Genomic DNA, 72,089 nt, shown 5'->3' with positions numbered 1-72,089 from the left:
TAGTCAAAAAGAGGCGGACTATACATCCTGTTGGAAGGGCAGCTTGGGAATGATAGGACTAAAAACAAAGGATTCCCCCACTGCCCCACCCAGTCCCTGGGATCCTTTTGCCTGCTTGCACTCCCCACGCCCATACCATAGAATGAGATTAGGTGAAAATGGGGAGGAGGAGAGACGGACAGACAGGGACAGGAAATGGATGACCCACAAGAGGAGGACAAAGGGGCTGGGGATGTTGTTGTCCCTGACTCTCAATCCTCAACGAAAGATAGGGAAGATAAAGTAGACGTAGAGGAGGCCTCTGGAGTATCTAAACCAAAGCCTAAGGGGGAAAAACAAAAACAAAAAAGGGGAAGAATGTAAAGCCTTATCCCCTTCGGGAGGTACCAATAGGGGACAAAAAGATTGGGTTTGTAAGTGCCCCCTCATCAGTGGGGAGGTCAGAGTATTTAAAAGGGGATAAACGTCCTGGTTGAGGATCTGGTAGGGTTGTCTGAAAAAATTGATCAATTCTTGGGGCCCAGTCTGTATACGTGGACTGAGTTAATGTCTATTTTGAATATACTATTTACTGGGGAAGAAAGGGGACTTATACCAGGAGCAGCCATTAAAATATGGGACAGGGAACTTCCCATTGGAGATGGGGATACTGGACAGGGAGAGACGGAGTTTCCCCTCAGAGACACACAGTGGGAAAATCAAAACCCAGAGCATAGGGAAGAAATGAGGGAATTGAAAGACCTGATTCTAAAAGGAATAAGAGAGACAGTTCCAAAGTCGCAGAATTTGAAGTCAGAGTGGAGAAAGATGAGACTCCCTCAGCTTTCTTGCAAAGATTAAGAGACTCAATGCGGAAATACTCTGGAATGAACCCTGAGAACCCAGTGGCACAGGGTCTTTTGAAAGTACATTTTGTAACAAAGGCATGGCCAGACATACAGAGAAAGATACAGAAGATAGAAGGGAGGAGAGAAACACCATTCGATGAATTGTTAAGAGAGGCACATAATATGTTTGTAAAGAGAGAGGATGAGAGACAAAAACAGAAGGCAAAAATGATGGTAGCTACGATTGATGAGGTAATTAAGAAAATAATGGTACCAATAATGAGCAACCCGAGCGGCGGGTGGCAGCATGTAGGGCAGAGAGGAAAGGGAGAGATTTAATTATCCTCTTAGGACTGGAGATTTGAATTCAGGAAAAATAATTAAGTGTACAAATGGCAATGTTGACAGAAGATGTGGAGAGAGAGATAGACCCTATTATATGGGCAAGAGAAGGGAATCGTGGAAAAATACAGATCCGTCCCCTAGAAATAAGTTTAAAAAGGAAAGGGGGCGTTGTTTATGAGCGACAATATCCCATTTCCACAGAAGGTAAACGAAGACTGAAGCCAGTAATTGAAGGGCTAGAGATGGACCGTTGGAGCCATGTATGTCTCCTTACAATATCCTAATTCTACCAGCGCGAAAATCCGATGGAACTTATCAATTGGTGCAGGATTTGAGAACATTGAATCCAATAGAACAGGTCAGGCACCCAGTGGTGCCAAATCCCTATACGTTATTAAGTAAGATCCCTCATGACCACAAATGGTTTCGTATGATAGATTTAAAGGATGCCTTTTGGGCTTGTCCCTTGGTGGAGGAAAGTAGGATTTTTTTGCCTTTGAATGGGAAGATCCCAAGACAGGACAGAAACAGCAATACAGGTGGACAATGCTCCCCCAGGGGTTTACGCAATCTCCAAATTTATTTGGATAGATGTTAGAACAAATATTGGAGAAATTTAGCAGCCCCAAGGGAACTACCCTGTTGGAGTATGTAGACGACCTCTTAAAAACAGGAAAGAGAAAAGAATGCGTAGTAAAAGCCACTAAAAAAAATGTTGAATTTCCTGGGTCAGCAGGGACTGCGAGTATCTAAAAACAAACTACAATATGTGGAGTGAGAAGTGAAATACTTGGGACATTTAGTTAGTGAGGGAAAGTGAAAGATAAGCCCAGAACGGTTAGAGGGAATAGTGGGAATTCCGCTGCCCTAGACTAAACGGTAATTACGGTTTTTTTTGGGTTTCACGGGTTATTGCAGATTGTGGATTGATTCTTATGCTCAAAAGATGACTAAAAAATATCTCAAACTATCAGAGGGGAAACCAAAGTGTCTGAGCTGTGACGAAGAGGAAAAAGAACTATTTAAGAATTCAAAAGAGATCTGACCCATGCCCCCATGTTAGCCTTACCTTTGCTAGAGAAACCTTTCCAGCTCTTTGCTACCGTGGATAAGGGAGCGGCTTTGGGAGTACTAACCCAGAGGTGGGGTGGAATGAAACAGCCAGTAGCATATCCATCAAAGCTATTGGATCCAGTATCCCGCCATGGCCTGAGTGTGTCCAGGCCGTGGCTGCCACTGCACTATTGGTGGAGGAAAGCAAAAAGCTTACATTTGGGGGAACTCTAATAGTAAGCACCCCACACCAAGTGAGAACGATCCTAAACCAAAAAGCTGGGCGATGGTTGACAGACTCGCGGATTCTGAAATATGAGGCAATATTAATAGAAAAGGATGATCTAGTGTTGGTCACGGACAATTATTTAAATCCAGCTGCCTTTCTTTGGAAAGGGGAAGGAGAATCTCCTCGGAATCCAGAGCACAATTGCCTTGACATTATAGAATACCAAACTAAATTCTGCATGGACTTGAGAGATGTTCTGCTTCATGCAGGAGCCTGACTTTTTATAGACCTATCATCCCGGGTGACTGAAGGGAAAAGACATAATGAGTAAGCAGTTGTAGACAGGACGAAAGGTAGTGTGGCAAAAGCAGGAAGGTTGCCGAAGGGGTGGTCAGCTCAGACCTGCGAACTCTATGGATTGGAAAGAGCCCTTACGGTGTTAAAAAATAAAGAGGGGGCAGCATACAGTGACACTAAATATGCATTTGGTGTTGTGCACACTTTTGGAAAGATATGGCAGGAAAGAGGACTGATCAACAGCCGGGGAAGGAATTAGCGCATGAGGAGTTGATTAAACGGGTCTTGGAGTCCCTATTACTCCCCCGAGAAATAGCGGTAGTGCATGTATATGGTCATCAGAAATGAAATGAACCAGATGTTAGGGGGAATAGATTAGCCGATAAAGTAGCTAAGGAAGCAGGCCTGGACCCACATGGAGTGCTGATTCATTCCCTAATACCTATTGTCCCTGATCCCCGGAAGCTTTTATATTTACTGAAAGAAAATAGAAAGAATTGAAAAATTTTGGGGCTCCAAAAATAGCAGACGGGCAATGGATGTTACCTGATGGAAGGGAAATGTTAAACAAAATGATGATGCAAGAAATTATGGCTGTGCCACATCAAGTCAGTCACTGGGGAGTACAAGCTACGAATCTTTTAGTTCTTAGGGAATATGGATGTAAAGGAATATATACAATTGCTAAACAAATATGTGAGGCATGTATAATATGCACAAAGGTAAATAAGAATGTCTTTAGAAAACAGACTCCGGGAGGAAGAGACCCGGGATTGAGACCATTCCAGAGCATACAAGTAGATTATACTGACCTACCCAGAGTAGGAAGACTAAAGTATGTGCTGGTCATACCAGATCATCTATCTGGTTGGGTTGAGGCATACCCCCCAGCTACCGCCACTGCGAGTGTGGTGTCTAAAACAATGTTAGTGCACACAATTCCCCAATATGGGCTGGTGAACTATATAGATTCTGACCAAGGAGCTCATTTTACCTCTGAAGTGTTACAGGAGATAATGAAAGGATTTGGGAATTTCCTGGGACTTCCATGCTCCATGGCACCCACCATCATCGGGAAAGGTTGAGAGAATGAACCAAACACTCAAGCGACAGCTCTCTAAATTAATAATAGAAACCAGACTCCCTTGGACCAAATGTTTACCTATCGCTCTCTTATGAGTACGAACAGCCCCAAGGAAAGTTTTGGGACTATCCCCCTATGAAATCATATTTGGATTACCTTATCTGGGAACGAACGGAGAATTGACAATTCCCAAAACTAAAGATTTGTACTAAAGAAGTATATACTTGGCTTGTCCGCCTCTTTGTCTCTCCTCAGGAAACAGAGTTTATTGGCACAGACTCCGCCCCTTCAATTCTCCGTTCATCCCATCCAGCCGGGAGATTGGGTCTTAGTAAAATCATGGACAGAGACTAAATTGCAGCCGGACTGGGAAGGGCCGTATCAGGATCCTTTGATTACCCAAACGACAATAAGGACAGCGCAGAAAGGCTGGACTCACTACACTCGGATCAAAGGGCCAGTGAAATCGCCAGTTGAGGAAGAAACCTGGACAGCCGAATCAATGCAAGACCCGCTGAAACTCAGGCTGAAGAGACTTAGAGTAACTGACGACGTGACGCGAAGTGGTGACGCGAGTGAGGGACTATTTCTGTAGGATTGTATACTAAGTTTTTTTGTGCTTCAGCACAATTTTTAGAATGCCCAGGATGCTTAGAATTACTCTCACTCGCTTAGTATTGGGATTTTGTCAAATATAATTTTCATATGTGTTAATAATGGTCCATGAGTCTGATAATCCGCAAGAGACCTGATGCATGTAGCTTAGTAAATTGTCGGGATGTAGATAATCTGAGACAGCACCGCAGCTCAGAGATACATCTTAAGTCCTTTAGGGATGATACTTGGTGTAATGGTCTTGTCACAGTACACCAGGCCAACTTCCGGTCACCTCTCGATTGTCCCAATAAAGAGCGTAACCCAATATACCTAATGATCAAGAAAACCACATGGTACAAAGCAATTCTCGGGGTGGGGGGGTGGGTTGACCTATGAAATACAGTTAGATGAAACATTTGGGATAGAAATGTAAGCAAACGGGAAGGATTTTTCGAGCTGTTGTTTTCACATTCGTGTAGGAGAGGGAAAATAGGCAGATCTATTGGATCACAAAGTACAACGTTTCACCCCTCCCGATGATCCTAAAGTAGTAAAACAAATAGAGATAAAGGACTTGAAACAGACCATCGAAATAGAAACTGGCTTTTGGGATGCAAATGCCTGGTCTGAATGGATAAAGTGTACTGTAAGAAGTTTGAACAACAGAAATTGCTCTGCATATGCCTCCGGTAGACCAGTGGCCCAGGTGGTTCACATTCTGCTCACGTGTAAGCAAAAGAGGAAGGGCATGAAATGTATGATAGCCCTGCAACAGGATACAACTGCATGGAATGATAGGAATTGTACCTCCCTTTCCCTGATGTACGCTCCCTTAGAGAAGAAAGATTCAAAAGCCGCCCACCCCACCAACCCACGTTTTCAGCCGCAGTTGGAAATCACTCGACGTGTGTGCATAGACAAGGTACAAATCGGTCTAGAGATTTGGGGGAGCTGAAAGTATGTACAGAGATTAAGAATGTCACTGAAACGGACAAGGGAGGGAACTACTCAGCACCAAAGGCTCCCCGAGCAGATCTGTGGTGGTACAGTGGAGGCAAAATATTGAGACCCACCCAACCAATGGATTGGAGAGGGACATGTGCAATTGTACAGTTCAAGGCTCGTAACCAGATTGCAGCAGGCTACGAGTCAGCTTTCTTTTGGTGCGTAACAATTAATAAAAATGTAGATTGGATAAATTACGTTTTCTATAATCAACAGCGATTAATAAATTATACAAGAGATGCGGTTAAAGGAATATCAGAACAGCTTGATGCGACAAGTACGATGGTGTGGGAAAACAAAATGGACCTTGATATGATTTTAACAGAAAAAGTCTCTGTGTGTGTGATGTTAGGAGGAAGCCGTTGCACCTTTATTCCTAATAATACTGCACCTGATTGTTCAATTACTCGGGCGTTAAGGGGATTGACATGTATCGAGATGAAGCAAGTCCTTAATATAGGATTGTTTTCTGATAGATTTCCAATCCAAACATTATGATAAAAATATAATTATGGTTCATTACGTTGTCAACAGATCCCCATTAAACATATTTATCTGTTTATTCAGAGACAATATTGAAACAAATACGTTGATAAATGCTGTTGACTGTATGCTTCTGCGAAAATAAATCTTCCTTATTGATTTATTTTCTTTATAATTCTCACTCAAATGTCTAAATATTGATGATATGAAAAATTGCATGAATTACATACGATACAGAATTTTTTCTTATTATATATTATATTTCTCCAGAAGAAAAGTAGAGAAACCAAGTATAGAAATCTTGAATATCTGAGAATTTTGAATGACAAACCATTTCTGATCAACGTTCACTGAATGTCTAATACTTTTCCATATCATCGTGCCAGAATTTGCATTCTCAGCCGACAGATTAAGAAATATCTAGTCAACATCAGAGCAAATCTATTCAGAAATATTGAATCATTTACTTTTCCAAAGTTCTAAAATTAATTATCAATTCATTGTCATTCCAAAAATCACACAGTAATTCAGTTTAGGTTTTGTAACAAACATCGTCAAATTCATGTTTTAATTTAATCCAGTATTTCTCAGTGTCAATATTAAAAACATATAGTTCTTTTATTCCAGGATAACACAAACACAAGCTAATTATTGATTCCTTATCCAACACTCACAGCTAATATCTGTTCCCTTCTTATTTGAATGTTCAGTTGTTGTTTGTCATCTGAGTGTATGGCTACTAGGGATGGCTGGTCGTGTCGTTTCGTGGCAATTTGGTGTTCATGGATTCGGGTTGTTAGCTGTCTTCCTGTTTGTTCTATGTAGTGTTTTGTGCAGTCCTTGCATGGGATTTTGTAAACCACGTTGGTTTTGCTCATGCTGGATATCGGGTCCTTTGTCCTGGTGAGTTATTGTCTGAGAGTGGCTGTTGGTTTGTGTGCTGTTATGAGTCCTAGTGGTCATTCCTAGTGGACAGCAGTCTGGCTGTCAGTTCAGCAATGCTCATGACGTATGGGAGTGTGGCCAGTCCTTTGGGTTGTGGCATGTCCTCATTTCGTTGTCTTTCCTTGAGGCATCTGTTGATGAAATTGTGCGGGTATCCGTTTTTGTTGAATACCTTGTATAGGTGTTCTTCTTCCTCTTTTTGTAGTTCAGGTGTGCTACAGTGTGTTGTGGCCCTTTTGAATAATGTCCTGATGCAAGTTCGTTTGTGTGTATTGGGGTGGTTGCTTTCATAGTTCAGGACGTGGTCTGTGTGTGTGGCTTTTCTGTATACTTTCGTGGTGAATTCTCCGTTCGATGTTCTTTGTACCATCACGTCCAGGAATGGTAGCTGATTGTCCTTTTCTTCCTCTCTCGTGAATCGGATTCCTGTGAGTGTGGCGTTGATGATCCGGTGTGTGTTCTCTATTTCTGAAAACAACCACCCCAACACACACAAACAAAGTTGTATCCCATGCAAGGACTGCACAAAACACTACATAGGACAAACAGGAAGACAGCTAACAACCCGCATCCATGAACACCAACTGGCAACGAAACAACACGACCAGCTATCCCTTGTAGCCAAACACTCAGATGACAAACAACATGAATTCGATTGGGACAACACCGGTATTGTAGGACAGGCGAAACAGAGAACAGCCATGGAATTCCTAGAAGCATGGCACTCATCAACGATTTCGATCAACAGACACATCGACCTAGACCATATATACCGGCCACTGCAGAAGACAGCAACTGACAACCGGAAGCGGCAGATTCAAACCAATATAAATGCCGGAGGAATCAGCACAGAAGCGCTTCACAGGAGCCTCCCAAGCACTGACGATATCATCTAGAAAATGGACAAAAAGTTTGCAAGAAAAACTCCCAGCTCGGCGAACAGAACCACAACGAGCACCCGAGCTACAAATCTTCTCATAAATGTTTTGAACATGTTGATTTTTTTTGTCTTTTCTATTCAAACATCATTCATCACTGTACATTCGTGACACAATTATTATAATTCCTTTAGGTACCAAATGTCATTGACGGCATCATTTGTTCATTTCCATGCTGACTTTCATTATCTATTAACTTTCTTCCAAATTCTGACACAAATGTCTGAACTCTGATCATCATATCAATCATCTAAATTAAAATAACATGTCACGATGATGAAACCATTTGATAGAAATTCATAATTCTTGTGTTATCTGCATTTTTTAGTAAAGAAAGAAAATCTTTTTCTATAATCACTGAATGGCTCATTTTTTTCTTCAATTCATAAAGCTAGTTATTAAATTTTATTCCACAATTGACCAATTTTAATAAATATCCAATCAACATAACAGCAAAGTAGTTTTGAAATATTGAATCATTTTAATTGCTCATATAACAACATTATCAATTCATTCTCATAGTAATAATTACACAATCATTGAAGAAAGTCTTTTGAACAAGTTAAGTGAGATGCACGTTTTAATTTAACCAATTGTTTCTGAGTACCAAAACTTCAATTTGAAACTTTATATTCAGGTCAAGTTTCCCACAATTGAACCAAGGACTTCCCATCCAACTTTAATTGTGAATGCCTAATGTTTGCTTATTTGAATGATCTCCAAAATCACAAACTTTAAACTCACAGACCTGTAATTACTTTTCATTGCAATAATTCCTGTTTGTTTGTACATATTCCTCAGTCACACAGCAAAACGAGATTTCTCATTATTTCTAAATTCTTTAATCGAATTTTATAATTCAGTTGTTGCTCATACCTAATAATCATTCAATCCAGTACGTGCTGTGAATTTGGTATTACGACACTTTACATAAATAACTATTGTGCAATCTCTCAATCATTGTTAAAAATAATGCTGACTTTAACTGCAGAAACATAGTTGAATTCATTTAAATATATTTCACTTTGATGCGAACATTTATTGTATTTCTAATCACAATAAGATTTTGTTAAATCCAATGAAAAAGAATTAGCATCTCTTTATTGTCTAATTAAACAATGACAATGCATTTCTAATTTTTCGAAGTTGAGCATTTTTGCAAAGAAGGGATGTTGTTTTCAGCTGAATAATCAGATTGAATGACTAATTCACAGAATCTGCTGTTTATTCTCTTTCAGTTCCCAAGCAACCAGATTAACTAATTCTGCTGGTTCGAAATTCCTGGAAAGTATTTGATATCGTTGAGTCTTAAACATGAAGAAGTCAATGTGAGTGTACTGATTTTTTTTTATTGGGAAGAGCTTAATTCAAACATTTCAGGCACATAAATTGCTATTCTGCAGTGTTACAAAGATGAAAAGCAAGTCAATTTCTTCATCAGTGAAGTAAACAAATGTCACTTCCCGTTATTCATTAGTTAGCTCATCCCCAAATTTGTAATTAAACAATGTAATTCACCTAAATATTGTTGTGTCCTTTGATCATATGAATTTTCTAATTATTGTTCATTCATGATTTGTCAGGGATTTATATTATTTGTTTTCCATTCACCTATTCATATTGAATGTAAGAATGATAAGTTTTGGCAACATTAGAGTGTTCATTTGAAATTTGACTTTGCACGTCCCTCACTTATTTCACTTCTTGCAAGGGGGTTGGGCATTGAGAACAGAGGATCAGTGGTTAGCACTCGTGTCTCACAGTGTTATGCACTTGAGTTTGATTCCATCCTCGGCCACATGTTTGTGTGGAGTTTGAATGTTCTGGTTTTCTCCCACAATCCAAAGATATGCAGGTAAGGTAAATTGGCCATGCTAAGCTGCACATTCTGTTCAAAGATGTGTAGGTTATGTGCATTAGTCTGGGGTAAATGTCCAGTATTCTGAGAGCAGAATAGTGCTGAGTGGATTTTTCTTTGGAACATCAGTGTCGACTTGTTGGGCCAAATGGCCTGTTTCCACACAATAGGGATTCCATAAACTTAGAATTGTGTTTCACTAAACAAAACTTACAATTTTTTAAAACGTTGCATTTAAAACCTATCTTTACGTCAATTGTCAATCTTGTAAAATAGCTCAATGTCACTGAAATCAATGTTCAAACAAAACACTGCACATAAAGCCACACAAAAATTTTCATGATCATCTAATTACTGTTCAGTGGAATAATCACAGTAAAAAATTCTTGTTTCTGAGACAATCGTCACTGTCACAGTAAGGATCTGGTTATCATTCCCTCCAAAAAATGCAATCGTTGTCCTCTGATATTTCAGTTCAGCAGTTATACACCATACTGGTTATTCAAAGCATGGTTATTCTTTATTCTGAATTGCCAAGAGTTCTAACGGCAAGAGATGTTGTTCGATCTGATTTGTTGCATGTTCTCAAACAGGCTTTTTCTATAAATATTCAAAAAAATGTGTTAATTTGGTCCTGTCCAACTGCTGATGCTAACATTTTCAGTTCATGTTCAATAAACATATTTGGAGAAAGTGAGGAAAGCTGTAGCAATGGAAAAGGGTAGGCACATCCAAAGAGCTGGAGTATCGTCCTGTCGGACATTAGGCTGCCATCAGAAAACATTCCTGATGAAGGGCTTATGCCCAAAATGTAGATTCTGCTTCTCGAATGCTGCCTGACCTGCTGTACTTTTCCGGCACCACGTTCTTTCTATAAGACATATTTGACTGAATATTCAGAGATAATTCCAGAAGTTGCCTCTGTCAATGTAATTTACGGTGCTTTCTATTCACTGAAGTTTTCATGTTAATTGCTCCTCTTTTTCATCTTAAATCTGGTACAAATTTCATAATACAGAACACATTAAAATTCACATGAATTATGAATTTGATTTCTTGACAAGAAAAGCAATGGAAGGCAATATAGAATTCTTGAACAGCCTACACATTTGAATGAAAAAGCAATTCTTTCCAAAAAATGTTTGCCCATCTGTGTCTCTCTTTCAATTCAATAATCCTGCAAATAGTTTATAATTGCCAGTTGATCTCTCTAAATGAGTATCTAATCAATGTCAATGTAACCAGCTGAAATATTAACAACAGATTGATAACTGGGTGTTACAGATCTTATTTGAAGTGAACAAATGTTTGGAATTTACTTGAATTCCACCAGGAAACATTCTTGAATCATAATACAAGAAATGCGATATGTGAGAGATGTGCAAACCTTATTGGTAAATGAACAAACTCCAATATATTCAAAGCATTTCAATCTTACGGTCAAAATGAACAGGTGAATGGAAAAATAAAAACAAGCTTCTGACAATTCGTAAAATGAACAACAATTACAAATTCACTTTGGTCAGATTAATTTAGATGAATCACAACATTTAGTTACAAAGTAGGTAACCAGCTGACTGACAAGTAATAGGTATTAGCATTTGTTAGTTTACTGAAGAAGATATCAACTTTATTTCCAATTTATAGCACAAGAGAATAATATTTAATATATTTCAATTGTTTCGACTTGCCCCTTTCCAACAAAAAAGATCAATCTCATTACTGAGACATCGTAATCTTTAATTCTGCAACATTTTCAAATATTCTCCTGGAACTTATAAGCGACAGAATTAGATACAGTTATCCCCACTATCCGAAAGTAAAGCTTTATTATGAAACCTTACCTAGCTGAAAAGTTGTTAGTCAAAGAGGCATTAATTTATATGGGAAACATCCCCCCTTTTTTCATAAAAGTGAAATTCCTCTTCAGATTTCTTTCCGTTAGAGAAAACAGGGACAGATGTAAGCCTTTTGTAAAAGCAAAGTGGCTAAAGACAATTTTCCAACACATATTTCTTGGCAACCTGACTCAAATAAGTATCAGATTTTGTAATTATTGATATGATAAATAAAAGCAGATCTAATGCTGGATTGAAAAGCAATTCAGTCTGTGCTTAGTTACTCTCTAATCAACATTCAGAACAGCTCTTGATATATTTCTGTTGAAGGTGTAATTTGAAACCTTCCCTCGGGTCTACTAATAGAGACACTACCACAGCGCCACAAGTTCCTTTCATAATGTTCCCATTCAGGACGGCAGGACTGCAATATTGTGTTTCATGTGGTTTCTCAAATGAAAACTAATCAGCTATTTATTGCTGTAATTTGAACGGGAATTAATTAGGTAGTTTTTGTATGTAATGGACAGGAAATTAAACAATATTTTACAATAACAGTAGAACAAATGAATCATAGTCTTAACTAAACAGGAATCCCATGACAATTCTTTGAAAGACAAATTGACAAAACTGCGTGATCATTGATGCATTTTTAAATCAAATTACAGTCATTTAATGTGATTATTCAGCTGAAGACAATTTCCCTTCCTTTCAACAAAGTAAAACTTCCACAAATTCAAAATGAACAGACATTGATAAAGGAAGGAACAAGCAGATGGTAATTCTATTTTCTGTACATAAACGTGCAATGAATTTTAAGTAAGTTTTGTATATGTAAAAATGAAACTCTTATTGTGTTTCGAAATACAATAAACGTTAGCATGAAGTGACATACAATCAAATTAATTCAACTGTGTTTTCTCAGTTAAAATACAGATCAGTATTCAAAGTAATCAAGTGAATGTACACTGCAATATCTTGACATTAATTCAGTGCTGAGACATAATTCTACATTTATACCCCTTATAGTGAAGCAAACTTGTGCCAGGAGTCAGAGGGGGTAGCGGAGGTTCCTATTAAGTACATTGCTCATTAGTGAGTGGGACCTTGTTCTTTGTGAGGACAGCGTGAAACAGGGCTGATATAGTCGAATAGGTCGATGTTAAGTCTGAGAATGGGCTGAAAATATTGAAAAATAATGGGATAGAAAAGTCCCCAGGGCCAGAAAGGATATAACTCAGGTTGTTATGGGAAGGGAGGCAAGGGATTACTGTATTTTGGCAATGATCTTTGCAACCTCACTGTCCACTGGAGTCATACCAGATGATTGGAGGGTGGCAAACGTTATTCCCTTATTCAAAAAAGGCAATTGAGATAATCCTGGGAATCATCGATCAGTCAGTCTTACATCAGTCATGGACAAAGTTTTGGAGAGGATTCTGAGAAACAAGATTGATTATTATTTGGAAAAGTATAGATTGATTAGAGATGGCCAGCATGACTTTATGAGCGGCAGGTTATGCCTCACAAGCCTTACTGAATTATTTGAGGATGTGACAAGCACATTGGTGAAGACAGAGTTGTGGATGTGGTGTATATGGATTTTAGCAAGGTGTTTGGTAAGGTTCCCCATGGTACGCTTATTTAGAAAGTAATGAGGCATGGGATATAGGGAAACCTGCCTGATTAGATAATAAATTGGCTGGCCCATAGAAGACAGGGTGAGATTACACAGATAGTTTTCAGCTTGGAGCACGGTGACCAATGGTGTTCTGAAGGGATTAGTCCTGCAACACCTGCTCTTTGTGATTTTTACAAATGACTTGGATGAGGAAGTGGAAGGGTGGGTTAGGGGGTTTGCCAATGACAAGAGGGTTGGTGGAGTTGTGGATAATGTGGAGGGCTTTTGTAAGTTGCTCGAGGACATTGACAGGATGCAGAGCTGGGCTGAGAAGTGGAAGATGGAGTTCAACCTGGGAAAATGTCGGGAATTTCAAATTTGAATGCATATTTTCAGATTAAATGCAGGATTCATGACAATGTGGAGGAACAGAAGGGTCGTGGGGTGCACGCCCATACATCCCTCATAGCTGACATCCAAGGTGATCGGGTTATTAAGACAGTGCACGGTGTGTTGGCTTTCATTAGCGGGGAGATTGAGTTTAAGAGCCACGAGTGTGTGCTGCACCTCTATGGATCCCGTGTGAGACTACACTTGGAATATTGAGTTCGGTTCTGATCACCTCGTTAGACATTGGATGCAGAAGCTTGTTAGAAGGTCTGGATGAGATTTATCAAGATATTGCCTGGACTGGAAGGCATATCTTATGAAGAAAGGTTGAGGGAGCTTGGGCATTGGTCATTGCAGTGAAAGAGGATGAGAGTTTACTTGATAGCTTTGTGTAAGATGATAAGAGCCATAGATAGAGTGGATAATGAAAGACCTTTCCCCACAAAGTGACATAATTTTAAGGTGAATGGGGGAAGTTGTGGGGAGATGTCAGAGATAGTTTCTTTATAGATAGTGGTGGGTGCGTGGAATGCACTGCCAGTGGTGGTAGTAGATTCAGATCCATCAGGAACATCTAAGCGACTCTTGGATAGGCACATGGATGATAGTAAATGAAGGGCATGTTGGTTAGTTTGATCTTAGAGTAGGAAAGAAAAGTCGGATCAACGTTGTGGCCAAAGGACCTGTGCTGTGCTGTACTGTTCTATATTCTATAGACTGAAATGAACTATTATTACATATTAGCAACATATAAATTTTCAAAACTCTATCAGCATACTTAAGAATAATGATAAATTTTTATCTTGCTATTTGACTGTGCTATCTGCAAAAACGAACAGGAATTGTTGCAGGGAAAAGTAATTAGGTTTTTCTAAATTTATAAGTCTGGGATTACACAAATCATTCAAATGAGCAAAAGTCATATTTTTAACAGTGCGTGTTGCATCAGAAATAATGGATTCTTTTGTAGTTGTGTTGATTGGAAATAAAATGGAAATAAAATGGATTTTTGTATTACTGTATAGGTACTAGGGAAGATTGTATTAAATTCAAATATAAACTTCACTGTAGATGTTAGCAAGACTAAACTAAACCATATAATAATTATTGTCATGCACATTCCTTAATAATTACTGTTAGAATCCTGAAAAAAGGATATGCCGTATCATTTTTCAAACAGTCAATAAATTAAATTGTGAACCTCAGTATACTTGTTACCCAGACCAATTATTATGCAATTATTGTACTGGTAATGACTTCATAACTAATGCTAAAACCTAAACAGATAAATTGGTTCAATACTTCGTAAGCATGTTGCACTGAAATTGATTGGATATTTATTAAGATCGTTAAACTGAGGGATAGAATAGCTCACTTGATAGAATAGAAGGAAAAACGAGACAGTCTTCATTGAACAGGATTGTTTTTGTTTAAAAATGCAGTTGATGCAAGAATAATATATTTCCCTCCATTTGTTTTCTTTTAGAGACATTTTTTAAAAATTGTCATGATTCAATATTGAGACACTTGTGTCAGAGTCTGCAAAGGGGAGAGTGAGAGAGAAAGAAATTTTTAAAAAAGCAGAAAGGAAAGGAACTGGCGAGCAGAGGAGCTCCAACTGTAGTGTCTCGCCCTGCCATCATCTTATATCATCTTATTGGATGAGCTGGAACGCAGACTAGTCAAGCAACAAGCTGACACAATCATACGCACAGAATCATAGCTTACAATGCCCGAGACACCATCGTCACAATCCCTGTATGTCCTGTCCCAGCGGCAGGACATGGATGTAACTGAAATGCTGGAACATGCAAGGTTATGTACTAAGATCTGCAGAATGTGATCAATGTGATTTATTTGACTCTTCTCCAGAATACTAAACTCCAGTCCAATTTGAAAAGTTACTAGCATCATCAGACTTTAACAACAAATGTCAGAAAAAAAAAATCAGAAAGTTACAGCACATGTCGAGGCCACTTGGCCAATCCTGGGTATGTGTTGGTTGTAATAGAACTCCCCAGGCTTTACAGCTTTTTGTACTCACCATTGAGACCAACAATTTCAGACTGTACTCTGCCCTCTATGCTTTTATAATCTGTTCTTAACATATTTCTTTGACAGCTGCACACCTTGTTTCCTTGTTTCTTTCCCAGCTCTAACTCTATTCACCGTGGCCTTGCTGGATGACCATTTCTACTATTTAATCTCACCTGCCTTCCCCCGTGTGACAGACTGTCTTTCTGTCCTTGTCTCATCCCCACCTTGCTCACAACCTGTTACATTTCTGATGGTTCCCAGACATTTGTAACTTTCACTGCACTCCCTGGGTCAATGGCGCGAGTTTTGAAATCTCTTCTTCCTGAGATTATCAGAAATCTTTTCGGTTGCAGTTTCCCTCAGATTTTGTTTCAAAAAGCAGAGCATTTTTGTCAGAGTCAAGTGTTTGTGAGCCTTCATCCAAAATTCTGAGCATTTGGATGTAGTTTGTGACCCTTCCACAGATGTGTAACGTTACTGGATTGGCCATGCTAACATGGCCGCAGTGTGCAATTTATGTGGGTTGGGATAGCCATGGTTAATGTGGAGTTGTGAGAGTAGGGTAGGTGAGCATGTCATTGCAGACTCGATGGGCCGAATAGACGCTTTCTGTACCCACTGGATTCTGTGATTCTAACTAGTTGTGATTGTTGTCACATTTTCCTCATGCTAGGTTAATTCAACTCAGATACATATGATTCTGTGGGTGCTCACTCACTCCTTCCCTTCAGTTTTACATCAATTTCACACTGTATGTGAGGGTAGGAATGGATTTGTAAATATAAATGCTCCAACCGAAACCCCTCACAGGGTCAGGAACTGTTTCTGCTACTTTCATCACTCACAAGGAACAGGAAAATAAAGGTTCAGTCACAAATCTTACAGGAACATAGTGGTTATAATCACCAGGAAAGGCGGAACAGCTCAAAATGCTTTTCTCAAGAAAAGAGGAGGCTCAGAAACAGCCTGGTACAAGTAGAAAGCTTTGTGTCTGTGTTTTCAGAGATTTGTGGTTGAAATAATTGGGTTGGAAGCACGTTTCATTGCCCCAGATCATCAAAGACGCTACCTAAATTTGCATCTTTCCTTCTATCTGTCTGAGTTAACAATCAGATGGACAGGTCAATGTCTGAGTGTCTTACCAAATCCCTGATTGAATGTCTCCCCCCACAAATTCAGGTGTCTCACCACTCACTGGGTCATGGAGAAACTCTGCCGTAACAATGAGAATTGTCTTTGCTGTCACCTCCACTCATAGTTCCGCCTAATCCCCACTTCCCTTCATTAAATCCCAGCTGCCTCTAGTCCACCCACATGGACATGTTGAAGAGCATGACAGGAGAATGGAATTGAAACCGAGAGTTCAATTGCCAGAATGAAAGAGGAAGAAGGAAATAAACGGTGATTGGGGATCCCAGCGGATACAGACTCCAGGATTAGTCCTTGTGGGCATTCCCGCAGTAATACAAGACAACATTCCATGATGAGAGTTTAATGCAGGTGGCATGAGAGGGAGCCACTGAACAATAGCAGGTTTAGTTCAAACACAGGAGATTTGTTCAGTCAGTTACAGTGTGTGAGACATGGAGGTGAAGTGAGCATTGAGGGGAAATGTTACCATAAGCTGCCAATGGATAACTTTCATTGGAACAGGAGGCGGCCATTCAGCCCCTCAACTCTGCTCTGCCATTCATGATGATCATAGCTGATGTGTGACCTAACGTACAACTTTCAAACTCCTCTAATTCCATCAATAAACTCCTCTGCAACAGACAAGATGAGTATTGGAAAACTAAACACCTGCAAATGCTGGGAAATCAGTAATAAATACAGAAATTGCTGGAAACATTCAGTAGGTCTGGCAGCATCTGTGGAGAGTGAACCATTCGTGTCCAGTGATCAGTCAGGTAATCAGCTGCAGCTGACCATTCTGCTGTTTCTGTAACACTGGAACAGGTTCTGGTGTGAGGGGAATGAGATTGTCAATAATAACTGAGAAAACAGGAGGACATACTCAATCAGAATTACGAATTCACTTATCCCTCCCAGTTGACACTCACCGACACAGTCACACTGCGGAGAGGCTGCTCATCTGCCTCACTTACGGGAAGGGATTTACTCCATCTTACAACCTGCTGAGGCACCAGAGATGGCACAATGGATTTAGACCCTTCACCTGCCTAATGTGTGAGAAAGGATTCATCAAATCTCTCACCAGCGGAGATATCAGTGCATTCCCCCCGTGGAGATGCCATTCACCTGCTCAGTGTGTGGGAAAGCATTCACTCAGTCCTCCGATCTGCTTAAACACCAGCGAGCTCACTCTGGGGAAAGGTCATTCACTTGTTCCCAGTGTGGGGGGAGATTCACACAAATGTAGCACCTTCGGAATCCCCAGTCAGCCCACACAGTGGAGAGGGCATTCAGATGGTCAGTGTATGAGAAGGGATTCAGTGATTCATTCTGTCCCCGAGACCCCAGCGAGTTCACACTGGCTAGGAGCTGTTCTCCCCTCTGTGTGACAAGGCAATTGCTGCATCTTCAACACGATTGAGAGACCAGTGAGTGCTTACAGGGAAGTGGTCATCCACCTGCAGGACTCTGATTCTGACGTAACTGTTCATCAGAGTCAGGAGTGGACCTTGTACATGATGACACTGTTGGAGTATTGACGTTGTTGTTTACTACATTAACTGGGCTGGAGTTGACTGAACTTACATTGCCATTTTCTGAACCTCAGGATGTCCCTCTGGGCAGTAAATCTCCACAAATAGTAACGTGACAATGAACAGGGATCATCTGTTTGGATTTAAATTGTGATTGTAGCACGGCTGCTTCACAGCACCAGGTACAAGGTTGGAGTCCAGACTTGGTCAACGTCCGGTGTGGAGATCCCACATTCTCCACATCTCAATGTGGGTCCCCTTCAGGTGCTCTGGTTTCCTCCCACAGTCCAAAGATTACATGGATCAGTCCTGCTAAATTGTGCACAGTATCCAGGATTGTGCCAACTAGGTGAATCAGCCATGGGAAATGCAGTGTTACAGTGATAGAGTGCTCTGGACGATATGAATGTGGATGGTCGGTGGGGTTTGATGGGCCAATACTCTCCTTCCACACTGTAGGGATTCTATCCTATGATTGAGGATAGGGTGTCATTGGAGAAGGAGAATGTGGATTGCATCAATGCTCTCGATGCCTTTAGATAGAGGTGGGCACCGTAGGGGATATAGTGCTTTATCCCCACCGCTGCCCCCTCCCCACAACTCTACTTTGATTTAGTCCCTTCTCAATCGGTCACTTGTAATGGTTTGCTTGGCCTGTAATGGGCTTTGTTTGTAAATATTCAATTGGTTACACAAATGGTTTACTGCTGATGATTTTCCGTCTAGATTAGACTGGTGCAGGAAAAGCACAGCAGGTCAGGCAGGATCCGAGGAGCCGGAATATCAACGTTTTGGTAAAAGACCTTTTCCAGCACCGCTCTAATTTAGGCTCTGGTTTCCAGCATCTGCGGACCTCACTTTTGCACTGCTGGTGATTATACGTTAACCAAAAGCAAAATGGTGTGATGATGATTTTGATGGTGGGAAGGTTGCTGTGATAACATTTCTGGGTCGGAGAAATGGGGAAAAAGTACGCTTCACAGCTCACAAACCGAGACCTGAAAAACAGTTAAATCACACCAAAGGCTCAGACAGGGAGGGAATATTTCCCTGGAGTTTGAGTAGCTGGAAAGTGATGGTGTCCAGGAATAGACAGGATTTTGTTTTACAGAGGTTAAACGCTTTAAAAGTGTTATTTTGAGACAGCTTATGTTATTTTATTTGCTGTGCAAAACCTTTTACAATATTTTAAAACTAAATTCACAAACCTTGTGTTAAAGATAAATGTTAAACAAAATCCATCAAACCGTCCCTCACTGAAACTGGATGTGGAAGTGCAATCTCCTGGAGAATCTCTGTCCTACCTACTCCTTCCTACCCAGGCTCCATGGCTATATACATACCTGGGAGATAGCAGCAGGAGGAGACCATTCAGCCTTTGAATCCTGCTCCACCATTCAATGGGAAACAGCTGACCATCCAGCTCAGTCTCCTGTTCCTGCTGTGTTCCAATCCCCTTTCATAACCTTACCTCGAAGAACTATATCTAAGTCCTCCATTGGCTTCACTGCCTTTTGTTCCAGTGGCGTTGTTGTGTTACTGTGTGGGTGTAGGCCGGCGTAATGTGATGGTTCTGCCTCCTGAAGGATGCACTCAGCATCCCTCATCATCCTTCATCATCCTGCAGTAACATCAACTGGGTTTCAGCAACTAGAGATAGAAACCATTTCCAGGATATAGGCATCACTGGCTCAGCCAGCATTTGTTCCCTATTTCTAGTTACCCTCGAGAAGATGGTAGTGAGCTGCTGTCTTGAACCATTCGCAGTCCATTTAGCGCAGAGACACGAACAATGCTGAGAGGGAGAGTGTTGCCGGATTTTGGCCGAGTGATTCTCCATCTTTGTTTGTTAAAATGCTGGTTTACTTAATCACGATCTGCACATGATTTTGAGATTTCAGTCTGCAAATCTTCACCATCTAGCACCCTGAATAAACAAATATGTACAGGTTAGATATTCAGAACAGACAATTCTAGTTTCTCTGGAATATCTTTTTCCCCTTTCTTCCCCCAAAACTGTAACCCTCCAGCCCACTTACTCTCTCCCACCATTCTGACTCTGCGACCCCTAATGTACACCCTCCCCATTCTCATGGAGTTACTGGTAAACAGATCCATGCAACCACTTCCCATCCTGGTTAGACTCGGCACCCTTTCTGGTTTCACTTCCTTTCCCTTCAGTTGCTGCAAGTCAATAATGTAACAGCAGAATGAAACACAAGGAAACAGACAGGGATATGGCAGATCCTGGGCAGAAGAGGAACCTTCAGGCCTGGAGAATGGGTCACATCCTGCTTCGTTTCTCATTGGTCGATTCCAGTGTTATGACAAGTTGGGAATGTAACTTGGTCCCATGTGGGTGTGGTAACACTTAGACCCTCCAACAGATCAATACTACAAGCAAATACGTTCCTATTCCAGACAATCACAGTGTGAAATACTTTCCACTCGTTACCCCAAAGCACATGCTCCAAAACCCACGCACATTCTGTACTTTTAAAGTGCAAGGTTTCCCCACAGACACGTGGTCCTTGCCTCAGAATTTGGGAGATGTAGTCCCCATGAAGCCACTGGAGACCTGTCTCTTGGAACGTGAATGGGAAGTGTGGGGTGGAGGATGTTGTGTACCGGATCCCCATTCAGACACATGGGACATGTGGGCTGTCACTGGGAATTACTGAGATATCCACTTAGACAACCTGATTTCTGACGTAAGGAAAATAAAATCAGCCAATTGGGGGATAGGGAGGTTAATGAGGTGCAATAGGTTTTAAGCAGAGGCGGCTCAGTGGCTTGCACTGCTGCCTCACAGCGTCAGGGAACTTAGGCGACTGTGTGGAGTTTACACATTCTCCCCATGTTTGCATGGTTTCGTGCAGTTATCCAGTTTCCTCACACAGTTCAAAGATGTGCAGGTTAGGAGGATTGCCCATGCTAAATTGCTGATGGTGTCCATGCATGTGCCGGTTAGACATTAGCCATGGGAAATTCAGGGTTACAGGTGGATCTGAATGGGATGCTCATCATAGGGTTGGTGTGGACTCCATGGATGAATACCCTGTTTCTGCATTATAGGGAGTCTACTCTATTCGCATGAGGAAGAATATACTTATCTCAATGTGTTGTGAATCTGTGGCATTCCCTATTCAAAATGCGGTGGCTGCCAGGACAATGAGCAGATTTAATGAAGAGATACAGATGTTGAATTTGCAATGAGATGAAGGGTGAGAGAGAGCAGGTGGGAAAATCCAGCTGAGACCGAGGTGAGCTCAAGCATCACCATATTAAATGGTGGGGCTGGTTCGAAGGGCTGCATTACCTCTCCTGTGCCCAGTGCTCATCTTCTTACGGTAATAACTGGAAAGCTGAATCCAAAAGTCACCACCTTCACCAATGGAGATTTTGGAAAATGACAGATAGTCAGGTGGATTAGCATTCCAAACTTAGATAGTGAGGAAGCGTGTGGGAGATAATGATTTTGCAATTTTAAACTGAGGGGAGACAGTGATTTATGGGTTTAGATTGTGCAGGACATTCACACCGTCCAGAATACTCTGTTGTGAATATCTATCCTGTACTTTATTACAAAGCCAAGGTCTCTGACAATGACAACCAAAACACCCAGGAAACATCACCTCCCCTCGTAATCTGATGAAAGACTTGTGATAAGTATGCTTGAACTTCGAACACAGCTGCAAAGCTGGATGATTAGGTCCAATTCCAAGATCCTGTGCTCAAACAAAGGAGACTACAATAGGATGAGGCAGGAGTTGGCTAATGTAGACTGGAAGCAAAGACTTGATGGTGGGAAAGTTGACGCACATTGGGGGAATATCAAAGCAATTTTTCGAAGTGCTCAGCAAAAGTATATAACAGGGAAAAGGCAGGACTGTAGGAAAAAGGAAAAATCTGCCGTGGGTGGCTCAGGAAATAAGAGAGTCTATCAAACTGAAATAGAAAGCATACAAATCGGCAAAGACCAAGGAGAAACTAGGAGATGAGAAAAACTTTAAAGATCAACAGAAAGCTTGATGGGATTGGGGGAGAAAGGTGATGAGTAGCTGTCCCCTTGGGCCAGAATAGCAGTTTACACTGCTCGAGGGGAACCTATTGTGTGGGGAACATATGGCCTCTGTAATTGTTGAAGCACTGAACTGTTACCATAGAGATAATCCTGATCAAGTTAAACATCACAGCACACTCCAAAAGCTTGTACTTCCAAATAAACCTGTTGGACTATAACCTGTTGTGTGATCTATAACTTTGTTCAACCCACCCCAAAACCAGCTCCTCCACATCGGAATCCTGATAGACAGCCCGACTGAAACTGAAGCGCCTGTCAGATACTTGAGGGAACCATGGAGTGGGGGGGGGGGGGGCAGGTAGAAGGGGTGTGTGGTTTAACCACAAAGTGCTGAACTGAACTACACTTTCTAACTGCCGTTGCCATGGAGATAATACTGAGAGAGAGTCTCTATTCAAAGTCCCAAACCACAAATGTATAAGAATGGGAGCTTTACATCGGACAGGCAGGGAATTACCTGATGCTGCCTGGAGGTGTTTTGCATGTACACTATCCAGGTAACTGCCATGTCTCATCAATAAAGACTCAAAGAAGACCTCACAGAATTCTGTACCTAGTTATTGCTATCCAGCAGGTTTCAGGAATATGAGTACACAGCAGTCAGTCTTCACAGTGGAGAATACAAAGAACATGCAAATAATTGATAAGGAGACTAAGGAAGGTGAGGACCTAGAAATAACCATTATCATGAAAGCATTAGAGCTGGGCAAGCTAATAGAGCTAAAGGTAGATAAGTCTCTTTGCCCTGAAGGAATACGTCCCAGGATACCAACAGAGTTAGTGGGAGAAATAGCAGATGCACTTAGAGTCATAGCATCCTGCAGCAGAGACAGGCCCTTTGACCCAAACAGGCCCATGCTGACCAGAATGTCCATCCACACTAACCCCATTTCCCTGCACTTGGCCCAACTGCTTCTGACCCTTTCCTATCCATGTTTTTGTCCAAATGTCTTTTATCTGCCTCAACCACTTCCACTGGCAGCTCAGTCCATATACATACCACCCTGTGTAAAACAGTTGCCCCTCAGCTTCCCTTTTCTTCTTTCTCCTCGAACCGTAAACTGATGCAATCAAGCCGTCCAATCCTTGAGTTCCTGGGAGAAAGACTGAGCGCATTTACCTTATCCATGCCTCTCATGGTCTTATGCACTTCTAGAAAAGAACCCCCTCAGTTTCCTCTGCTCTAAAACATAAAATCCTCACTTGTCCACACTCTCCCTATAACTCAGACCCCTGAGTCCTGGCAACATCCTTTTAAATTGTTCTGACCTTTTTACAGTTTAATAACTGAAACCTACACTGCATTCATCATATTTCCAGTGTTTCCCCACGGCGCTGGAACCTACGTGACAACATCAATGGATTACAAGTCATGATTGAAAATGAACTCCTTTACAACAATTCCGTTTTCATATTATTTCCCATGGTGTAGTTATCCTTGTGTCTTTCTGGTTGTATGGTTAATTAAAGACTTGTCCTTCTACAAAACAAAGTTGTGGCTTAAGTATTGCTGGGAAATATGCCATGATTTTTCAGACTTTCAAAAACAAATGAAATCTCTCTCCCCAATCACCATGCTGACATGGACTTGGCTGTGTCTCAGTACTTTTGCAGTCACACTGACATTTGAAATATTCGCCCACGGACAGAATGCACACCTTTCCTTCCAGATGAAAAGGCCAATGATATTCAGATCGGCATGGATCAAGTAACTATCAGATCTAAACATGAAGTTCAATTTGAATTTCTCATTTGCAAATCCACCCTTTCAGTACCATGCAAAGGAGCACACAAGTTACCACTGTTAATACAGGATGGAAATTCATAAGACAATTGTAGTATTAAACTGTAGTTTCCTTGTTTCCCCCAAATCTTTAAATCTCAGTCTCACAATTTCTCTCTTCAGAATGTTCTGATAACTTTCTGCAAAATGCTGCATCACTGATAGTCTGATCACATGTCAGGGTAGCAAGACAAAGGGCCATTCCCCTGGGTCCTGCTCCTAGAGGGATGAAGCTGCTAATGAGAGTTTAATCCCTCACACCCACAGCCTCCTTCCCAGGTACTGACCTATACTGTGCATACAACCACAATTGGCCAGCACTGCGCCCATACACTGGTCTCCCCTCCTACAGCACGTGCTGCCGATCATACAGGAGTCCGGATGATTGACAGCAGCTGTTGCCCAATATATCAGAATCCTTACAGTATGGAAACTGGCCCTTCGGCCAAACAAGTCCATACCAACCCTCCAAACAGTACCTTACACAGATCCATGCCCCCTAACTAATGGAACTAATGGTATGGGCAATTTAGAATGGCCAATTCACCTGTCCTGCACATCTTTGGATTGTGGGAGGAAACCGGAGGACCCGAAGGAAACCTGCTCAGACACGGGGAGAATGTGCAAACTCTACACAGACAGTCGCCCGTGGCCAGAATCGAACCCAGGTGCCTGGTGCTGTGAGGCAGCAGTGCTAACCATTGAGCAGTCTCTATAGCGTGGAGGGGGCGTGGCTGGAGGACAGTGACAATGAGATTGTAAACAATGAATGAATGCGGAGGACACTTGGGGATAGACAGGTCAGTGAGGGACAGGATCAGTGCAGCAGCAGGAGGGGATCCTGGACAAACTGAGCAATGGGAGGGTCTGACAGGAGAGAAACTACAGGAAGGTTCCGTTAGGAGGCTGAGGCAGGGACAGTTGGGAGACAGTATGGCCTGGTGGCTAGGGCAGGTTTTCTAATCAGCCTCTTCAAAGATGCTGTTTCTCAACTCTGAGCCCGATCCTCCTGGTCCAGAGGTAAGGACACTGCCACTATTTCCTGGTGGGAAAGGGATACAGGGACTGCCTTTCAAAAGGATCTCAACTGTGTTGGCGACATTAACAAGACTCAATGCACAGTCACAGACAAAATGCTGGTGTACTTGAACTTCATCCCGAATATTAACACTTATAACTGGGCAACGCAGACCCCCGTATACAGAGTTAAATCCTGGATATTAATAACAGCTTTGTGCATGGGAAATCATGTCTCATGAATCTGACTCAGTTTTTTTGAAGAAGTAACAAAGAGGATTGCTGAGGTCAGAGCATGGACATGATCTACATGGACTTCAGTAACGTGTTCGACAAGGTTCCTCATGGGAGACTGGTCAGCAAGTTAGATCGCATGGAGTACAGAACTGGCCCGATGGTAGAAGGCAGAGGATGCTTTCAGGTTGGAGGCCTGTGACCAGTGGAGTGTCACAAGGATTGGTGTTCGATCCACTACATTTCGCCATTTATATCAATGATTTGGATGTGAACATAAGAGGTATTCTTAGTAAGTTTGCAGATGACACCAAAATGGGAGGTGTAGAGGACAGTGATAAAGATTACCTCAGGGTACAAGAGGATCTGGATCAGATGGGTGATGGGCTGAGGAGTTCAGTTTAGAAAAATGCAAGCTGCTGCATTTTGAAAAAGCAAAACTTTAGCGGACTTATACAGTTAATAGTAAGTTCCTGGGGAGTGCTGCTAAACAAAGAGTCCTTGGAATGCAGTTTCATATTTCCATGAAAGTAGAGTAGCAAGTCGATAGGATAGTGAAGGCTGCAGTTGGTCTGCTTGTCTTTACCGGTCAGAGCATTGAGTGTAGGGGTTGGGAGGTATTATTGCGGCTGTAAAGGACATTGCAAAAGTTGCTGAATCAATATTCCATAGATTTCTGTTCTCCTTCCTATCAGATGGATGTTCTTAGACTTTAAAGAGGTCAGAACGGAATTATAGCATGTTGCCAGGGCTGGATAGGCTGTTTTCCCTGGAGCCTCAGAGGCTGAATGGTGACCTGAAAGAGATTTTTAAAAATCAGGCTGGGCATGGATAGGACAAATAGACAAGATATTTGCCCTGCAGTGGGGGAGTACAGAACTGGGGGACTGGGAGGGAGGGTAGACAGAGAAGGCGTGGGTGGATCGAGAAGGGTGGGACAGAAATGGGTGGGGATAGAGAAGGGTGGCACAGAGACAGATTGGGACAGAAAGTGGGATTAGATAGGAGGGGAACAGACGGGGGAACAAAGGTGGGTGCGACTGACAGAAATGGGGAACAGACTGGGGGGAAGAAGGGGGGCAACCAACAAAGGAGGGAAGAGACAGAGCGAGGGGAGGGGGCAGGGGGAACAGGCCAACAGGTTGAGGGGGGTGTGGACAGGCCGACGAAGGGGGTTGGTAGGGGGGAGAGACAGGTCCACGGGGGGGCGTGGAGAGAAGAGACGGGCCGACAAAGGGGGGGCAGACACGAGTAGGGGGGAGGGGGGAGACGGGGGGGAGCAGACAGAGCGGGGGAAGATGGCGAGAAGATGGAGAATTATTTTATAGATCTAAAACTCAACCCTGTTCATGTTTTCTCCTTCTCACCTTAATTCCCTCTGAAGGGCTCAGAACAACTGCATAGTTCCTTGAAAGTGGAGTTTCAGGGAGATCAGGTGCTGAATGTGGTATTTCGGACACTAACATTGAATGGAATGCGCTGATCAATGAATGCACTCTGGTTCGATTCCACTGTCGGTGTGGTGTTTGCACATTCTCCCGGTGTGTCTGCGTGGGCTTCCTCTGGGTGCTCTTATTTTCCTCCCACAAATCCAAAGCCTTGCAGGTTAGGTGGATTAGCTTTGGGTAATGGTAGATTACAGAGTTAGGGCGGAATGCTGTCCCGATGGTTGGTATGGTCTCATGGGCCGAAAGGCCTGCTTCCACACTGTGGGGATTCTGTCACTGAGTATAGGGGTTAGGAGGTCACGTTGTGGCTGAGTAGGGCATTGGTGAGGCCAGTGTGAGAATACTGCATTCAATTGTAGTCTCCCTGATTTCAGAAAGATGTTACCAGAATAAGACTCAACCTCTTAACGACAAGTTCCTGGGAAGTGTTGACAAACAAACAGACCGTGTAGTGTGGATTGATAGTTCCTTGAAAGTGGGGTTGAAGGTAGACAGGTCAGTGAAGGTGGTGTGCAGTATTCTAGCTGTTATTGGACAGTGCACTGAGGATAGGAGTTGGGAGATCATGTTTCGGTTGCACAGTTTATTGGCTCGGCCACTTTTGGAATCCCCAGACTGCTTTCAATTCCAGTCTCCCTGCTATAGGAAATATGTTGGGAAACTTGCAAGAGTTCAGAAAAGTTTTACTAGAGTGTTGCGAGTATTGGAACATTTGAACCATAGGGAGAGGCTGAATAAGCTGAGGTTATTTCCCTGCAGCATTGGACACTTTAGGTAGCTTTACTGAACTTTATAAAATTATGAGGGGCAATGATAGGGTGACTAGACATGGTTTATTTTTTTCCCCCAAAGTAGGGAAGTTCAAACGAATGTGAATCTTTTTTCCAAGGTGGAAATGATAAATTCTAGACGAGAATCAGACCTCATTTTTTACTCGAAGATTTTAACCTACTGTGAATCAGACCTCATTTTTTACTCGAAGATTTTAACCTACTGCAAATCAGACCTCATTTTGTACTCGGAGAGATGGTAAGTTTAAAGGATATGAAAACTGAACCAACTGAAGATGCTGTAAACCAGGAAGAGAAACATAAACTTCTGGAAAAGCTCAGCAGGTCTAGCAGCATCTGTGAAAAGAAATTAGAGTTAACGTATCTGAGGAAGGGTGATCAGACCCGAAACTTTAACTGATTTTTCTTCCCAGATGCTGCATGACCTGCTGAGCATTTCCAACAACATCTGTGCAAGTTTAAAGGGAGTGGTTTGTAGTATATACCTGAGAGTAACTTTATAAAGTGCGAGTGAGACCACATCTGGAGTAACAACAGAAGTGTTGGCCCCTTTATTTCAGGAAATACATAATTTCATCAGAGGCATTTCACAGAAGATTGACTGGGATGAACCCCAGTTTGCAGGGATTATCTTTTAAGAAAAGGCTGAAGAAGTTGGGACTCTACTCACTGGATTTGGGAAGAATGAGAGGGGATCTCATTGTAACATGTAGGATTCTCAAGGAGTTTGACAGGGTAAATACTGAGAGGATGTTTCCTATCTTGAGGGAGTTTGGAAACAGATTCCGGGATAGTCGCGGAATCACGTGTTCTGTTTTGGATTCATCAAGTTTCAGGCCACACCGACACGGGTCAGGGGTTTCAGTAGCAATGGAGCTGGGGTGAGGTGTACTTAAGCACCATATTTCAGAGATTGGAATTCCTGGTGTTCGTGATTGTGTAGATGTCTGATCAGAAGGTCACCTTGGGGTTACAGATATGAGCAACATTGTGAAGAGTGTAGTTCTGCCTCAGACAGTTCCCAGTGGGAGGGAGGGGCACAGCAGTAAGGGAAAGTAATTTGTAACAGCAACTGAAGGCAATGGGTTTAACCATTGCAACGTTCCATTGCAGGACATTGCAGCCAATCGCATAGTAGGAGTGTGATGAGCAGTTTGATAACTGAGTAATGGAGAGTGATGATGGGGAGGGAAAGCTGGGCATTGTCAGTGTACATGTGAAACCTAACACGGTGCTTTTGGACGATGTCACCTCCTGGCAGTTTGTAGGTGAGAAACAGGAGGGACCAAGGAGAGATCCTGGAGGGACACCAAATACAAGGAATTCAGAAAGGAAAGGGAGAGTCGGGATGGAGCAGGATTTTCCAACAACGGTGGGGTCAAACATTAGTTTGTAGCAGAATGGGAGAGAAGGACATAACCAGAAAAGACAGACAGATAGAACAAGGAACATTTTCTGTGATTTGGTGAGGGGGAGTGATGAGGAGGAGGAGCAGCCCAACTCTAAAATCACTATTCAGATGCCTTTTAAATGCTGCAATTGTATTAGCCTCCACCCCTTCCTCTGGCAGTTCATTCCATACATCCACTGCCCTCAACATGAACAAGATGCCCCTTAGATCCCTTTTAAATCTTTTCCCTCTCACCTTAAGCCTGTACCCTCTAGTTCTGGACCCACCGAACTTGGAAAGAAGTCCCTGACTGCTCACCTTACCCACGGCATTCATGATTTTATAAGATCACCTCTCAGTCTCCAAATCTCCAGGGAAAACACTCCCAGCCTATTCAACCTTTCCCAATTGCTCAAAACGTCCAAGCCTGGTAACGTCCTTGCAAATGTTTTCTGAACCCTAATTAAAACTTCCCAGTCTAAAGTGACTCATTATCTCCCTGTCTCCGAGGCCACTCTCCCCTTCCCTGTTTCTGCTTCCCACATTCACCAACGGCCGAGTCCCGTGGCACTGCATTGGCAGTTACTGGTGAGGTGTCATCCCACAGGCCACGCCCCTCATTCACTCCCATTGTTTGGATGACAAGCTGGTACCACTTCGTCCACCAGTCCCCACCACCTTTTCCTATTGGTCCGAAGCTGCCATCTATCAGTTGGACCCCATTGTGAGGTCAGTGGTGGGATCCTCCCCCTGTCTGAATCAAACCCGGAAGGTGGATGGATGGTGTCAATCAGGAACAACAAGCAGGAGGTGCTGGGAAAGCTCAGCACGTCTGGCAGCATCTGGGAACAGAAATCTGTCCAGTGGCCCTTCCTCAGAACCGATGGGAGCTGGGAAAAATAGAAACCTGACAGTGTGGAAACAGGCTATTCAGCCCAAAAAGTCCACAGCGTCCCTCCGAATGATATCCCACCCAGACCTGTTATAGGTGAACCCCTCTATTCTTTTAGGCGTGATCTCTTATTTGGAGCCAGTCATTTTGTATGCCGTCCGGCCGAGCAACTGACCCAATCCCAGGGCTCTGGGAGACACTCCTGAGATCAGCCCTTATACCCTAACCCCTGACTGCACTATACTATAGGTACGATCCCATCAAGGGCCAGTCAGTTTCTCCTCCGTCAGATCCGATAAAGGGAACAGAACGTCTTTCAAAACCTGACCTTCGAGTGGCAGATCTCTGCTCTTAACAACCGGTCTAAGGTAGACATCTGTTCAGAACCCCCTCGGAAGGAGAACACCGACCGGTCCCGGGAACGACCCTTATACCCTCCATCTAAATCTTACCCATGGCAGATCGAAACAGTCGAGACACGTAGATGAGGTTCTCAGTGAAGTTTATTCAATCTTTAAAGATTGGGTGTGCGGACCTGCTGGCACACACACAAGTTGTTTACAGCCAGAATATTTATACATTATTTTCTTCACTTATCAGTCAAACCACGCGCCCTCCACTTGTGTAGCGTCCTTATTGGTCCAAACACCCTTCGCCTATGAGTCATACACGCTTTTTGTGATCACCATATCTTGTAAGCTTTTGCTAATTGGTCTAAACACCCTTCGCCTATGAGTCATCATCGCTTTTCATGCTTACAATATCTTGTAAACTTTTGCTACTTAGTTTCAGCGTTTCTCAGTTACTGTGGTTCTTTGGCTTGATTTTTAAAAAAAATGCTGACTTCGCAAATGCCCGACCCTGACAGTTGACCCTTAACAGTTAACCCTCAGAAAGAGTGTAGACAGGGTGAATAGCCGGGGGAGAGGGGGATTCAAAGCTCGGGTGCATTCATTTTGAGAAGAAATGAGAAAGATTTGAGAAAAGACATTAGAGTTTTTTAAAAATTATACATGTGAAATGAAGTTCCAGAGGAAGTGGTAGCTGTGAATACAATTACAGTATTTAAAAGACATTCAGATAAGGACATAAATAGGAAATATTTGGATGGATGTGAACCAAGCGGAGGCCGGTACAATTAGTTCAGTTTGGAATTATGGTCGGCATGGACTGGTTGGACCACAGGGCCTGTTTCCTTGATGTATAACATTATGCCTCCAATTCTCACTAACTCTAAATTCCTCCATCCTCAACTCTCCCGATTACTGTCACCTCATCCAGCCTCACAACTCTTCCTTATTTATATAATTCCTCACCAGCCACAGAACGCTCCCTATCTCATGTCCTCCAGTTTCTCAAATCTCTGCGATATGTGCCGTTCTTTAGTTCCACCCTTGAGGATGCCCTCATTCACTCAGATTGGTTAGAGGACAAACTGGTACGACCTGGTCCTCCAGTACAGCCCTCTGCCCCCAATTGGCCTGCACTGACATCAATCATCCGGGGCCCATTGCGAGGTGAGTGGTGGGATCCTCCCTCTCTCTGCCCTGGGATGAGCTCAACATTCACAGTCAATGGAGCAGTATCACAGAGCACAGGGGCTGGGGGCTATTCAGCCCATTGGGGCTGTACCCTCTCACTCTGGAGATGATGCAAATCTGTCCCAATTCCCTTCACATTTGCTCATAGCCACCCAAATCTTTCCTTAAAATGTAAAATTCCAAATCTGTTTATGAATAACTGCTGAGTCGGTGTCCAGCTGCCATTCAGTCAGTTCCAGATGCTCAGAAATTACTGAATAAAATAATGTTCACATATTCATATATTATCTACCAATTACCTGAAAATAGTTACTAAAATTGTGACATTGTTAACAATTCCCCTTTCTCTGCAAATTAAATATCCTAGAAACAAATTTGCACCTGGCCAAAATCACTGCTTAACCGTCTCAGCTCCAAGGACAAGTATCTGTGCTTCTGCTAGCTTTACACAAAAGAGGAACACATCTTATTTTCATTTATTAGTGTCATAGAGATGTACAGCACAGAAACAGACCTTTGGTCCAATTTGTCCATGCCAACCCGGAATCCTCAACAAATGGAGCCCCGTTTCCCAGCATTAGAAGCTCGTCCTATTCATGTACCCAATCGGATGACTTTCAAATGTTGTAATTGTATCAGTCTCCACTACATCATCTCACAGCTCATTCAACACACATCACACACAACTTGAAAACTTTGCCTCTTAGATCCGTTTTAAATCTTTGCCCTCTCAACGTAAACCCATGCGATTTTGTTTTGAACCCACCTAACCTGGGGGAAAATACCCTGGCTGTTCACCTTATCCATGCCCCTCATGATTTTATAAATCTCCATGAAGTCACCTCTCAGTCTTTGACTTTCCAGGGAAATTAATCCCAGCCTATTCAGCCTCTCATCTGTAGCCCAAATCCTCCAACCCTAGCAAAGTCTTTGTAAATCTTGTCTGAACTCTTTCAAGATTCACAATATTAGAACAGGGAATTCCAAACTTAAAACAGAATTCCTGAAATGGCTTAATCAATGTCCTGTCCAGCCATAATTTGACGTCCCAGCTTCTGTACTCAATGCATTGACCAAGAAATAGAAGCAAACCAAACACCACCTTCACTAGCCTGCCTACCTGCAACTCTACTTTCAAGGAACAATGAACCTGCACTCCATGGTCTCTATGTTCAGCAACATTCCCAAGGACTTTACCATTAAGTGTATACGTCCTGCCCTGATTTGCCTTTCCAAAATCCAACAGCTTACTTTTGTCTAAATTGAACTCCGTCTGCCATTCCTCACCCCAATGACCTATCTGGTCAAGATCCTGTTGAATTCTGAACTAACCTTCTTCACTGTCCACTACACCTCCAATTCTGGTGTCTTCTGTAAACCTACTGACCATACCTCATATTCACATCCAATTCATTTATTTAAGGACCCAATATCTTCAAGCCAGTTTTGTATCCAAATGGCTAGTTCTCCCAACACTTCATGTTATCTAACCTTGTTAACCAGTCTGCTTTGTGGAACACCGTTCAGTGTCCATATAGACAACGTTAACAGTATGCCTTCATCAATCATCTTTGTCACATCTTCAAAAACTCAATCAAGTTTGAGAGAGAGAGAAAAAGAGAGAGAGAGAAAGAGAAAAAGAGAGAAAAAAGAGAGAGAGAAAAAAGAGAGAGAGAAACAAAGAGAGCGAGAGAAAGACAGAGAGAGAGAGAGAGAGAAAGAGAGAAAGAGAGAGAGAAAGAGAGAGAGGGAGAGAAAAAGAGAGAGAGAGAAAAAGAGAGAGAGAGAAAAAAGAGAGAGAGAAAACGAGAGAGAGAGAGAAAGAGAGAGAGAGAAAAAGAGAGAGAGAAAAAGAGAGAGAGAGAAAGAGAAAAAGAGAGCGAGGGAGAAAAAGAGAGAGAGAGAGAAAAAGAGAAAACGGGAGAGAGAGAAAACGAGAGAGAGAGAGAAAAAAGAGAGAGAGAGAAAAAGAGAGAGAGAGAAAAAGAGAGAGAGAAAAAGAGAGAGAGAGAAAAAGAGAGAGAGAGAGAGAGAAAGAGAGAGAGAGAAAAAAGAGAGAGAGAAAAAAAAAGAAATAGAGAGAAAAAGAGAGAGAGAGAGAGAGAAAGAGAGAAAGAGAGAGAGAGAGAAAAAGAGAGAGAGAGAGAGAGAGAGAGAGAGAGAGAGAGAGATCATGTTAACGATTCCTATTCATTCCTTGTCTTTCCAAATACATGTAAATGCTATCCCTCGGAATCCATTCCAACAACTTGCCTGCCACTGACTTCAAGCTCATTTTCCTCTTCTTCCCTGGCTTTTCCTAACCATCCAGTACTACCTTCTCTGTAATATGTCCAGGAGCCGGGCAACAGTGGACAATTGATTTACAAAAAGGTCTGTGAACATAATAGTAAAATACTAAACAGAGCCAAAATACACTCAGAGACTGAGGAAGGTAGATAATGAACAAGTACACATCAAGGAGCTCAGAGGCGAATCAGAGCAATGTTCACTTTTATGATCCCACAGTCAGAGACGTCTAGCACAGAAACAGACTCTTCAGTCCAACCAGTCTATGCCAACCAGATATTGTAACCTAATCTATTCCCATTTGCCAGCATTTGGCCAACATCCCTCTGAACCCTTCCTATTCAAATGTCTTTGAAATGTTACAATTTTTGTTGCTCTTTCGGCTCCTGTCACCTCTCACCCTAAACCTATATCCTCTAGTTCTGGGCTCCATCACCCCAGGGTAAACACCTTGTCTATTCACACTATCCATGCCCCTCACTATTATATAAACCTCTTCAACATCACCTCAACCTATGACACTCCAGGGAAAATGGCCCTAGCCTATTATGCCTCTCCCTGCAACTCAAATCCTCCAACCCTGGGAACATCCTTGAAAATCAATTCTCAAACCTTTCAAGTTTCAGTGTCTCCTTCTTACAAGAGGGATACCAGAATTGCAGAAAATATTTCAAAAGTGACCTAACCAATGTCCTGTCCAGCTCCTTTACTCAATGCTGTGACCAATAAAAGGAAGCATACCAAATGTCTTTTTCTCTATCCTATCGACCTGTGACTCTACTTTCAAGGAACTGTGAACCTGCATTCCAAGGTCTCTTTGTTCAGCAAGACTCTCCAAGACCTTACAATTTAGTGTGAGAGTCCTGCTCGGATTTGCTTTTCTAAAATGCCGCACCTCACATTTATCTAAACTATACCCTATCTGCCACTCCCCAGCCCATTGGCCCATCTGATCAATATCCCATTGTATTCTGAGACAACCTTGATCACTGACCACAACATCAACAATTTTGGTATCACCTGCAAACTTACTAAAGTTACCGTCTCTATTCACATGCAAATCATATAAATGAATGACGAAACAAATCCAGAGAAAATGCTCTGTGCTCTGTGTAAATCCTGCCCTATGACTCTACCACAGACACCTCTGAACTTTCCCCCCTACAAAGATGGCGGCTGCACCTTTCCAGTGAATCGTTGCCCCAAATAAAGATGGCGGCACTTACTCGAGTCAATCGCAAGATGAGGCATTTTCCCGTTTACTGCAAAGACGAGACTGTAAGTTTTAGATTTGTCTTTTCCGATATGCACCAAATGTTTGTAAAACCTCTCAGCCCACACCAACATCATTTCCCCTCCGCTTGCTGCTGTTTATTTCTTTCCTTACCGACAGCTCTCCGCCCACACACCCGCGCTGTCCGCGAGGATGATCACGTGGTATAGTCAAGTCCCGCCCTTCATTCACTCTGATTGGTCGGAGGGCCAATTGCCCCGCCAGGTCCTCCAGCGCCGCCCCTGTCCTTCCATTGGTCTGCCGCTGACATCAATCATCCTGGGACTATTGTTGGCTGGAGCATGCGCACTGCTTCGTGGCTTTTGTTGCTGTTCCTAAGTTACAAGAGTGAGGGACAAAGTTAAGAACACGCAACCACCTGATGAAGCAGCAGCAGCGCTAGTGCTTCCAAATAAACCTGTTGGACTATAACCTGGTGTTCTGTGAATTTTAATTTTGTCCATCCTAATCCAACACCAGCACCTCCAAGTCTCGAGTGAGGGAGGAATGCATAACATAAGAACTAGGAACAGGAGAAGACCATCCTGCCCTTTGAGGGTGCTCTGCCATTCAACAAGATTATGGCTGATCATTTTGTGGACGCAGAACCATTTACCCATGTTCTCACCGTATTCCTTAATTATTTATTTATTTTTTTGAAAAAGCTACCTTAGCTTTAAAAACGTTTACTGAACGAGCATCAACTACTTCCCTGGGCAATGAATTCCATTGAGGTTAAGAAGTTCCTTCTCAATTCAGTCCTAAATTTGCTGCCTCTAATCTTGAGTTGGTGCCCACTTGTCCTAGATTCACCTGCCAGTGGAAACATACTCTCTACTTCTATTTTATCCCTTTCGTTCATTATTTTATATGTTTCCATTCTTCTGAATTCCAATGAATATAATCCCAATCTTCTCAGTCTCTGTTAAACCAACCACCTCAACGCTGAAATCAACCTAGTTAACCTCCTCTGCACCCCCTCTAGTACCAGTACATCCTTTCTCCACGAAGGAGATAAAAACTACATGGAGTATTCCCGGTGTGGCCTCACCAAAACCCAATAGAGCAGGAACATAACCTCTGCTTTGCAGCACAATCCCTTCAGCAACGAAGGACAAAATTGCATTTGCCTTCTGAATTGATTGTTATACCTGGTGACCAACCCTCATGCAGAAGGATACTCAGGTGTCTCTGCATAGCAAATAATGCAACTTTTTAAAATTCAAGTAATAATCTCTTTTTTAATGTTATTCCAACCAAACAGTATGACTTTACATTTATGAACATTATATTCCATATGACCGACCATTGCCCACTCACTCAATGTATCTATGTTCCTCTGCAAAGTTTCACAGTCCTCCACACACTTTGTTCTGCTACTCATCTTAGTCTCACATACAACTTTGACACCCTACATGTGGTCCCCAACTCTAAATCATCTGTATCAATTCTAAATGATCGCAGTCCCAACACTGATCCCTGAGGCACACTACTAGTCACTGATTGCCAACCAGAAAAATATGCATTTATCCCCACACTTTCCTTCCTGTTAGTCAACCAATCTTCTATACATGCTAATACCCTACCGCTAACACCATGCACCCTTACATTATGAAACAGCCTCTTGCACAGCACCTTGTTGAAAGCCTTTTGGAAATCCACGTACACCGTATCCACTGGTTTCCGCTGTCCATCTTGCTGGAAATGTCTTCCAAGAATTCCAAAAGGTTTGTCAAACATGACCTGCACTTTGTGGGACAATTTCTATCAAGTCCCTTCCATTTCTTCCTTGATAATAGACCCAAACATCTTTCCCACTACAGAGAAGAAGCTAACTGGGGTATAATTCCCTATTTTTTGGCCACCTCCTTTTTAAAATAGTGGTGTCACTTTTGCTGTTTTCCAATCTGCTGGGACTGCCACAAGGTCCAGTGAATTTTGGAAAATTACTGTCAGTGCATTTGCTATTTCTCCTGGCATCTCTTTTAGTAACCTGGGATACATTCTGTCAGGTCCAGGAGAATTTTCTATTATTAGCTCAATTACCTCTACTGTCCAACACTAGCTGTTCTGTTAAAATGATAGTTCCCAAATCCTCACCCACCTTTGTCTCTTTGTTAATTACTGGAAAGATATTAGTATCCTCCTCTGTGATGTCCCATCATGAAATGCTCCTCCTCATTTTCCTACGGACCGAGATTTACTTTAGCCACTCTTTTCTCATTATGTATGTTAATATAAACTTTTCCAATCTGTCTTTATAGTCTATGCGAGTTTATTTTTCTCATGTCTTATCTTACATATCTTTGTAGCTGTTCTGTGGCTTTCTGTTGACCTATAAAGTTTTCCCAGTTCTAGTTTCATGCTGGTTTTGGCCACTTTGTATGCCTTTCAATTTGATCACTTTCCTTAGATACCCATTACAGAGAACACATTTTCTTATAGTCCTTCCTTTTGATTGAAATATACCTTTGCTGAGGACTTTGTAAAATGTCTTTGAAAATCTTCCACTGCTCATCAACTGTCCCACCATAAAATATTTGTTTCCAGTCTACGTTATCCAGGTTTTCCCTCATTCTATTGTAGTTCCCCATGTCCAAGCACAGGATCCAGGTATTAGGTTTTATCTTCACACTCTCCATATGTATTAAATTCAACCATACAGTGATCACTTCTTCCGAGAGGATCCCTAACTCTGAGGTCACTAATTATTCCTGTCTCATTGCACAGGGACCAGATCTTGGATCGCTTGCTCCCTTGTCAGTTCCATTTCATACTGGTAAACAAAAACTATCATGGATACACGTAATGAAGTCCTCGAGGCTACCCTGACTGAGCTGGTTTGACCAATCTACATGTAGATTAAAATCACCCATGATAATAACCGTATCATTTTTACAGGCATTAGTTACTTTGTTTATTGCACATTCCAATGTGATGTTATTATTTGGTGGCATATACACTGCACCTATCAGTGACTTCCTTGTTAGAATTTTGAATGCGTCATTTCTGTTTCTCCTAATGTACAGCAATAACAACTACTTGCATCGTATCGGACCTTTCACAATGGCAAATCTCCTAAGGTGTTTCATGCATGATCAATACATTGATGAAGGAGAATCATTTTTAAAAAATCTTAAAGGAGAATAGAAAATGTTAGGGAGACTCGTTGACAGATTTCTGCCCTTGACAGCTCCAATTGTAGAGTGATGTAAGTGGGGTGGGTTGGAAAGGGAACATGCAAAGGGGAAATGGAGGAGTGCAAGCAGTGTATAAGGTCTTAAGGACAGAGGACGTTCCAGACTGAGTCTGTCGGTCATAGACAGTATGGCTGCCTCATGGAGTTTGAAGCTGAAAATATGTTGCTGGTTAAAGCGCAGCAGGTGGGAGGAAGTCATAAGATAAGGGAACCATGGTTTACTACAGAGACTGCATTGCTTGATACGAAGAAGAAGGGTGCTTATGTGTTGATGAGGCAAACTGGTTCAGATGGGGAGGTGGAGTGTTCCAGATCAGCTAGGACGGATTTAAAGAGAGAGTTAAGAAGAACAAAGAGAGGACTCAAGCAGTCTTTAGCAAATAGAATAAAGGAGAACCCTAAAGTTTTCTATAGGTATGCGAGGAATAAGAGGATAGGGTAGGAATAGGTCCAATCAAAGGGAAGTTGAGTGTGTTCCCTGTGGAGCTCAGAGAGGTGCAAATGAATATTTCTCGTCGGTTTTCACTCAGGAAAAGGAGAGTATGGTAGAGCAGAAGAATGTGGTACGAGATATTAGACTAGAAAGGATCAAGATTAGTTAGAAACAGGTGTTATCAATTCTAGAAGGAGTGAAAGTAGACAGGTCCCCTGGGCTGCATGGGATTTATCCAAGGATTCTCTGGGAAGCTAGGGAGGAGATAGCAGAGCCTTTGGCTTTGATATTTGAGTCGTCATTGTCTACAGGTTTAGTACCAGAGGACTGGAGAATTCCAAATGTTGTGCCTTTATTCAAGAAGGGCAGTAGAGATGATCCAGGTAATTATACACCAGTGAGACTGACTTCTGTTGTAGGAAAGATTTTGAAAGGATTAGAAGAGATAAGATTTGTAACCATCTAGCAAACAACAATTTGACTTCAGATAATCAACATGGTTACATCAAGGGCAGGTCGTGTCTCACAAACCTCATTGAGTTTTTTTGAGAAGGTGACTAAGCATGTAGATGATGGTAGGGCAGTTGACATGGTATACATGGACTTCAGTAAAGCTTTTGATAAGGTTCCACATGGTAGGCTGTTGGAGAAAAAAAGATACACGAAAATGAGGGTGATTCAGCAGTTTGGATTAGAAACTGGTTTTCTAAAGGAAGTGGTGGTTGATGGAAAATATTCAACTGGAGTCCAGTTACTAGTGGTGTGCCACAAAGATCTGTTTTGGGACCACGGCTGTTTGTCACATTTAGAAATGATTTAGACGCAGGCATAGGCGGAAGACACTAAAGTCGGTGTAGTAGTGGACAGTGTGGAAGTGTGTTACAGGTTGCAGGGGGACTTGGATAAACTGCAGAATTGGGCTGAGAGGTAGCAAATGGAGTTCAATGCAGCTAAATGTGACGTGATGCACTTTGAGAAGAATAACAAGAAGGCAGAGTACTTGGTCAATGGAAAGATTCTTGGTAGTGTGGATGCGCAGAGGGATGTTGGAATCCATGTACATAGATCCCCGAAAGTTGCCACCCAGGTGGATAGTACTGTTAAGACGGCATACCGTGTGTTAGGTTTCATTCATAGTGTAATTGAGTTCCAGAGCCGCAATGTCATGCTGCAAATATACAAAACGCTGGTGCGGCCGCACTTGGAATATTGTGTGCAGTTCTGGTGCCCATATTTCGGGAAGGACATGGAAGAATTGGAAAAGGTGCAGAGGAGATTAACCAGGATGTTGCCTAGTCTGGAGAGGAGGTGTTATGAGGAAATGCTGAGAGAGTTGAACCTGTTCTACTTGGCAAGAAGAAGGCCAAGAGTGAATTTGAAAGAGACATATAAGATGATCATCGGCTCAGATAGGGGAGACAGTGGAAGGGTTTTTGTAGGATGATGATGTCAGTGAGCATGGGGGGCATAACTGCAAATGAGGAGTGATAGACTTAAGATAGATGTCAGAGGCAGGTTCTTTACTAAGGGAGTGGTAAGGGCGTGGAATGTACTACCTGCTAATGTAGACTACTTAGCCACATCAGGAAGATTTAAACAATCCTTAGATAAGCACATGGGTGATTTTGGGATAGTGTACAGGGACGAGCTGAGAACAGTTCACAGGTTGGCGCAACATCACGGACCGAAGGGCCTGCTCTGTGCTGTATTGTTCTATGACTATTGTGCTACAAGAGATTTCTGCCGTCTTAAACAGAGTGGCAGATCTTATATTGTGGGCTTACAAAACATCACTGATCTCTACCAAACATGTACGAGGTAAAGTCAGGGCATTAATAAGATGCTGCCACAGGAGGGGAACAGGTAACTGCATACAAAACCCTGCTCCTTCTAATCTATTTTCACCTCCAAAACTGAGGGAATTCCAGAAAAGCAGCTCCATATCCCATGACAACACTTTGCCCCACACTCGTGGTATCTGGCTGTGCACGAAGAGTGGAACAGTCTGTACTGGGACCCACTGGGGCTCTGAAATATTAAAGACTAAACTCATCTCAGCATTGAGAGTCCCACGACATTGTATGCATTTCCTATTGTTTTTAATCTGTTCCTGACTTCCCTTGTTTTTCCAAATGAACCTGTTCAAAATTGTTATTACACACACCTGCACAAACTGTGAATTGAACTCAGGTCTCTCAGTCCAAGATTCGGGAGATTTTCACATCAGAAGGCATCAGTTCTCACTTCCCATGTTCTTCAGCCTGCTGAGTTACGCTTGAATCAACTCTGCAATTGGGAGGAAGGGGCGGAACTGGAGGACCGAACAGAGGCCGGTCCGCCAATCAGAGTGAGTGAGGAGCGGGGCCAATGCATTCTCGGGAATGATTGGTCAGAAAGCAACCTGTTTTGGACGATTGTGATCATTCTCACTCCATAGTGGGGCATTAAACCTCTCTCATAAATCAATGTGAGATTTTAAGAAGCAGTTGAAATGTAAATCTGAAAACGTACATATTTCCAATCGATTCACACAACTAGAGTAAGAAACTTATTTTCAAACTCCCAGAACACTTGATAATTTACAAACCTGGCCAGTATGGTTAAGTTAGACCGAACAATCTGCTTGCATGCAAGACATCTCTATGTCTCTATCCCGACAGAAAAATAATTAATGATATATATTTCACCCATGATTCTGTGCATTTATGAATATTCTCTATAAACTCACTGATAATCTCAGACGCACGCGCAGTTTGGTTTCTATGTGGAGCATGCGCAGTGTCACATTGATCAGGACACAGAGACAGACATGGAGCTGCTTTCTCTGGCAGCGGCTGCGATCGGCTTCAGAGAGCGACGCTCAGAGCCGGGGTGTGGGAGCCTCTCTGGGAGAAAGGAGCGGAGAGAATTTACAAGTCCAGGATAAAGGTTAAAAAAACTCGTAAAAGTCCCTCCGGTGGCGGTCTCTGATCAGGGAAGGGGCCCAGGGTCATGGCCGCGATTTGTTTGAGGGAAGAGGGAGAGCGGGCCTTAGAGTCGCCATCTTGAGAAGGTCAAGGAGCAGGAGGGCGGGGCTATCGGGGTCTGTAGAACAATCAGAGGAAAGGGAAGACCCATTGTTATTGATTAATTCCATGAACACAGCGTCATTGGGCGGTCCCACAAGGATATCCTCTCTCAGTCCTGCTGTGATGTTTCACCAATCAGAACCAGCAGCTCTCCTCCTCTCTCAGCTCCCCTTCTGTCCTTCCTGCAGCATCTGTCCCCTGGGGCATTAAGCTGCCTGTCCTGTCCCTCCCTCAGCTGTTGTTCTGTAATACCTGTGATATCCCAGTCCCATCTGAGATTACTTCAATAAAGGCAGGAATGTACCCGATGGATTTCTCTTACATCAGCAATTGTTTAATGCTCACTTACCTGTTTTTAATTATATCTTTTTTGAAGTATTTAATTCACATTCAATCATTTGCAATGGTGGGATTTGAACCTGTGTCCAGAGAACATTTGTTGAGTTTCTGGATAAATTGCCTCACATAATGCCACTAGGCTCTCACTTCACCTGCTCACAGGTTGCACATCCCAGTGCAACATGAATCGAAACCCTATCTTTTCGCACAATTGTTTGATCCTGAACCCTGGTGATATCACTCAGTATCCCTCCATGTGGGGTCCCTCACCGTGTGGGTCTAATTGCTGCCTCTATCAACGTCTCTTACTCTTGCAGCTACTCCAGATCCTGAGCCAACAGAATTCTCCACTCCAGAGAGATAAGGCAGTACAGGCCCGGAATGGAGACTGGGATTTTCCAGATCTCTGTGGGCTCAGTGCCATTCTACATGTGTAAGCCTCACAAGTATCAGTATAATTTCCCATTCTACCTATTTCTGTGTCTTCTACAGATACTCAGGGAGTTCGTGACTCAAGAGACTTACCAACTGCTGGTTGGGAAGATGGTTGGTCAGCCAGAGAGACAAAGGTCAGGGAGATCGGGAGCCTTCAATAAATCCTGCCACCAGGTAAGATCATTCACAGTGCACAGAGCAGAGAGCAGTGAGAGGTCTCCAAATATCAGCTAACAGGACATGACATAGATACAGTGGTAGAAGGGAAGCACAGTACAGACACACCTCAGGCTCAATCACCACCCCTACTTTAAGTTTTGTTGTACTGAGACAGCATCGGGAGTTCCCAGTTTTCAATCCAGGCGTGTGCTGTCTTGGTGAGCACCAGGAGAACAGAGGGGAATGCAGGCCTGCAATGAGATGGTGGGAATGCTGCCTGGGATCTTTCTGTTCCCTAATCCCTCTCCAACATTGTAGCGATGGCTTGTCTTGTGCATCAGTGTCTTCAATCATTCTAACACCTCTAACAGTTCCTATCTCTGTCATGTCCTCTCCTCTCACCAATTTCTTGACATATTTGAAACGTTCAGTCCAGATCCCATCCACATTGCTGTAACTTGCGTCAGTTTCTACAACATGCCTTGTCTCGATAGGCTCCTCCTCCAACAACCGAAGACATTGGGTCTGTTTCTGTGATGCATGATTCTTTGTTCAAGGTTTCCTAAACGGAATGAGTTGGCCCATTTCCCTTCAAACCTTCCCCTCTCCATGTACCTGCCCAAGTGTCTTTTCCATGTTGTAATTGTACTTATTTTTACCATTTTCTCTGGCAGTCCATTCTGTCTATGCACCATCCTCTGTGGAAAATGTTGCCTCTCAGCTCGCTCTTTAAATTCTTACTCTCTCACATCAAGTTTATGCCTCTAGCTTTGGACTCACCTAGCCTTAGCAATTCACGTTAGTTAGGCCCTACATTGTTTCATAAACCTTCATGAGGTCAACCTGTGGCCTTATTGATGACAGTGTTACTAATATCTTCAGATCATGTACTCAATGTGCTGGCCAATGAAGGCAAGTGTGCCAAATGCTGCTTTCCCCACCCTGTCCACCTGTTATGTCACTTCCAAGAAACAATGTAACTGCACCTCTTGTTCTCTCTCTGTTCGACAACACTGTCTAGGGCCCGAATATTAACTGTGTTAGTCCTCCCTGGTTTGTCTGAACTAAATCCAACACCGGAATTAAACTCCATCTTTCATTCCTTGGCCCACTGGCCCAGTTGAGTAACATCCCCTTCGATATCTATATTCCCTGCCCACTCTTCCACTAATCTTGGTATCCAGAGACTCCTATATTTTCACTCAAATTGTGTATGTAAATGGTGCACAACAATGATTCCAGCACCAATCCTTACAGCACACTACTGGTCAGAGGCCTCCAGTCTGAACAACAACCCTCTGTCTCCCACTATCATCCCATTTTGTATCCAGCTGTCTAGCTCTCCCTGATCCCTTGTGACTTACCCTTACTAACCAAGATATCATGCTACACACTAACCAAGAGTTTGCTGAAGCCAGAACCAACATCTGTTGCTCTGCCGTGATCTATCGTTTTGGTCATATCTTGAACAAGCTCAAGTCAAGTTTGTGGGACATGTTTTCCCACGTGCAAAGCCATGCTGGCTGTTCGTAATCAGTCCATATCTTTCCAAATGCATGTAATTCCTACCTCTCAGAATGACCTCCAACAACTGACCCCCCCTGATGTCTGGTCATCAGTCTGTAGTTTCCTGGCTTCCTCTTGCAGCCTTTCTTAATTAATGACACAACATTATAATCATAGTCAGAGAGTCATACCGCATTGTTCGGTTGATGCTAATCATACTCTAAAACTGACCTTGTTCTACCTGCCTGTTCCTTGATCATATCCCTTCAAACCTTTCCTATTCCTGTCCTAATTCTAATGTCTTTTAAACATTGTAATTTTCCACACATTCACCCCTTCCTTGCGAAGTTCATTCCACACGCATCCCATCCTCTGTGTAACAATGTGACCCTCGCGTCTTTTTTTTAAATGTCTCTCCTCTAAACTTAAGAATGTAGTGCCTTGTCTTGAAACTCCCCTGACCGTGGGAAAAGACAACTCCCATTAACTCTATCTATCCTCCTCATTATTTTATAAACTTCTATGAGGTCATCTGTCAACATTCAGGTTTCCATGAAAAAATACCAACCTATCCAGCCTTTCTTTACAACTGAAAACTTTCATAACCAGCCACATCCCAGTAAATCTCATCTGAACCCTCTCCTGCTTAATAGTATTCTTCCTCTAACTGGGCGACCAGAGTTGGACACAGCATTCCAGAAGTGGACTCACCAATGGTCTGTATAATCTCAATGCGACTTCACAACTCCTAAATCCAAAGGACAGAGCAATGAAAGCAAGTGTGGAAAGCACCTTTTTAACCATCCTATCTCTCCATGTTGCAAACTTCAAAGAAATATGTACCTGTGCCTCGATGTCCCTCTGTTCTACGACACTACCGAAGGTCCTACCATTAATTGTATAAGCCCTGCCAGTGTTTGTTGTACCAAATTAATTTTCTCGCTTTACACTAATTGAATTCCATCTACAGGTTTTCAGCCATTAACACATTTCATCAGCATCCCTTTTGTAATCTCAGAAAACCTTCTTCATTGTCCACAAGTCCACCTTCTAGTCTACCTGCCTATCACACATGGTACAAATATCTCTGCTAGGGGCCCTACAATGCCTTCACCAGCTTCCCACAATGTCCTGAGCTACATTTGATCAGGGCCTGATGATTTATTTACCTTTGTGTTTTAAAACTTCCAGCACCTCCTCTTCGATAATGTGGACTCATTTCAAGACATTGGCTCATAGAGATGTACAGCATGGAAACAGATCCTTCGGACTAACTCCTGCATGACGTATCTAGTCACATTTGGCAGAACTTTGCCAATATCCCTCTAAACCCTTCCTACTCATACACCCACCCACATGACTTTTAAATGTATTTCTATCAGCCTTCACTATTTCCTCGGGCAGCGTATTCCATACACTCTGCAGGAACCAGTTGTCCTTTAGCTCCCTTTGAAACGTTCCCCTTGCACTTTAAAGATATGCCCTGTTGGTTTAGAATCCTCCAGACCTTGGGAAAAGACCTTGTCGATTGACCCTATCGCTGACCATCATGATTTTAAACACCTTTATCAGGTAACTCCTCAGCCTCCCATGTTCAAGTGAAAACAGCCCCAGCTTATTCAGGCTTTTGCCTGAAGCGCAAACCCTCCAACCCTGGCAACATCCTTGTTCATTTCTTCTGAACACTTTGATGTTCCATAACATCCTTCCTGTGGCATTGAGACCAGAATTGCACACAGCGTTCCAATAATAGTCAGGACAAACACTGTTTAGTTCCCTGAGCTCCCCAGTCTTTATCCACAGTAAGTTCCAAAGTGAAATATTTGTTTTGCATCTTGTAATTCCACACATCTTTGGCTTCATTGATCATTAAGGATACCGGTTTTGTCCCTTGCTCTTCTTTTGCTCTTAATATACTTGTAGACTCTCTTTCAATTCTCCTTAACTTTCTCTGCCAAAGCTATCTCATGTTCCCTTTTTGCATTCCTGATATCCATCCTAAGTGTATTTCTACATCCCTGATGCTCCTGAGGGGATTCCCTTGAGTCAGTCAGTTATATCTGACATGTGCCTCCTTTTTTCTTCTCCAGAGCCTCGAAATTCAGCCAGTGTTTCCTCAACAGTCGTAAGGCCAGAAAGAAATTTGAGGTTGGTACAGATGTTCAAGAGAGCAATATAAATAGACAAGGCAGGCAAGAACATAGCAGACAATGAGGGAAAATTGATGAATTAACTGAATTTATTTCAATGCAAAGGGCCAGACAGATAAGGCAGATGAACACAGAGCATGGATGGGAACATGGGACTGGGATGTTGTAGCATCAAGCTGCACACTAACAGGAACATGCTGGCGCTGAACCCTCCTTTTATCTCGGTTTTAAGATATTCCTCCTCGCCAGACTTCCCTTTACCTGGAAATAGCCTCCCCATATCTATTTTAAAAATTCCTGTCTAATACTATCTTGCTCCATTGTATAACTTGAACTTGTGGACCAGCCCTGTCCTTTTCCATCGCAATGACTTGGATTTTCTGGAACAGTCTTAGCAAATTCCTCCCATCCAAATGCTCAACACTGCGGCAGTCTCAGTCCAGGTCTGGAAAGGTTAAAATCTCCGACTGCTACAAACCTATTATTCTAACAGATATATGAGATCTCCTGACATATTGATCGTTCATCTCCCATTGCCTATCGCTGTAGTACGACCGTAACAAACTGATGACCAATTTCTATTTCTCCGTTTCACCAATATCGCTTAAATGGGCGATCCTGCATGAATACTCCCTCTAGGTACTGCTGGGATTTTTCCCCCCAATCAAAATCACTAACTCTTCTCCTGTTTTGCCTCCTGTTCTGTCCTTCCTGTAGCACCTGTCCCCTGGAACATTGAGCTGTTGATCCTGTCGCTCCCTCAGCTGTTTCTGTAATACCTACAACATCCCAGCCCCATGTTCCCATCCATGCTCTGGTTTCATCAGGCTTATCTGTCCGGCCCTTTGCATTGAAATAAATGCAGTTTAATTCATAATTTTTCTCTCATTGTCTGCTATGTTCTTGCCTGCCTTGCCTATTTATATTGCTCTCTTGAACATCTGTACCAACATCAAATTTCTTTCAGGCCTTACGACTGTTTGAGGTCCTACATCCCTGCCAGATGAGTTTAAATCCTCTCGAGCAGCTCCAGCAACTCTCCTCACCAGGATATGGGTACCCCCCTCCTGCTCTCAGTTCAGGTGTCTTCCCCCCCCGTCTGCTTGTGCTGACATATTCAGACATCCAGAGATTTGTCCACAAGGTCCTGCCCTGCCCTCCCCACCACACTCACCCCCTCCCTTCCCCTCCCCTTGCCCTCCCTCCCTTCCCCTCTCTCGCCCTCCCCTCCCCTCCCCTCTCTCGCTCTCCCAGTGTCCCCTCCCCTCTCTCGAACTCCCCTCCCCTCTTTCGCCCTCTCTCGCCTTCCCCTCACCACCCCTCTCTCGCCCTCCCCTCCCCTCTCTCGCCCTCGCCGCCCCTCTCTCGCCCTCCTGGCCTTCCCCTCCCCTCCGCTCTCCCGACCTCCCCTTCCCTCCGCTCTCTCGCCCTGCCCTCCATCTCTCGACCTCCCGGCCTTCCCATCACCTCCCCTCTCTCGCCCTCCACTCCCCACTCACCCCCCCGGCCCTCCCCTCCCCTTCTCGCCCACCACTCCCCTCTCGCGCCCTCCCGACCCTCCCCTCTCCTACCCTCCCCTTTCTCGCCCTCCTGGCCCTCACCACAACTCCCCTCTCTCGCCCTCTCACGCTATTCCGGCCCTCCCCTCCCCTCTCTCACCCTCCCGGCCCTCCCCTCCTCGACTCTCTTGCATCACTCTTTCCCACCTGGAACTTGTGAGGGCCCTCTTCTCATCTTTAACTACGAAAATGATCCAAATTACTTTCAAACCTTTCTTCCCCAGTACTATTACTCACGGAGCTGAGGAGTGGCAGATGGGAGTTTAGTTTCGATAAATACAAGGCATCAGAATTTGGTAAAACAAGCACCCAAGAGGACATATACAATTCAATGTCAGGCCATTGGTAGTGTTGTAGAACAGAGGGATCTAGGGGTTCTGGTATATTTCTTTGAAGTTTGCATCATGTGTAGGCAGGGTGGGTATGAAAGCCTTTGATTTTCTGTTGTTCATTGCTCAGACCATTGAGTACAGGAGGTAGAAGTTTATCTTCGGTTTGTGCTGGACATTCGTGAGGTTTCTTCTAAAGTTCTGTGTCCAGTTCTGGTCACCCAGTCACATTGAGGAAATTATTAAACTGCAGACGGTTCAGAAAAGATTTACCAGGATATTACTGGGAATGGAGTGTTTAAGTTCTAAGAACAGGCTGGATGCACTTGGAAATTTTCCACTGCAGCGTAGGAGGTTGAAACTTTATCAAACTTATAGAGGATAATAAAACAATGAAAAGTATAGAATATGTTGAATGGCAGGTGTCCTTTCCTTAGGGTGGTGGATTTCAAGAATAGGGAATGATTTTAAGTTGAGAGGAGTAGGTTTACAGAAGACATAGTGTCATAGAGATGTCCAGCATGGAAGCAGACTTTTCTATCCAACTCGTCCCTACTGACCAGATGTCCTACAGTAATGCAGTTCCATTTGCTAACATTCGACCTCTATCTCCCTAAACGTTTCTTATACATGTTCCCATCCAGATGCCTTTTAAATGTTGTAAGTGTACCCGCCTCCACAACTTTCTCTGGCAGCTTGTTACATACACAGCACCTGCTCTTTGAAAACGTTGCCCCTTAGATCCCTTTTAGTTAGTTCTCCTTTCACCTTCAACCTGTGCCCTTTAGCTTTCGAACGTGCTACCCTGGGGAAAAAGATCTTAGCTATTCACACTATTTATTCCACATATGACTTTATAATCCGCTAAGATCACCTCTCCACCGCTGGTGTTACGGGAAAATAACACCAGCCTATTCAGCCTCTCCATAAATCGCAAAGCCGCCAACCCTTGCAACATCTTTGTCAATCTTTTCTGAACCCTTTCAGGTTTCAGGCATCCTTCCTCTATGAGCGAGACTGTAATTGCATGAAGTATTCAAAATGGCCTAACCAATGTCCTGTACAGCCGCAATATGACCTCCCAACTCCTATATTCAATGCACTGACCAACAACCGCAAGCATATCAAACACCTTCTTCACTATCTTATATACCTGCGACTCCACTTTAAAAGTATTATGAACCTGCACTCCAAGATCTGTTTGTTCCACAACACTTCCTGAGGACTTAACATTAAATGCTTTAGTCAAGCCTTGACTTTCCTTTCCGAAATGCAGCATCGCATATTTACATAAAGTCCATCTGTCACTCCTCAGGTCATTGGCCCATCTGATAAAGATCCTGTTTTAATCCAAGGTAATTTTCCTCTCTGTCCACTGCACCTCCAATTTTGGTGTCATCTATGAACGTACTGACCGTTCCACCTATATTCACATATAATTTATTTATATAAATGACGAACAGCAGTGAACCTAGCACCAATCTTTGTGGCACTCCACTGGTCACAAGTCTCCAGTCTGAAAAGCAACCCTCCACCAACACCGTCTGCCTTCTACCTTTGAGCCAGTTCTGTATCATAATGGCTAGTTCTCCCTGCATTCGATGAGATATAACCTTGCTAATGAGTTTCCCATGGGGAACCTTGTCGGATGCCTTACGGAAATCCATAGAGATCACGTCTACCACTCTGCCTTCATCAATCCTCTTTGTTAGTTCAACAAAACAAAAATCATGTTTATGAGACTTCATTTCCCATCACAACACCTTGTTGACTATTCCTCACCAGTCCTTGCCTTTCCAAATATATGTACATCCTGTCCCTCAGGATTCCCTCCAACAACTTGCCCACCTCTGATGCCAGGCTCACTGGTCTATTGTTCCCCGGCTTTTCCTTCACAGTTTGTTTAATAATATCACCACGTTGGTCATCTCGTATCTTCCAGCACATTACCTGTGGCTATTGATGATAAGAACATGTCATCAAGTTTCCCAGCAATCACTTCCCGAGTTTCCCACAGAGTTCTTGCATATACCTGATCAGGATCCATGAAGTGCATTATTATTACACATCACTTGGTTCGTAAGTGGAATGAACGTCCTGAGAAATGATGGAGGTGGGTAAAGTCACAACATTTCGAAGACTTTTTAAAGTGAAATAATACGAGAAGGTTTGGAAATATATGGTCCAAGACCAGGAACGAGGTCCTAGTCTAGTTTCAGGTTATCGTTAGCATTATGTTTGGGCAGATAGGTCTGTTTCCAAACCCGCTGTATAACTCTATGACTCCATGTGTATTTTTGTGTCCAAGTTTCTATCTGCATATTTCTGTCAGCGCATGTCCATTTGTGTGTGTCTATATATGTCTCTGTGTGTATCTAGTTCTCTGTGCATGTTATGTGTGCTCCTGCATTAGTGCGTGTATGTATGTTTGTGTCTCTGTCTCTGCATCTCTGCGCAATGGGAACTCTTTTGTTTTGGGGGTGAATCATTGAAATTGGGTTCAAAGCCTCTCTCCCTCCATCCCCCTCCCTCTGTCTGTCCCACTTTTGTTGAAAGAGATATAATGCCCCACTCTGCTGGTCTGCTTTCGGACTTTTCAATCCTTTCTCACACATAAGATTATAAGGAAGACTAAGTTACTAAACATTGCATTTTACAGGAAGTGTGTGTGTGCGTGTGTCAATGAATGTCTGCCTCTGTGTGTGCATGTCTATGCATCTGAATTTGTGTGTGTGCTTGTCCATGTCTCTGTGCATCTCTGTGTGTCTGTGTGATAATATGTGTTTGTTTTGTGTGTGCGAGTGTCTGTGTGTCTGCCTGTATCTGAGGAGTGTGGGTATCTGTGTGTAGGGGGTTTGTAAGGGTGTTTTCTACATATCAATGTGTGTATGCCTCTGTCTGTGTGCCTGTGTATGTGCATATCAGTGTGTATCTATGTGCCTGTGTGTGTTTGTGTTTGTGTCTGTGTGTGTTTCTTTGTGCATGTATGTACGTACAGGAGTTTTTTGCGTGCCTGCATGTGTGTTAGTTGTGTGTCTGACTGAATGTGTCTGTCCGTATATGAGAGTACGTACGCATTTGTGGAGAGTGTGCGTGACTGTGTGTGTTAGTGTGCATGTCTGTGTGTGTGTGTGTGTGTCTGTCTGTCTGTGTCTGTATGTGAGTGTATGCGTGTGTGGTGGGGGGAATGTGGGTGCCTGTGTGTGTTAGTGTGTGTGCATGCTTGAGTGTGTATGCCTGGCTGTCTGTGTCTGTGTGTGAGCGTATGTGGGTGTGTGGGCAGTGTGGGTGTCTCTGTGTGAGGAGTGTGGTGGTTTCGTGTGTGGGAAACATGGCAGTCTTTGTGTTTGTGTGTGAGTCTGTGTGTGTGTTTCTGTGTCTGCGTGGGCGTGTGTGTCTGTGCCAAAGAGTGTGGTGTTGGAAAAGCACAGAATTTCAGGCAGCATCCAAGGAGCAGGAAAGTTGAAATTTTGAGCATAATCCCTTCATTAGTAATGAGGCTTTTGGACTAAGTGGGCTGAAAGATAAATGGGAGGGGGTGATGTTTTGGGTAAGGTAGTTGGGAAGGCAACAATTAAATGAAGGTGGGGTGAAGGTGATAGGTTGGAGCAGAGAGTGAAGTGGATAGTGGGAATAAAAATGGACAGGTAATACAATTCAAGAGGGAGGTGCCGAGTTGGAAGATTGGATCTGGGATAAGTTGAGGTGAGTGGTAGAAATGAGGAAATGGGTGAAATCAGTGGCTGTGTGTGTTGTGCGTGTGTGTGTGTGCGTGTCTGCGTGAGTGCATGCATATGTGTGCGTTTATGTATATATGTCTGCATGAGTGTAAACATGTCTGTGTCATGGGTGTGTGTATGTCTCTTTGCGTCTGTGTGGCTGCCTGCGTCTGGGTGTGTGTCGGGTGTGTGTGTTTGTAAGTTCGTGTGTAGGGTTGCTATGAGTATGTGCATCTGGGTGTGAGTGTCTGTGTGCAGCTGTATATGTCTGTGTGTACATGCCTCTGTGTGTACGCGCGTTTGTAGTGTGTGTAGAAGTGTGTGTGTGGGGGGGGTGGCTATGTGTATTGGTATCTGTGCGTTAGTGTCTGTGTGCAGCTCTATGTATGTACATGCCGATGTGTGAGTGTGCGTGTTTGTAGTGTGTGTGTGTGTGTGTGCGTATATGAGTGTTAATGGTGCTCTCAGTTTGGATGGTGCTGTGATGATCCCTGATGATTTTCGCACTCCATTACCTACTGTGCAGTGGTGTGGAGAGACCAGCAGAGACTGACAGCAACAGAAAGCTCAGCAAGTCTGCCCGCATCTGTGGACAGAAATGAAAGTTAATATTTTGGGTTGAGTACCCCTTTCTCAGAAACTCATGTCAGGGGGACAGTACATCAAATTAACACCACAGAAATTACCAGACTCGCCCCACACTGATACACACAGATAAACACCACTAACACAGAGACATAGAGACACTTGCTCATACACTGACACGAATACAGACATGGAAGTGTCTGTCAGTATTTCTCTTGTTCCAGTAACTTTGTCAATATACGACTTGCTCTCTGGCGTGTGTCAGTTTTTTCAGTCTGTTCTTGGGGAGTGTGTTCGTATTGCGCTTGTTCGCACTAGTGAGTGATTCAGTATTTATGTGTGGAATGTGATTGTAGGGCAATTTCAATGATTGCAGAAACCGAACTTGGAAGAATTGTAAACTGTGTGGAGGAGGGTGTGGAACTCCAAAAGGGCAGTGACAAATTGGTGTCGTGTTCTGTTTTATGGCAGATGAGCATCAATGCAGAGCAGTGTGAAATGATGCACGTTGGTAGGAATAACATTGACAGATAATATAAAACTTCTGCACCGTTATAAAAGGGCTGCAGGAGCACAGGATGCTGGATGTATATGAGGACAGATTATTGAACATGGCAGGTCAAGTGAGCAGAGCAGTAAATGTCACAGATTATTTTCAGTATCGGAGCTTTTTACAGGAGGAGGTATAGCAGGGAGCCTCCGTGCACCCTTCCTGGGAGATAATGGTGACGATGTGATGTGAGCACACCCTCCTGCGCACCGAGACGGTGGCGTTTCCATTTTTATCAGCTTGACACAAAAGAGAGATGGCATCAGAGCCATGGCTTCTAAGGTGTGCCAGGGGAAACGGAGCTGCCAGTGGGTTTAAAGTGAGAATTGCCCTTCACTGAACATTGCTGATTACTTGGTTGGTGGGACTTGATTGTTTCAAAATCTCCACACGAGGCATCCTGGTCCTCTCCGACTCGTACCAGGGTCCACCCCATTTGGTGTGGGGGGGTGCATGAGGGAGCGGATATCGGGCACTCCATCACCCGGCTTTACCCTTTCTGTCTTAGTCCAGGCTCTTTCTCCAGGAATGGGACAAATGGAGCGAGGGAGGGAAGTTTGCAGTGGGTGGCCCTGCTCTTAGTGCTGGTGTAGGTGTGGTAGAGGAAATAGTGAGGTGGCAGGAGGGCGTCAGTATGTAGTGTTATGTCCATGCTGTGTTATTAGTGTGAGTGGTATAGTGGATGGAAATTGGGGGACAGAGAGAGAGTGGGAGAGAAGGTGCAATAGTGAAAGTGGTGGAACATGAGCCTTGTTTGGTGGTCGGTGCTATAACAGATATACAGTGAGTGTGAGGGAGCAGAGATAATACCGTGACCCTTATTCTGACAGAGCGGGGAAGGTTATTGATACTTGTCCTGTATTGCTGGACATTTCCTCAGATCGCAGCTACTGCACTGAACTGGGTGGTGAGCTCAGACCATGCTCAGTGGGTCTGGTGGTGTGGTTCCCTCTGGGAATAGAATGGACCCCCTCTGTATTACCCCATCCGCCAGGGCCTCCAAACCCCTGACAAAAAACCGTGGTGTAATTGACTCTTATCTGCCATGCTCAGGGTCAACTGTGCAGGACAACTTCTAACTAAGGAATTTCAACTGTGTGCCCATTGGCCTTTTGAAGATGGCACCAGTGCCAGGGATCACGGATTATCCAGGGGCATCCGAGCCATGGTGAGTACCTCCAGCCATGATGGATGGGAGAATCGGGCTGGTATTGATTAAGAGGGACATCATGGGATGGGGTGGGTAGTTAATGAGGTGAGTTTGATAAGACAGCATCAGGAAACTAGCTCAGCCTTGGACAGACAATCCCTCTGTCACATTCAACGAAAACGTCACTGAGGCAAATTATTGTTAGATTCAGTCCAGTGAGTCATAGATTCTGTTGAAACCACTAACAGTCACAAAGCTGCAGTTGCCTGCCCAATGCTCTCCATCACAGAGAAGGACAAAGACTTGACCTATCCTTGGGAAATAAGGTAGGGTAGGAGGTTGAGTTATCAGTGGGGAAGCACTTTGAAACAAGTAATCATAATTGTATTAGTTTTGAAACAGAGATGGAAAGGGTAAACTGGGTCTAAAAGATAATGTTTTAAATTGGACGAAGGCTAATTTGATGATATAAGGCAAGGACTTGGATAGGGTAAATGGACAAAGTCTTTTCCCTGGGGTCCGAGAGTCCAGAACTAGAGGGTATAGGTTTTAGGGTGAAAGGGGAAGGTATAAAAGTGACCTAAGGGACAATGTTTTACACAGAGGGTGGTACGTGTATGAAATGAGCTGCCAGAGGAAGTGGTGGAGGCTGGTACAATTGCAACATTTAAGAGGCATTTGGATGGGTACATGAATAGGAAGGGTTTGGAGCGATATGGGCCGGATGCTGGCAGGTGGGATTAGATAGGGTTGGGATATCTAGTCGGCATGGACGAGTTGGACCGAAGGGTCTGTTTCCATGCTGTACATCTCTATGACACTATGACTCTAACTTCCAAACTGGATTGGAATAGATATTCACAGATCAGGGGCCAGCTGAGAAGAGGGAAGCCTTCAAAAATGAGATATCAAGAGCCAAGAGACAGTATGCTCCCTTTAGGGTGAGGGGCAAGGCTGGAAGGTGTAAGGAATGCTGGTGGTCTGGAGAAATTGATGGCCTGGTCACGGGTAAGAAGAACGCCAATGTCATATAGAGATATCAGGAGTCGATGTTTTTACAGTATTCATTCACGGGATGAGAGTATAACTGGCTGAGCCTGCATTTATTCCCCATCACTAATTGCCCAGAAGGCAGTTCACAGTTAACCATATTGTTGTGGGGCTGGACTCACATGTAACCTAGACCAGGTAAGGACGGGCTGTTTGCTTCCTTCAAGGGCATCAGCGAACTAGTTGGGTATTTCAAACAACCAGAAATAGATATATCATCGTCATCAGCCTCTGAATTCCAGATTTAAAATGACTGTCGAGAAGAATGTATTGCCTGTAGGAGTATACTTTGAAAGGAAATCCGGAGGCCATAAGGGAGCTGGAGATAGCTTGGACGGTTAGGAATTCAAATAGGGAATGTACAAATATATTAAGGACGAAAGAGTAACTCGGGAGAGTTTTGGGGCACTTAAAGATCAGCAAGGCTGCCGATGTGCAGAACAGCAGGAGATGGAGGCGAAACTAAACAGGCACCTTGCATCAGTATTTACTGTGCAGAAGGATATGGAATCTAAAGAACTTCCGAAATTAACAGTGACATCTTGAAAAGTGTCTGTATTAGAGAGGAAGAGATGCTGGAGTTCGTAAAGCCTATAAAGATCTAAAAGTCCCCAGGACCTGATCAGATGTCCCCTAAACTCTGTGGGAAGCTAGGGAAGGGATTTCTGGCCCGCATGCTGCGATACTTGTATCATTGATTGTCACATGTGAGGTGCCAGAAGATAGGAGGTTTGATAACGTGATGTCATTACTTTAACAAAATTAAGAAGGATGGTAAGGAAAAGCTGGTGAGCCTGACGTCAGTGATGGGCAAGTTGTTGGTGTGGATTATGAAGCACAATGTCTGCATGTATTTTGAATGCTAAGGACTGATACAGAATCGTCAACGTAGCTTTAAGCATAGGAAATGGTGTCTCACTAAATTGACTGAGATTTTGTGAAGAACTGACGAAGAGGATTCATTGAGGCAGAGGTGCACATTGTGATAAAGACTTCAGTAAGGCATTTGACAACTTTTTGCATGGTAGACTGGTTAACAAGATTAGTTCACATGGAAGGCAGGGCAAACTTGCCATGTGGATACAAAATTGGCTCGAAGGAAGGAGTTAGAGGGTGATGTTAGAGGATTGCTTTTCGAACTGGAGGGTTATAACCAGTGGTGTGCGACAAGTATCAGTGCTGCATCCACTGTTTTTCATTATTTATATAAATTATTTGGATGTGAACACAGCAGAGATAGTTGGTTAGTTTGCAAATGACACCAAAACTGATGTTGTAGTGGACAACGCAGAAGGTTTACGTCAGAGTACAATGAGATCTTGATCAGGTGGGCTGATTGGCTGAGGAGCAGCGAATGGTGCTTTGTGTAGATAAATGTGAGGCACTGCATTTTGGAAATGCAATTCAGGGCAGGATGTATACACTTAATGGTAAGGTCCTTGGGAGTGTTGCTGAACAAATAAGTCTTGGAGTGTAGGTTCAAAATCCTTGAAAGTTGTGTTAAAGTTCGACAGAATACTGTAGAAGCCATTTGGTATGCTTGCTTTTATTGGTCAGTGCTTTGACTATATGAATTGGGAGGCCATGCTGCCGCTGTACAGCACATTAATTCGGTTGTTTTGGAGTATTGTGTTCAATTCTGGTCTCCCTCCTATCAGAAAGATATTGTGAAACTTGAAGGGAGTCAGAAAAGATTTACAAGGATGTTGCCAGTATTTGAGCTATAGGGAAAGGGTGAGTAGGTTGGGGTGATTTTTCTTGGAGTATGAGAGGCATATATAGGGTGAATAGCCAGGATCTTTTTCGCAAAACTAAAGGGCATTGATTTCAGATGAGACCCAAGGACCAACATTTTCTAACACAGAATGGTGCATGTGTGGAATGAGCTGCCAGTGAAGGTGGTGGTGGCTGTTATGATTACAACATTTAAAAGGCATTTGAATGGGTACATGAAGAGGAAGGGTTTACATCGACATGGGCCAAGTGCTGGCAAATGGGACTCGTTTACTTTGGGATATCCCATCGGCATGGACAAGTTAGACTGAAGAGTCTGTTTCTGTGCTGTACATCTCCGAGAGTCTATGATTCTGTCTGACCTCACACCAATATCCCATTTATTCACCATTGCCGGAAATGCCAGCCTATGTTACTTGATGCTATCGAAATGTCTTCACTTCAGCATTTTTAAACCTGCGAACACAACCTTCCACAACACTGACTCTGAGTCTCTCTCCATCCGTCTATTTCCCAAATCCCTCCCATTTGTTGTTATTTAAACCGTTGGTATTTAAACTGAGCATCAGCTTCTAACATTAAGCAGCTTAGAAACAATGTTCAAAAAAGCATAGCGTGTGTTTTATTTGACTTCCCGGTGTCCTGCCCTGTGCTCCATGTTGGATAGTGGAGTTTCAGCAGTTTTGATGCACACCATTCTAACTTGCTCTGTGCCGATCAGTTGAATGCCTGTGTTAATTACTCTCTACTGATCATGTGCTCAGTAACACAAGGAATCGCTTGCACTGTTACTGATCCAGACCAGGCTTCTCACTAGCACTTGAGTGACATTTGACTTAATTCTAGTCTTGGAGCGTTAGTGGAAAAAGCTGGGGATGGTTTCCTGGAGGCTGTGCTTTAAGCTGCTGTGGAAATTCAGGAACCAGATGCTTTGGTGACCCACTCTGGATGGGTCATGGTGACTATGGTGACAGCATCTGGATCTGCAACATGACCATCAAAAGGATCAAAGACTGCAGAGAGGGGAATCTCTTCAAAATGGAATGAGGGAAACATAATCAGATCAGAGAATAACTGCCTCCTATCCCTGTGTCCCAGTCTCGAGCAGTTGAGTGACGGCCTCCTGTTCCTGTGTCCCAGTCTTGAACAGTTGAGTGACTCCCTGCTGTTCCTGTATCCCAGTCTCGAGCAGTTGAGTGATGGCCTCCAGTTCCTGTGTCCCAGTCTCGATCAATTGAATGACTGCCTCCTGTTCCTGCGACCCAGTCTCGAGCAGATAGGTGACGGCCTCCTGTTCCTGTATTCAGGACTCGAGCAGTTGAGTGACTCCCTTCTGTTCCTGTGTCACAGTCTAGAACAGTTGAATGACTGCCTCCTGTTCCTGTGTTCCAGTTTCCACCTGCTGCCCCTGAGTAACAGGCTCCAAAAGCTGTGTGCTCTCCACCTGTTGCCCCAGATTAACAGGCTCCAATTGCAATGTGCAGTCCTCCTGCTGCCCTTCACTAACAGGTTCCAATTGCTGTGTGCTAACCTCCTCCTGCCCCTGAGTAACAGGCTCCAATATCAGCGTGCTGTCCTCCTGTTGCCCTTCAGTAACAGGTTCCAATAGCTGTTTGCTCACCCCTGCTGCCCCTGAGTTACAGGCTCCAATAGCTGCGTGCCCTCCTCCTGCTGCTCCTGAGTAACAGGCTCCAATAGCTGTATGGTCACACCCTGCTGCCCCTGAGTAACAGGCTCCAATAACTGTATGCTCACACCCTGCCGCCCCTGAGTAACAGGCTCCAATAGCTGCGTGCCTTCCTTCTGATGCTCCTGAGTAACAGGCTCCAATAGCTGTGTGCTCTCCTCCTGCTGCTCCTGAGTAACAGGTTTCAACAGCTGTGTGCTCTCCTCCTGCTGTCCCTGAGTAACAGGCTGCAATGGCTGTGTGCTCTCCTCCTACTGCCCCTATTAACAGGCTCCAATAGCTGTCTCCTGTCCTCCTGCTGCTCCTGAGTAACAGAATCCAATAGCTGTATGCTCGCTCCCTACTGCCCCGAGTAACAGGCTCCAATAGCTGTGTGCTCACAACCTGCAGCCCCTGAGTAACAGGCTCCAATAGCTGCGTGCTCTCCTCCTGCTGCCCCTGAGTAACAGGCTCCAATAGCTGTGTGCTAAACTCCTCCTGCCCCAGAGTAACAGGCTCCAATAGCTGTGTGCTCACCACCTGCTGCTCCTGAGTAACAGGCTCCAATACCTGTGTGCTGTCCTTCTGCTGCTACTGAGTAACAGTCTGCAATAGCTGTGTGCTCACACCCTGCTGCTACTGAGTAACAGTCTGCAATAGCTGTGTGCTCTCCTCCTCCTGCACCTGAGTAACAGGCTGCATTACCTGTGTGCTCATACCTTGCTGCCCCTGAGTAAGAAGCTCCAATAGCTGTGTGCTCTCCTGCTGCTGCCCATGAGTAACAGGGTCCAATAGCTGTGTGCTCTCCTCCTGTTGCTCCTGAGAAACAGGCTCCAATAGCTGTGTGCTCTCCTGCTGCTGCTGCTGAGTAAAAGGCTCCAATAGTTGTTTGCTCTCCACTTGTTGCCTCTGATTAACAGGCTCCAATAGATGTATGCTCCCCACCTGCTGCTCCTGAGTAACAGGCTCCAATAGCTGTGTGCTCTCCTCCTGTTGCCCCTGATTAACAGGCTCCAATAGCTGTGTGCTAAACTCCTCCTGCCCCTGAGAAACAGGCTCCAATAGCTGTGTGCTCACACCCTGCTGCCCCTGAGTAACAGTCTGCAATAGCTCTGTGCTCTCCTCCTGCTGCTGCTGAGTAACTGGTTTCAATAGCTGTGTGCTCTCCTCCTGCGGCTCCCGAGTAACAGGCTCCAATAGCTGATTGCTGTCATTCTGCTGCTACTGAGTAACAGACTCCAATAGCTGTGTGCTCACCTCCTGTTGCCCCTGATTATCAGGCCCCAATAGCTGTGTGCTAACCTCCTCCTGCCCCTGAGTAACAGTCTGCAATAGCTGTGTGCTCTCCACCTCCTGCCCCTGAGTAACAGGCTCCATTACCTTTGTGCTCACACCCTGCTGCTCCTGAGTAACAGGCTCCAATAGCTGTGTGCTCTCCACCTGCTGCTCCTGAGTAACAGACTCCAATAGCTGTGTGCCCTCCTCCTGCTGCTGCTGAGTAAAAGGCTCCAATAGTTGTTTGCTCTCCACTTGTTGCCTCTGAGTAACAGGCTCCAATAGATGTATGCTCCCCACCTGCTGCTCCTGAGTAACAGGCTCCAATAGCTGTGTGCTCTCCACCTGCTGCTCCTAAGTAACAGGTCTCAATAGCTGTGTGCCCTCCTCCTGCTGCTCCTGAGTAACAGGCTCCAATAGCTGTGTGCTGTCCTCCTGCTGCTCCTGAGTACCAGGCTCCAATAGCTGTGTGCTCTCCACCTGCTGCTCCTGAGTACCAGGCTCCAATAGCTGTGTGCTCTCCACCTGCTGCTCCTTAGTAGCAGGTTCCAATAGCTGTGTGCTGTCCTCCTGCTGCCGCTGAGTAACAAACTCCAATAGCTGTGTGCTCTCCATCTGCTCTTCCTGAGTAACAGGCTCCAATAGCTGTGTGCTCTATGCCTGCTGTCCCTGAGTAACAGGCTGGAATGGCTGTGTGCTCTCCTCCTACTGCTCCTATTAACAGTCTCCGATAGCTGTCTCCTGTCCTCCTGCTGCTCCTGAGTACCAGGCTCCAATAGCTGTGTGCTCTCCACCTGCTGCTCCTGAGTACCAGGCTCCAATAGCTGTGTGCTCTCCACCTGCTGCTCCTTAGTAGCAGGTTCCAATAGCTGTGTGCTGTCCTCCTGCTGCCGCTGAGTAACAAACTCCAATAGCTGTGTGCTCTCCATCTGCTCTTCCTGAGTAAAAGGCTCCAATAGCTGTGTGCTCTATGCCTGCTGTCCCTGAGTAACAGGCTGGAATGGCTGTGTGCTCTCCTCCTACTGCTCCTATTAACAGTCTCCGATAGCTGTCTCCTGTCCTCCTGCTGCTCCTGAGTAACAGGCTCCAATAGCTGTATGCTCCCCACCTGCTGCTCCTGAGTAACAGGCTCCAATAGCTGTGTGCTGTCCTCCTGCTGCCCCTGAGTAACAAACTCCAATAGCTGTGTGCTCTCCTGCTGCTCCTGAGTAACAGGCTTCAATAGCTGTCTGCCCTCCTCCTGCTGCTCCTGAGTAACAGGCTCCAATAGCAGTGTGTTGTCCTCCTGCTGCCCCTGAGTAACAGGTTCCAATATCTGTGTGCCCTCCAACTGCTGCTCCTGAGTGACAGTTTCCAATAGCTGTGTGCCCTCCAACTGCTGTTCCTGAGTGACAGGCTCCAATAGCTGTGTGCTCTCCTCCTGCTGGTCCTGAGAAACAGGCTCAAATAGATGTGTGTTCTCTTGCTGCTGCTTCCGAATAACAGGCTCTAATAGCTCTGTGCTCTCCTGTTGCTTCTGTGTAAAGGAACTGAAGGGGTGAATGGCCTTTTCACATCCATTCAGTTCGTATTGACTGAAAATCTTTCTGCTGTTTCTGTAAAATATAATCAAAATGAGAATGTTGCATTTATATTTTATTTCTCATTAACTGAGCAATCATGCTAACTGACACCGCTTTTGTTGTACAGGTCTGAGAAGCTGAACGAGTAACAGTTTCAAGAGGCTGATCAGTTCCTCCTGTTCCTCTGTAACAGGCCGAAAGGCCTATTTCTTCCTATGTCTCTGCAGCAGGCACTTGGGGACGGAATTGTTTCTCCCTGTTCCTGAGCAGCAATTTCAATGCACTGAATGGTGCCTCGAAGTTATGAAATGGTTTGATGCCAGGGCATTTCAAAATACAAGCAGCATTACTTAAGATATCTAGAAACTTCCTCACCAGGCATTTTATGCGTCTGGTCTGTTATTCTATCCATGTCTCCTTTCTTTAAACAGGATGGAACATATACAATCCTACAATGTTCCACAAACCAAGCTTACAGGTTACGAATTCAGAAGACAGAAGAACGGGGAGAGCATCCAGTTTCAACAGTGACCCTGACTTAAATAAACTTCGAATTGACTGAACTGCACAGGTGGAGAGCTGGCCATGTCACCTTGATTATACCAGTTTTTTTTAAGACTTGAAAGCCTTCTTCTTGAGGTATTACTAGTTTGGTATAAACCAAAGGACCCCAATGTACCGTTCAAATTTGAGACATGTTGGAACCTTAGGTCAATTAGAACTTCTCTGAAAAAAAAGTCAAGCACAACATAACCTTGTGAAGGGACCCTATAAAACTGAATCACTAATATCCAAAGATGTCTTCAGCTCTCAAAATCACCAAAAGTAGTGGTTAGTACACTAAAAAAAAAACACGTATGCATTCACTTATAAAAATGCAAACCTGCAGAGTTACATTCAAATTCAGTGTGCGTTACACCTACCACTGAGTGTGTCAATCTGTCATTCAAGTTTCGACAATGCTTTAGCAATCATGTTTTCAAGACCTGCCACATGCTCAATTTTCAAATTGTGTGGCTGAAATTACAGGCTCGAGCTAAACAGACTTGCATTTTTGTCCACAAATTTCTCCAAAACCTTCAATAGGTTATGATCAGTACTTACAGTTGTCTCAGATGCGTTGCTTATAATATAAAAAAACTGAAATGTTGTCGTGCCAACACGAAGCTCAAAGTCTCTTTCTTAGCTGTTGAATATTTCTATCAATAAACGTTTAACTTGCTGGATAAATACCAATAAGTCTTTCTACCTTCTCGTCGTCTTCATGCAGGTGTGCAGCACCGACACCCACATCACTCGCATTCACCGCCACCTTGAAAGGCTTTGCTTAATCAGATTTAGCTCATACCAAATGTAAGTTTCTTGTCCCACCTTCCCACTAAAGCCTTCCAACTCGGAATTGGACATGCATCCTTTATTTAACTGCATTGACTTTGCGATAGTCCACACACAATCGTTGGGTACCATCTGGTTTCAGTACCATGACTTTGGGTGAGTTCCAGTCACTGTAACTCAGGTCAGTTATGTCATCTTGGAGCATGTGTTCAATCTTCTTCTGAACCTGTGCCAACTTTAGAGGTTTATGCCAATAAGGATGCTGCTTAATAGGAACAGCATGTCCTTTCTCTACATTATGCACAATTAGGTAATATTTCCAGTTTAATTTCCTCATATCTCCCCATATAATACTAACAGCTATATCAGGTCATTTCACTTTTTTTTCCCTCAGTCAGGTTACTCAATAATTCATCCCAATTTTAGACAACTTGTGCATTGTCCACTTTAATTTAAGGAACGTTCAATTCAGAATCCTCTGAACTTGGTTCTTCCTTCTGTACTGTAATCATTAAAACCTTCTCCTGTTGCTCTCCTTCCCTGTCGAAAAAGCTTTTGAGCATATTCCCATGACATACTCTGTGAGATTTCTTTCTGTCTGGAGTCCCTATCAAGTAGTTAGCCTAACTCAATTTGTTTTGTATTTGAAAAGGTTCACCAGTCCTTGCTTTTCAAGATTCTCCCATAACTGGAAGTAACATACATACTTTATCCCGATAGCAAAACTGCAAATTTTTGATTTCTTGTCTACTTCCTATTTAGGTGTATTCTGCAATACTTCTAAATACCATCTCACCAACTCCCCAACGCTTTTTAATCATTCCAGAAAATTTGAGACATAGTCCAATCATGTGGCCTTTTACTTCTGATTTACTAATTCCTCCTTAATCAAATGTAACGGTCCTACCCCTTAATAAGCTAATTAAAATGGACAGAATTTGGTCAATTCATTTTGTGCATCTCTGATCACAAAAAGCAGAAATGGAATTCCCTTACCCGAATCAGCTGGATAATCCTTAACATAAGCACTCAACATGATCTTTAAAGTTTGATGTCACTTTTCTCGTTCTCTCTGCGATTTTAGATGGTTCACAGTAGCATCGAATTGATTTATTACAGAACTGCCCTTAACTTCCTTGAACTGTTTGAATGTGAAGTTTGAACTTTGGTCGCACTGTATCTCTACTGGTAGTCTGTATATATTTTGAAAAAAGAGTATTTCCTCTACAATCCTTTTCGCTGTGATGTTGCATAATGCAATAGCCTCTGGAAATTTCGTAGATGCATCCATTATTGTTAACAAATACTGATTTACACTTTTTTTGTTTTATATAGGGAACCTAGCCAATCATTTAAACTCTTGTAAAAGGTTCCTCAACTGCAGGAATAGTTATTAAAGATGCAGGTTTTATTGACACTTGTGGTTTTCTAATTACCTGACGTGTATTTCACGTCTGGCAAAATTCAGCAACATGCTGGTGCAATGTAGGCTAGTAAGAATGCCTTCTATTTTACACTGTGTTTTCCTCACTCTGAAATGATCTCCATGTGGTAATTCATGTTTGAGTTGCAGCTCCTCCTTTCTGTACCCCATTCACAATTCAATTTGATGAAATTCTGCCCATTTCTCATCTCCATCAGTATGTGATAGTTTCCATTTCCTCATGCAGGCAACCATTTTTAAGGTAATAACACTCAGGGATACATTCAGAATCCCTAATGTATATGCCCTTTTGATACAACTACTTATCAATTTTATCTTTCTGCTGTAACTCAAATAGTTTAGCTGAACTAAACATGTTTGCATGTTCACCAATTTTCTCCTGTTTTGTCTCAACTATCTGATGGAACGAAATCTCTCCTAATGCCACTTCAGCTGACTTATCTTTACATTTTTTAGTCTGTCCTGTTTGATCACGTGACACTGGGACTTTGTTACCCCGCATTCAGAAAAGATTCCCTGATAAGGCATTGCTTCGTTTGGCTGTGTCTCCACTGACTTTTAACCAGAGCAGGCAGCACTCCTATCGGTGAATCAGCTGTATACTTTACAAGGAAAAATTATATTTCTGGAGCTGAGAGTTTGTCCAGTACTCCTATCACAATTTCTTCACTCTTCACTGGACACTTTATCCTCGGTTAACATACCTGTGTGCTTTTTTTTGTCTCACAGTGAATTTCCTTGAATAGTATCTTTTCCAGAAATAGTACCTCAGGAAGATATATCTTCTCATCTTTCAGCATCACAGACTGAGAGGATCCTGTGTCCCTTAACATTGTATCCTTTGTACCTGCTACTTAGGCCTATATGGATAAACTTTCCCTTTGAAGGTATATTTTATAGACAGATTGGGCACTTCCTCCTTGACCAATCTACGATCAGCTTGTACACTCTGATGAAGCTTTCTTGCCTCCACTGTGCTTTCTGTTACCACTCCAACAAAACTCCCAGGCTTATCCTGTTTTCCGAAATCACTTTTTCCTAGCGCACAGAGTGATTTCCTGTGACCTAATTTATTGCAATGAAAACAGCGGAGTTTATTAACTTCTTTGCCCTCTTCTCGGGTTTCCTCTTTACCCCTGTTGTAAAATATCCTTATGATCTTCACTGAGATCTACATATCCATCTCCATGTGAGGATTTCTCCTTGTCCCAGTTTATTACTTTCATGGACTGAAATTGATTCTGAAATTCATAATCATCAGCCACTTCAGCTGCTCACCTTGCTGTTTTAGTTATCTGCTCTTCCACATGAGTTTGCACTACTTCAGGCAGCGAAGTTTTGAATTCCTCCAAAATAGGTACTCTCTAAGTGCATCATAAGTTTGCTTGATCCATCTAACGAAATTACTTTGTTTGATCATTTCAGACTCAATATACCTTTGCCACTCCTCAGATTCCTTAAATGTTTTCTATCGGCTTATGGAACAAGTTCATGGGCAGTTTCTTTACATCCTCATAATCCCCAGATCCCTAAGCTTACCTTCAGCCTTCATTTCCATCATTGTAAGCTGACTTTCCATTCTAAATGTCCATCTCTGAAACTCAAACGCTCTCTCTTTTTCTTTTTTCTCCGACTAAACGTTTGTTTTATTTATTTTCTTTTTCTCTTTCCTGGATTAAACCTATTCATCCTCTTTCTTTCTCTTCGAATTTTAGTCGCAACGCAAACTGCTTCATTTCTGCATCTAACACAAGCTGCTTTATTTGCGATGGAAGTTTACTCATCTGTACAGATCCTGATGGAGTTTCCAGCAAGTGTAAATGCAGAGCTACTGCTGCAATCATCACATCTTTCCACACATTAGGAGGCAGCTTCGTCTGCAGCTTGTCTACTAATTCCTGCAGCTTGGACTTACGTGCATCTTGTTAAATCCCAAGGTCGATTCTTTCACCACCAAAACATCCTTGGTTCCTGCAAGAGCCATTGCTATCTGAAGCTCTCTTTACCAAGCCAAATCAACACACAAAATAAGAGACACTGACACTTGCCATTCGCTGCCTAAATCCTGCAAAGTTCCCCCATTCTGTTATGGACCAGACCCAACCCCTTAAGCAAGTAGTCCAGACCGCAACTTTATTATCAACTTTATTATTTGTTAAAGGTAAGTGTAGAGACGATATTCTCAGAGTGAATTAGCTGGTTAGACAACAGTATTTTAAACAAACAGCATTTATTTCCCAAATTACAGCATGAAGTGCACGAACTAAAGCTAGAATGGTCGAATAACTTATCCTATCCAACCGGCAGGCTATCCTGACTTAAGGATGCTGCACCAAAATACTTGCAACAATCGCGATAAACAAACCCCTCAGCACGAACAGTAAATCTGACACAAAATACTTGCAGGCTATGAGTTAGAAGTGCAGAAGGAGGGGGTGAGCATCCAATTTCAACAGTCACCCTGACTCAACTAGCCCCCAAACTGAACAGTCCTGCCCAGCTACAGAGCTGGCCTCATCCTCTTGAATACGCAGGTTTTTTAAAAGACTTGAAAGCGTTCGGCCCGAGGCATTATCTGTTATGTATAAACGAAAGGACGACAATAAACCTTCTTAAATATCAGCCATATTGGAATATCGGGTCATTTAGAACCTCTAAAAAAAAGATCAAGAACGGCATAACCCTCTAAACAGACGAGCTTTGTGACAACATTCCACATTTGGCTTTGAAATGAATTCAAAAAATGACGTGTTTCTGAGTTTATATAAGACAGTGCTGAAGTGCGTCGTGTGTTGAAGATACAACATTGTCTAATTAGAGCAATTAGAAGCATGTCCAAACATATTCACACTTCCTGTGTATGGTCAGGGCAAATATGCCCACTGTAAATTTATTGGCTGTCCCCTGCTCCAGTGGAGGAGACATCAGTACAGTAATTACATCTAGATTGTGTATTTTAGGGGTGGTGGTGATGGGAGGCTCAGGTGGTTATAACATTGCAAACGGACAACATAGCAGAATCATCTAACTTGTGATAGGAAAACATCCTCATTGTCCCTCACAACTATCGTCACGACAGCAATTGGTGATGGGAGATGTGACCAATGGCCAGTGATGCCAACATTTTCCAGTCCAGTTCTTATTGTGAACGGAAGGTATCATACTGAAAGGAGATAACTGGATCTGTGTGTTCAGTGACTGTGATTGACGGCATTCTCCATGGATCCTAACTATGGCAATAGATGGTTTCCCTCTTCTGATCGTAAGGAGCTTCATGCAATGCTTTATCCCATTGTAGAAGTAAATGCATCACCTCCAACACTAACAGGGATCAGCAGCTGCAGAGACAGGGAGAGGACAGATAAACATCGGAGATTTGTCTGGAATGCTCCATTAATGGATCAGATTTTGAGAATTTTCGACTGGAATGCTACAACAATGGACAGGAGTTTATCCTGGGGTCTTTCCTATTTTTCCTGGTCTGGGTTCACATTATCAGATCGGATATATTGGTGCACTGATGATTATTCGGGCCGGCTACTAACCCATGCTCGCTATTGTCGATGTGTCTGGTAAGTCTCTTCATTTCTATCCATTTATTAATCCCATAAAGCATGGTGAACCTCATTGCTATTTCTGTTATCTATGTTTGGCAAAGACAGAATTTATTGTCTTCAGTTTCCAAAACAAATTCCATTCACTACCATAAACTTCTGAACCGCGCAACATGCCCTTCCTCACAAACATCGGAGAACAAGACTGTTAACAATGCCAAAGTACCTTTTGGACCAGAATTGATGCATTTCTCAGTATTCTCTCCATCACTAAACCTACCACTACCAGCTCCATAATATCAGCAGTCCCCAGCTTGACGTCAGTGCGGGTATTAACTAAACCATTATCCAGGCCTTGATAAAATTCAGAATTTATGGTCCAGTTCTCTAACAAACATTCATTCCTTTACAAATATGTCCATCACAACCTTTTTCTTGTCTCTCAAGTAAATTCATGACAGGGATAGTGGGTCAGAGAAGTGATATCGGTGGATATGTAATTCAGAGGCCCAGGTTACTGCTCAAAATACACTGTTTTAAATCCTACCTCAGATATGTCAGAACTTAAAATCAAATGACAGGAATTGGAAATTAAATATATTTTCACTAATATTGCAATAACAGCACCAGCATTTTGTCAATATGTTTATCTATATCAATGATGTCCTTTGGTAAAGAAATCTAGCGTTATTACTGGACTGTCTTAACACTGACGTGAGACCCACAACAATATGCTTGGCTCTATACCGTCTGAAGGAATGACCTCACAGTAAAGGGCTGTTAGTGAGTTCAATAAATGCTGCACTTACCAGTTATGCAGACATCCCATGGCATAACAACATTGAAGTTTAAATAAAACAAAGGATGATGCAAGAGATCAGAAACAAAACAAATAACGAGAAACTACCACAGCAACTGATCAGATTTGGCTCCCTTGTGTCGAGACAAAAATAGAATTGACATTTTGAGTCCGCTGACCTATCATCATAACTGAACACAGTTTGAAAATATTGTGATTGATGTTGGTGACAGGGATGTCTATTATGAAGGGGACAAGGCTTGAGTTGAATAGACAGAGAAAGAGAGAGATAAAAGAAAATAAGCAAATAAAGAGATTGAAGAAGATCAGCTGGAATGGAAATACAAAAATGAGATTAATCTTATTTATTTTTTCTCCTGTTCCCATATTACTGAAAATCATCCCCATGTAGGGTATACATCAAAGTCCTTGTTTAAAGTGAGTTACGTCCCTTTGTCTGTCTTCCCTGAATGTGATCATCTTCCTTTATTTATTAATGGGATGCTGGGCCTGTATGTAATTCCCTTTCCTCATTTTTCCTTGAGAAGGTGTTAGTGAGCTGCCTTCCAGACCCACTGGTGTCTGTGGGCTGTAAGCAGTCAGTGCTGAGGTCCGTCCGGTTTCATTTCCTTGACGTTTGTAGTGAGTAATATAATTGAGCGGCTGGTTTGGCTATTTCAAAGGGCAATTCAAAGTCAAATGCATTGCGGGATTCACATGTCAGCCTGACCAGCTGAAGGTGGTAAATTTCATTCTTGAAGAACATTAGAGTGTCAGGTAGGATTTTATGATAATCGGCAAAGGATCCATAGATTCATTTGATTTTATTGAATTCAATTGCCACAATTTTTCATGGTGGGATTCGAATCCAGGGTGGGGATCAGCACCCGGGTCCTTGGATTAATAAGTTGGAGATAATACTGAGAGGACATCGCCTTCCCAGCATCTCCAACCAGCTCAACTGGCAGTCTTGTTGTTGCTGTTTGTGCGGCTGTGCTTGAGGCACACTTAGTCGCAAGGCTGAGGAATTATTTGACAAAAAAAAAACCATCCTTCTTAAGTTTGTACTAATTAGAACATTGGAGGATCAGAAGGGCCTTTGGCGAAAATGAGCTGGGTTCCTTGGTCAGGAATCACAATCAGAATTAATACCAGACAGCAAGTAATCAACGCAGAAAATTGTATCCTGTCCTTCATTGCAAAATGAATCAAGAATAGGATGAAACACCTTCCTGCAGTGCAAGAATATTGTTGAGAAGGTACTTGGGGCACCGTACACAGATTATCTCTCCTTTATAAGGAACGATCACTTTGCCACACAGAGTCAGTGTAAAGGTGTTTCACCAGACTAATCCGTGTGGTGATGGCATCATGAGGAGACTGTGAAGGAAATAATCTGTATCACTACAAAAGAAAAAAAAATGTGATTACATTAAAACTTGAGAGTGATGGACCAACACTCGTTATTTTCAAAATAAAACATTGTCAGTGTTAACTAAAACACTGTTTTTTTTTGCATGATACATGTTTTCACATGGGCAAATATAATGAAATAAAACGATTAGAAGGATGTGAGGGAAGTGTAGGGAAATGGGCTTAGCATGGATGGACATTTTGGCAAACATGGACCAGTTTGGGCTGGGCGGCCTGTCTCCGTTCTGTCAGACTCTACGATCTATGATATTATACTTACCTGAGTGGGACCTCATGTTGGTTAAGTGAGAGGTGCAGGCTCTAAATGAACTGTCACTGCCTCAATGTGCAGTCGGTGTTTGATCCTGCACTGAACGTCATGTTGTTCACAAACCACACTTTGATAGAGTTTGCCATTCCCATCAACTTCTGACCTTCATACAGAGCACTAGCCTGCCTTCTGGGAGATACTTCCTTGAGTCTTGGTACAAACCGTCCGCTGTCCATCTTCACTGTTAGCAAACCATGTTATCGTTAACGTAACATGTGTGCACCATTAGCAATGGAGCCAGAAGGAACAACATGGACCAGTCTGTCTGTGCAGTCTATGCTTCATTGGTTTGCAATTTTGGAGCTTCAGTGACATCCTACTTTGTGTTACAGTCTGGAGGGGCTGAATATTTTCTTCTCTTCATGCATTAGTGTTTAGAGGGGCTGAAAGTCCTCCTTCTGGTCCCAGGGGAAAAGGTTCACAGACATTATTGTGTGACCCTTGGTTCCTGCTTACCAGCGTGATGTACTGACTGAACTCATTATCTTCCTGTGAAATAGCAGACAGGCAGTGGCATGGAAGAACACAGCAAGTCAGGCAACATTGAGTTCTCCTATTTCAAATAACCTGCTTTCCCATCTCCCAACTCCTTTCCTACCCCATTCCCCTCCCTTTCATTCTAGCTACCCTTATTTCAGATTCAACTGAATTCAGTCTTCCCATCGTCCAACCCAGTGGTATCTCTTTATCTGTGTTCATCTATCCACACCTCACCACCCTGCCTCCTCCTCTCTCGTCCTGCATCGTTATTTGTAGCTCCCTTACCCCAACCCAGTCCTGAAGAATGTTTATTCCCCAAGCAGTTGACTCTCCACCTCCTGATGCTGCCTTGCTTGTTGCGTTCTTCCAGCCTTCTGCCTGTCTACTTTGCATTTCAACATTTGCAGGTTATTTTTCAAAATCTCTTCCTGTGTAATAGGCTGGAGAAAGCAAAAGACCAGTGTCTGTTCTTATCCAATAGATTTGTTGGGCTGAATGGTTTTCTCAAATTCCTGACAAACCAGTTTGAGATGCTGCATGAGCTTCTTTTTTTTAAACCACAGAAATGTGCAGGGTCTGGTCGCACTGTTACATGAATGTTGCCGAAACTTTAACTGCACGAGCTTGAATGTTGTCCAGGTTTTGACACTTCAGCACCTGAGGAAGTGACACACTGTTCTGAACATTGTGTGATCTTCACTGAACATCCCCATCTTTGATGGTATGACGGAGGGAAAGAATTGATGAACAAAATGCAATTGTTTGTGCCGATAACGTTTCCCTGAGGATCACCCACAGAGATATCCAGGGACTGGGGGGATTGGTGTCCACCAGCCTTACTGTGTTCTGAATGACCCAGCCAATGGGGAGTTTTGAATTGATTCACATTAAGTTCAATTTCGTTCAGTCTCTTTGACAAATTACTCATTCAAATCCTGCCGTGATGTCAGGGCCAGTCAATCTGACGCTGTGTTAATGTTGTTGTCATGTTCATGTCAATAAGTCACGGTATATGTGTGGAGAGTGTTTCCTTCTCTCAGTGGGAAGTAACTCTCTACCCCAGGCAGTTAGCGATAGCTACATCATTGAAATGTTTGGGAGAACAGCGTGGTGTTAATGAAAATTGATACGTCAGAAAGTTGAATGCTACAAAGAATTGAGCATGAAAGAGAAATTGCGTTCGAGAGCGGATCAGCCGTGCCCTTCCTTTCAGGAAGGGCAGGTTTAAGGGGCCATATAGTATCGTCTTATTCCAGTTTGCTCCGTTGTCCAGTCACCTGGTGGCCTCTTCCATTTCTTGTGTTACGAAC

Source organism: Hemiscyllium ocellatum, chromosome 14 (assembly GCF_020745735.1).
Source record: "Hemiscyllium ocellatum isolate sHemOce1 chromosome 14, sHemOce1.pat.X.cur, whole genome shotgun sequence".
Taxonomy (NCBI): Eukaryota; Metazoa; Chordata; class Chondrichthyes; order Orectolobiformes; family Hemiscylliidae; genus Hemiscyllium; species Hemiscyllium ocellatum.
This window is presented reverse-complemented; position numbering follows the sequence as displayed.